The 63809-nt window shown below is 45.6% G+C and overlaps 1 protein-coding gene across 1 annotated transcript; it reads left to right on the plus strand.

The window, feature by feature from the left end:
- The first annotated feature begins 2757 nt into the window (after positions 1–2757).
- Positions 2758–53559, plus strand: LOC130834051 (maestro heat-like repeat-containing protein family member 1). Its single transcript, XM_057704149.1, has 31 exons — positions 2758–2797; positions 4179–4252; positions 5670–5786; positions 5933–6160; positions 6636–6791; positions 8334–8493; positions 9009–9061; positions 9574–9681; positions 12314–12430; positions 15689–15811; positions 16137–16289; positions 17007–17129; positions 17423–17502; positions 18367–18502; positions 19961–20074; positions 34044–34148; positions 34920–35055; positions 35497–35594; positions 36088–36237; positions 37429–37583; positions 37863–37998; positions 38622–38815; positions 39909–40046; positions 40256–40373; positions 40771–40911; positions 41220–41393; positions 44269–44427; positions 44785–44907; positions 45681–45786; positions 47432–47497; positions 52978–53559. Exons 1-31 carry the CDS (start codon positions 2758–2760, stop codon positions 53355–53357), a joined length of 4161 nt encoding a protein of 1386 aa, XP_057560132.1. The 3' UTR covers positions 53358–53559.
- The last annotated feature ends 10250 nt before the right edge of the window (positions 53560–63809 follow it).

The following is a 63809-nucleotide window of genomic DNA, read 5'->3' on the forward strand; positions in this document are numbered from 1 at the left end:
TAAATGGAAATATATGTATTATCCATGGATCAGAAGATTCAATATTGATATCAGTTCTTCCCAAGTTGATCTATAGATTCAATGAAACCCTAATCAAAATTCCAGCAAGATTTTTTGAAAATAGGAATTAACAAGCTGATTCTAGAATTCATATGGAAATGGAAATGCAAAAGACCCAACATACCAAAATGGTTTAGAAAAAGAAGGAAGACATAAAACTACAATAATGAAGACAGTGTGATATTGGCATCAAGATAGACAAATGGATCATTGGAACTAAACAGAGAATCCAGAAATAGACCTACACATATTTCAGCAATTGATTTTTGACAAAGGTGAAAAGACAATTCTTTGGAGAAAGGATAGTCTCTTTCAACAAATGGTGCTGAAATATTTGGATATCTGTACATGAAAGGATGAACTTCAATCCGTACCTCACACCATGTACAAAAATTAACTCAAAATGAATCATACTTAAATATAAACCCTAAAACTATCAAAGTTCTAGATGATAGAAGAAATTTGTGTGAACTTGGGTTAGACAAAAATATCTTAGCTATAACACCAGAAACATGATCCATAAAAGAAAAAAAAAATGAATACATTGGATTTCAGCAAAGTGAATAACTTCTGTTCTTTGAAAGATACCATTAAGAGAATAAAAAGACAAGCCTCAGACTGGGAGAAAATATTTGCAAACCCCATATATATCCAAAATTTATTTAAAAAAAAAACTCTCAAACTCAATGAAAAAATTTTAAAATGGTAAAAAAAATTGAATAGACAGTTCACCATGGAAATTATAGGGATGGCAAATTATCACAGGAAAATTTGCTCAGTAACATTTGGACAGTAGAGAATTTCAAATCACAGTGAGATGCCTCTACACATCTTTTAGAATGTAAATTGGCACAATCACTTTGGAAAACAATTTGGCAGTTTCTTAAAAAGTAAATGACACTTGGACTTCCTAGGTGGCGCAGTGGTAAAGAATCTGCCTGCCAATGCAGGGGACACGGGTTCGAGCCCTGCCCTGGGAAGATTCCACATGCCACGGAGCAACTAAGCCCATGACACTCTGTAGTGACAGAAAGCAGATCAGTGGTTGCCAGAGGGAAAGAAAGGTGTGGGAGGGTTGGGAGGGAGGGATTACAAAGAGAGGAAATTTGGGGGGATGTGTTCATTATATTAATGGATATGTTTGTTATATTAATTGTGGTGATGGTTTCACAGGTACATACATTTATCAAAACTTCCCAAATTGTACACTTAAATATTTGCAGTTTATTAGATGTCAAATAGAAATCAATAAAGCTGTTTTTAAAAAATCAAATGGAATGTTTATACATGTGGAAACTAAGGCTATTTGCAGAGCTCTCATACCAGTGGTAAGAACAACTCACAAAGCAACTGAATCCACTAGGTACAGAGTAGATATTAAGGCTTTTAGACTTGCCTGTCAGAGTTTTGAAAGTCAGAGAACAACAGAACTCGTTCTGACTTTGGCCAGGATTAATTTATTCTGCTTCTTTGAAGTCAGCCAACACTTACAAAATAGAATTGCCCTAAAAGTTTCTGCAGAATAATGAGATTACTTGAAAATAAGTGTAGCTTCCTCGGCAAGGTGGAAGGGGCAGGTCATGGCTTTATTTGGCTATGGAAGAACCACACCCTGAGCCTTTCTTGAAATGGTCCAAGAGGGCAGTGTGAAACCACGATGGCTTGGGCTGTCCTCGAATAGGAGATGTGAGGATTTCCCTTGGCTGTGGAAAGGTGGGCTGACACTGTGGACTCTCCTCATGCACACAGTGTATCTGCCAACTTGTGGATGCACTGGCTCTCAGTGGCTGCGGAGGCGTGAACTTGGAGTCCCAGCTGGAAAACATCCTCGACATGCTGCTCACACAGGTGATTGCTGGGGGCTGGCAGCGTCCTGGGCTTCTTCTTTCTTCTTCAGAGGTGCTGGCTACCCCAGCCCAGGTCACCATCTCCACACAGTACAGGTGTCTTTCACATGGTGACTTTAACAATACACACCTCAGGCTTCCTTGGAACAGGCAGAGGCCTGAGTTCTGGGCAGAGTGGGATGTTCTCCATGTGGTAAATTGGACACATTCTGTGTATTTCTCGGGAGTGACAGATCTTTGTTGCTCCATCTAATCTCTGGTCAAAGGGCAGAAGGTTCAAACCATGGCACATGTCAGGGGTTCTGTGTTGTGGCATAGAGTAGGAAGAGGACAATTGAACACTTTGCAGAAAGGTGTTGTCTTCCCTATGTTCAATTTATTGGCCACTATCTTCTTCCCTTTGGGGCTGGGAATGTGCGTTTCTGGGTTCTGTGGCCACACAGAGCCATTTTCCTGTCATTCTTATGGCTGCACTTTTCATGACTGTGTGCCTTGGTCTCCCCACAGCTGCATGAAAAAGTCAGCACCTCAAATCCCTACTCTCTCCAGAACCACAACGTCGCCACAAGGGCTTTCCTCATCCTGAGTAAGTCACACATTTCCTGAGCCCCAGGACTACTTTTGTCTTTCCCTGGGCTGGAGTGGGAGCTGAGGTTCCCACGAGGGGCTTCCATCCTTCTAGATGAGATGCACAGTAACCCCTGTGCTCTTTGCCTGAAGTCAGTGACCCTTGAGGGGCATAGACATTGCTTGCTTCTACCCTTTGTGTCCTGCTCCCTTTACCTGGGTTGGCTTCCCTTTCTCCTTCGAGTCTTTGGCTCAGAGAGGTGATGGTGTAATAACAGCACAGATGATCGTGGCAGGTGTGCTGACCTGTGGGGTGGCACATGGTGAGTGGGGGCAGGGTCGGGGGGACACGGCTGGGCTCCGAATGAGCTTCTGACCCCATGCTTGGCACACGGTAAATGCCGGGCGGCACTGGCTCCCTTTCTTCCTCCTCCCTTTCTCCAGCCTAATTTATCCCACCCATGGCATCAATGGTTGGCTGTGAGCATGGTTTCCTTCTACTAACCACCATTTATACACACCCCTGCCTCCCTTGTATTCATGTCCTTCCGACAGCCAGGTTATACGGTGACCAGGTGATACTCATAATACGAAAGATCCTGGAATCCAAGGATTCAGCCAAGATAGTGTCAGCCCTTCAAGTATTCATGGATATATTTCAGGAGGGTGAGTGGGAGCTGACCTGGCCTGGGTGTCTTCTCTCTCGAGATTTCCATTCTCTGGAAGGCAGTCCCGTACAGCAGTTAAAAGCGCAGGCTAAAACTCAATGTAAACACAAAGTAAACTCAATGGCTTCAAATCTTGGCTTTGCCTCTTATTAGCTGTTGCAAACTGTGGCAGATTACTTTTAGTCTGTGCCTCTGTTTCCTCATCTGAGAAATGGAGGTCATGTTAATACCTACCTTTAGGGTTCTTTCGTGAAGATTCAATGAGAAAACATACATAAGGTGCTTAGACCACTGCCTGCAATGCTGCCAGTTTACAGTGGTTTAGTCCATGATTGTTAACTTGGAGCTTTGACTCCAATTCAGTGTTTGTTTTTTTTTTTGGCACACGGGCTTAGTTGCTCCGTGGCATGTGGGATCTTCCTGGAGCAGGGACCGAACCTGTGTCCCCTGCATTGGCAGGCAGATTCTTAACCACTGCGCCACCTAGGAAGCCCAAATTCAGTGTTTTTTGAACATTGGCCATGTGCCTCGCACGGTGCAAGGCACTGAAAAATACATGAATAAGACATGGTCCTGCTCGCAAGGGTCTCGCTATTGACTAGAGAAGATGAGGCCACATAATCCGTGATAAGATGGTTACATGTGAACGTGGCAATGTGTAGCCAGGATGTGGAGAGGGACTGAGCAGGGGAGCTGGATGGGCCCCAGGCAGGTGTCCTGAAAGCAGGGAGGAGGCAGTGACAGTGGGTTAGAAGAGCAGCGGTTACAGCTGCAAAGGTCAGGGTGCACAGAGGGTGGGGAAACAGCTCGACTGGCATTGTGGGGCACTGGGGCTGGGGCTCCAATGGCAGGTTGAAGGGAAGACCACATGGGTCACTCTTCAGCCTGATTTGCAGCAGAGGGATGGTGGAGGTGACCCTGAGGACTCCCCCTGGCCATGGAAGGGGGGGTCCTCCTGTCTGTCTTCTTTGCCTCCCAGAGCTCAGAGGAGGAGGTGGGCACTTGACCACCAGCTGCACGTCTGTCTTTTCTCTAGTGCCCCAGACAGAGAAGTTCAAGAGCGAGGTGATGCATTCAATCATTATCCTGGCCCAGGAGGATCTCAAACCAGTGAGCAGGAGGGCTGAGTGTTCGTGCTGGGAGGTGTTTCCTGAGAACTTGAGGTCATGTAAAAGGGAGAGGGGGAGGAGGCTGGAAAGAGGAGAGGGGTAAGTCACCCTTACCAAGCCAGCTGTGGCCTCAGACCGCTGCCCGTCTGTTACATTCAGGCTCTTAAAAGCCTGAGAAGGGTTTGCCGAGCAGACAGGTGGCTCCTACCTATTTTAGGAGGTCTTTCTGTGGGCAGCACTGTAGTGTCTCATGAAGACATGGAACTCTCTCTGACAGATGCTAACTCTGCCCTCTGAGAATGCAGTCTGCTTGGGGAGAGAGAACCCCAAACATCACATCTGGAGTGGAGTCTGAGAAGCCATATTTTTTGTTTGTTTTTGTTTGTGTTTTTCAAGAGATGAGTTTATTTAGCAATAGCAGAGGAATTGCAATTGGGACACACAAACTGTAGCAAGCTGCAGGAAAGTCTGCTGAGGGTTTGGGGTAGGCAGTATTTGGGCAGGGAATGTAAAGAGGGGAGAGTTTAGTCTGAGTCTGTTAAAACAAAAAACAAACAGTGACCAGCTTTGAAAATTTCGTGAGCAGACAAAACCAGTCCGGTCATACTAACAAAGCTCAATTCAGCTTATTTTGTGAGGCCAACCTGACCTGGGTCATTTCTTGTTCATGCCTCTGGAAACGATAAGCAAAACTTCGCAAGGTTGATATGAGGCAACCCCTGATCAATTCCCTGCCATTTAAGAAAATTCCCATATTATTAGCAGTTTTCTGTGAATCAAGTATTTATGGGAAATCTGTCTCTCAATCCTTAAATTTTGTCTTGAGAAGCTGTATTTTTAACAAGCTCTGCTGTCAGGGCTGGAGGCAGCAGAGGCTGGTCCCAGCTCTGGGATGTGCAGGACAGGGTTGCAGGGGAGCAGTGGTTTAGGAGCCAAATGGATAACAGTAGCATCATCCCTCAAAACAAAGTTCTGAATCCTCTGGAGGGTCCTGGAGAGCTGGGAGCTTGAGGGCTGGGCTTCAGGACCCGTGGGATTTGTTCCTGGCTTTCCCTGTGAAGGCTGGAATAGGGAACCTTTCCTGGATGCAAGCTCTCCCCCTACCCAACACTCCTGCCAATTTTCACATCTCTGGGGAATAATCTGTGGGCCAGCCAAGTGCCTGGAGTTCTCCAGGAGGACAGTGGGAGCTGAAGTGGGTGGAGCTCCAGGGTGGAGTACAAAGCAGTCAGGTTCAGAGAGTGGTGATCTCTGAACCCCCCAGGAGTCACAGTGGGCTTGGAGTCAGGAGAGCTGAGTCCCCTGAAGATGCCTCCACCTGTTCTGCTCCTCTGTGTCCTCATTTGGAACATGAGGGTCATGCTGGTGTCCCTGACATGCCTTCCCATCTTGCCACGTGATAACCTGTGACCCCACAGGTGCGGAAGGCTCTCCTGAACTTCATTGAGATGCTGAGCAAGCGTGGCTACTTGACCCTGACCCAGGGGAATGTCATCATCGACTACGTCATCAACCTCTGCCAGTCCAATAGCGCCGTGAGCAGGGCTGAGCCGGGAGGGGACGGAGAGGGAGCAGAAGGAGAGGAAGAGGGGGCTAGGGCATCTAGAACTCAGTGAGCGGTGAGCCGGCAGACTCAGCTAGCGTTGGTTGCAGATTTATCTCTTTCCTTTTCTTATCCCAGAATGAAGAGGACATCCGACCAATGTGCTGCAAAATCCTGCAGATGGTACAAACTTCTGGGGTCAGAGGCCTCCGTTCCCTCCTCCCCAGCTCCCAGATCACTGCCCTGACCCCCCGACTGCACCCCCCCATCCAGCCCCTTGACTGTCTCTTGGACCCCTCCCCACCTCCTTCTGTTTGGGGGGCCCCTCTGACAAGTGGCTCTGTGGAGCAGAGGTGGGTCACGGTGGTGAGTCTGGGGTCCTGTTCGGCCCATTTCTACCTGAAAATCTTGAGTAAGTGGCTCTCCAGGCTGCAATTTCTCCTGTAAAAAAGGACTGGTGACATGCCCTTCCTGCTCCTAGCAACCTCTCAGGGCCCTTGGAGGCCCAGTGAGCTGTCACGTGGGTCAGAGCTGAGTCAAGGGTGGGGGCGGAGGACGACGGGGACACTCTCCTTCCCAGCAAGCTCTGTCTCCTGCCCTAGGATGCTCCCCGATGAAGGCGATTGCAAGCCACACGACTCCCTCTATCTAACCCAACCCTTCCTGCTGTACTTGTCATCAGGATCTTGTGCTTTACCACGTGGAGCGGGAAAGGGGAGAGAATGTGATGGGGGCGAAGGGCTGTGCATCCAGGACAGGAGGATGCGGTCCTGGGGCTGGAGAGCTTATGATGGGGCCTGGCTTGGTGCTTGGCACTGAGGCCCTGCCACACCCCCACCAGGTGCCCTTGCCCAAACTGATCACCTTGCTGTGTCAGCCCAGCAACAGCTTGGCCTTCGTGCCCCTGAGTAAGACAGCCATGAGAATGGCTCTGAGGGCCCGGTCCCTGGGCCAGGTCCCCTACCTCAGCAGCTTTCATCTCAGCCGTAAGTACCAGGTGGGGCAGCCGTGGGGAGGTGCCAGCTGTGAGAGCCAGACTGCTGTGGGCATGGAGTGTGGGCCAGGAGGCCAGCTGAGACATGGCAGGGGTGCAGTGCTGGGAGGGGCTGCGGGTCTGTGGGGTTGGGGGAGGCTGCGGGCGTGACCTTGGGCCAGGGTGGGGGCAGTGGGGCAAAGGGGCTCCTGGGTCATGTGAGGGTAAAAGGGGACCCCTTTGGAAGAGGCACCCGGACACTGTTCCCTCTTGCCTCTATTCATTTTATTTTTTTATTTTTTTTATTTTAATTTTATTTATTTATTTATTATTTTTTTTGGGGGGGGGGCCTCTATTCATTTTAGAACACTGGAGTCGAGATGCAAAAGTGCAGTTGTTAATTCCATGTCACGTGTGTGCAGACATTCCTGACCCTCTGTTCTTCCTTTGCCCCAAATCTGAGCCTCATTCTATGCTGACCCCATCCCTGACCTCTAATCGTCGGGAGTTGGGATTGGGGTGAGGACATCTGCTGAGCCTATCCCTTGTCGTGTTTTCCTTTTTTTTTAAGCTGAAAATATAATGGTTTGTTTTTCAGACTGTGTCAAAGCGTCACGGGCCCCCGTGGCATTGGCCCCAATGCTCCCTCTCCACTTTGCTCTTCTTCCTCCTCTGATGTCCTGATGGTGGGGCCAGTTGGGGAGCCCTGGAGCTTGCACTGACTCTGTCCTCTTCTTTTATCCTCTCTTTAACTTAGCTACCCAGTTCATCTCCCCACAGAAACTCCTGACCCATCTCATGGTAAGTGATGGTGGAATGAGCAATGCATCTCCATCCACCCACCCATCAGTCCATCCATCCACTTACCCACCCATCGAATCATTCCACAAATAGTTGAGTGCTGCTCTCTTCGGGGCACGATACTGGACATGGAGAAAGGAGGTAGAGCCAAGGATCACCGGGGCTCTGGGCAGAGGTTTTCCAGGCCAAAGAGCTTGGAGGAGGGAACTAGGAGCATAGTGGTGGGTCTGGAGTTGAGGAAGGAGTGAGGGATGGGAAGGCCTAGCCTGTCTCCTACGTGGCCTGATTGTGAGCTTCTCTCTGTTGACCTTGGACAAGTCCACGTGCCTTTCTGGATCTCATTGTCTAAGCAAGTATGTTTTGAGTATCCCTATTTGCCCAGGCATTATGTGCTAGATATTCTGGACACTTGGAGAGACAAGGTATAGACCTGCGCTGGAGGCGTTCACAGTCTTAGTGGGGAAGACAAGTGGGGAATAACCACCTATAATTCAGTGTGATAACTGTACTAATAGAGGGACACACAGGGTGCAGTGGGATCTTAGAAGAGCAATGGGCTGATTTGGTCTCCTTGAGTCAAGGAAGGCTTCAGGAGGAGGTGATGTTTTGAGAGCACCTTGGAGCAGGTGCAGGAGTTCAGCAGGTGGACAGGAATGGGGAGGGTCTTTGCTTCAGCTCTTCCATGCTGTGGGCTTGTTCTACTTTTCTTCCTTCTCTTCCCTTAAATTCTTTCTCTGCCTCCTGCTTTCTGCTCTTGTTTCTCAGCTGTTTTCCCTGAAACCCTACAGAGAAAAGGACTTTGGTGTAAACTCCCTAAGGCTACTAAATGCCCTGCATCCTATCACCTCCCTGCACCCTGTAATCAACTTGAACGTGGGCCAGCTATGGACCAAGGAGATCCCCAAGATGCTGCAGATCCTGGGTGGTGAGGAGTTGGCTGGGGGTGGGGAGGCTGGGGGCTGGGGCAGCTGGGCAGACCCCAGACGAGATGGAGCCCCAGGTGCAGGATGGACTTTCCTCAGGGTGAGGAGAACTGGGGGAAGCCTCTCTATCCCTCTGAGATGCTGTCCGGCTGGATCTGCTCCTTTGTGTTGTGCACTGGGCACACACGTGGTCCAGGGTTCTGTGGCTCTAGAATTCCTAGAACCACTCCTGCCCGATCCTGTGGGCGGAGGATCAGGGAAGAGTGTGGGCTTTGGAACCAAGCAGACCCAGATCTGTATCCTCGCTCTGCTACTGACCGGCTATGTGTGTTTGACCTTTGAAAAGTCATTCATCTCCTGGAGCCTCTGTAAAGTGGGAGAGCAGCTGTCTTGTAGGCTCATGGAATGAATTAAGTTTGATGATGGGGACCCAGGCCTGGCACAGTGTTCGGGTGTTGGACCTTTCTCCCTGGCTGGGCCTCTGGCCAGGTGGCTGCCACACTCTCTCATCTCCTAGATCACACTGAGAAGACCCTGAATCAGAAGGAGTGGGAGGACAGGCTGCTCCAGGTGAGCGCCCCCGAGACACACCTCCCCCAGCAGCCCTCTGCCCTCTTCAGACGCTGAGGAGGAGACACCCCAGGACCCCAGGGACTGAGGCTGTGGTCAAGGGACCTCCCTGCTTGAGAGGACCATTCTGCGGCCCTTGCTCTGGCCCCTGCACCAGGGTCCCAAGCCTCGACTTGCCTTCCACACCCTCCCCTACTCGCCCTATGTTGAGGGGGTTAAGGGAAAGCCCTGGCTGTGTCCTTGGGCAAGTTATTTAGCCTTTGCAGGACTCAGCCTCCTCATTTGTAAACTAGAAATAACTCCTTTCTTCCAGAATTAAATATAGGAGAGGGCCTTATAAACGGGAAAGGGCTTCACATGCAGCTGGCATCACCGTCGTTGTCTCTGTATTGTCATTCTCTAGTCCCAGGGACTCCTGCATGTGTTTCCATCCTGCCCTATTTCTTGAGCTCTTTCTCCATATTTATAGACTCCTGCTTCTTTGTGGTCCTCCTCCCCTTCCTCTTCCTTAGTTTTCAAGTCAGTCATTAGTAGCCATCAGTGATGACAACTGGCTGGAACAACTCCTCAGAGTCATCTTGGAGAGAATAAATTATTTCAGCGATGAAGCCGAGGAGAAGGTGTGTCTGTGTGGGGCTGGGGTGGTGGTTGCTGGCCGGGACGTCGTGGTGGGGGTGGAGGGTGGGGGTGGAGTGGCCTGGTGGGGAAGGGCGGGGGCCATGGCACCAAGCGACAGCCTTGGGGGAGAGGGATGGGTGGACGAGAAGCTGGTGGTCACCTGGGAACAGCAAAAATGTCAGTGTCTTAGATTTGCTTCGTGTGTGGGCTTTATTAGGAACTGCCATCTGTGTCTTAACTGAACCTGCCACAACTCTGTAACAGGGTGCAGCTGGTACTTGGGCACAGTGCAAGGCTCATTCAAGTAACATTGGTGGGCGCCCCCGCTGGGGACTGTGCCCAGTGCTGGGGAAGGCAGGCTCCTTTTCTCCAGGGCACAAGGTCAAGATGGTGAAGGCTGGCTCCCGGCCTGGCCTTTCCTGTGCCCGGTGTCACCTGGCTCCAGGGACTCAGTCTCCGAGAGCTTTCAGTTGCCTCACTTGGGAAGTAGCAAAAATTATTTCCACATCACAGGAGTGTGGATGAGGAGGAAAAAGGCTACCTGTGAGGGTGCTTTGTCCAAAAGCCTAAATAGCCCGATAGCCGTCATCAGTCCTGTCGTGCAGACGAAGAAACAGAATTCTGAGGGATTGAGAGTCTTGAGCAAATTATTGGTAAAACTGGCACCTGAATTCAGGTTTCTTGATTTCTAATCTTGTTTTCCTGTCACAGAGCAGCACTTTATTTGGGCTTTGAGGGTTCTCCAGGAAAGAGACCTCAATTTCAAGACTGTGTTTTTTTTTTTTTTTGGCTGTCTTATCATCAACAAATATTTATGAAACATCCACTGTATGTAAAGTTTTGAGGATGTTAGGTGAGGGATACAGAATGAAGGAAGCAGGAGTCGTCTTTCTAATTCAGTTATTAAAAATACGTAGTGAGGGACTTCCCTGGTGGCACAGTTAAGAATCCGCCTGCCAATGCAGGCAACGTGGGTTTGATCCATATGCTGCACAGCAACTAAGCCCATGCGCCATAACTACTGAGGCTGTGTGCTGCAACTACTGAAGCCCACATGCCTAGGGCCTGTGCTCTGCAGCAAGAGAAGCCACCTCACTGAGAAGCCCACACACCGCAATGAAGAGTAGCCCCCGCTCGTCGCAACTAGAGAAAGCCCGCGCGCAGCAACGAGGACCCAATGCAGCCAAAAATAAATAAATAAATCTTAAAAATAATAAAAGTAGTGAGCACTGTGCTCTGCTACAGCAGACACAGCAGCTGCCTTCGGGAAGCCGTTGTCTGCTCGAGTGACTAGACGACAAAATGGGCAGATTAAAGTAAGGGTGGCAAGTGGCAGGACCGAAATGTGCACTGTATGCTTGCGAGCGGAGGAGTGGAGGATGGGGAGCACTGATCACTGGCCCGTGGGTGCCGGACAGAGCAGCTTTCTCCAAGGTGATGAGCCATCTCGATTTGCTGAAGACCGTCCTGGTTTTAGCACTGAAAGTCCAATAACCTGGCAAGTGCCTCAGTCCTGGGCAAACTGGGGCGTTTAGTCAGCCTACAGAGAAGTGGACAAGTCTGGAAAGATGAGTGGTCATTTGCTGGCTAAGCAGAGAAGCAGGTGCCTTAGGTCAGCAAACTTTGATAGCAGCAGAGCCTGAGATGGGGGATCTCGTCGAGGGATGGAACAAGGGAACCCCCGGGAGGTGGGGACTCTTGACAGCAGAACCCGCAGCCCTGGGGGGCAAGGAGCTTCAGGTCTGGGCCAGGCACCCGGGCATTTCTGCTGGGGGAGGAAGGGAGTCTGTAGAGGGGGCTTCAGGGGGTGAGTTAAACCAGGTGAGATATCATTGAACAACTGGTATGTCCTGTTTGCCTACGTGACAGGTGCTGCATTGGCACCGGACGGAGAGCCATGAACGGGGCAGACACTGCTCCTAAGCCTTGTTCTGGTTGCAGACGTGGGTTTGGGGCCAGTTAGGAAGTAACTAAACAAATCCATTAACAAGAGAACTAGTGGTTCTGGTTCATCTGGGAAGGGAGACCAGGCTGGTGAGCTGGAGAGGAAGCTTGAGAGTTCAGGGGAGGCCCCCTGGCCGAGGTCTGAAAGATGAGAATGTGGCACGTTGTGAGGAGCCTGGGTTCTATGCAGAGAAAGTGGGAGATGCAGGGAGCCTGGGGCAGGAAGGTTGGTGAGGATATCAACGCAGGTGTTACCAGGTAGGGCGACGCGAAGGGCAAAGGTCACTGAAATTCAGAGAAGGCCGAGATGATGATGACGTAAAAGTGCAATTTTTCAGTTCCACAATTTTTATTTGTAAATTATGCAAATGCAAGGAACTGTTTTTATTTCCTAGCTGGAAGTGAGAAGCATATGGATCAGGGAATGTTTCTAAAGGATAATCCCCTCCCTAAGAGGCTGAGAAATTAGAAATTAGAGTGCAGCCTGCTCTCCCGGTGAACTTGAGCCCTCGCTCTGTAGAGTTACTGCCACGTCCAGATGCCCCCAGAGAGCAGGAGGGCCCATGTGGAGCATGGGCCGGCGGGCAAAGGTGGTGGCTGACGCTTACCAAGCTAGTTTCAGAGATGGCTGTTCCACAGGCCGCCCCAACCTCAGTCCATGCTCTACATGACCCTGCGCGTCCCCCCCAGGCGTTCCTGTATAAATTCTTCGGCTTCACCCTGCGGACCACAAGGAATATGGAACTGTTGAAGACGATGCTTTCCTGCCTCCTACAAACTGCCCACGAGGAGCTGCAGGAGAGGGAGGTGAGGTGGGGGCACTGGCAAAGGGGGACACTTAGTTTCGCAGGCAGGGTGGCAAGGTGGCTAAAAGCTCAAACCTGGCAAGTCAGACCATCTGGGTTGGAATCCCAGCTCGGCTACTTATTAGCTGTGTGCCCTTGGGCAGGTTACTGAAACTCTCTGTGCATTAGCTTTTCCTCTGTAAAATGAGGCTATGGTACCTCATAACCTCATTTAAAAACATTTTTTAAATTTCTAAAAATTTCTACTTATATATAGTTGATTAAAAATAACGTATTAGTTACAGGGAGGTTTTTTTAACTGATCACATGTAACCTATTAACCTATTTCTTTTTTTAATGAAGTATAGTTGACTTACAATGTCATGTTTCAGGTGTACAGCACAGTGATTGGTAAATATAAATATATATATACTTACATACATACATATGTGTGTGTATATGTGTGTGTGTGTATATATATATACACTTTTTCAGATTCTTTTCCCTTATAGGTTATTACAAAATATTGAGTATAGTTCCCTGTGCTATACAGTAGGTCCTTGTTGGTTGTTTTGTATATAATAGTGTGTATCTGTTAATCTCAAACTCTTAATTTATCCCTCCTTTCACCCCCTTTCCCCTTTGGTAACCATAAGTTTGTTTTCTATGTCTGTGGCTCTATTTCTGTTTAGTAAAAAAAGTTCATTTGTATTTTTTTTAGGATTCAACATATAAGCAATATCATATGGTATTTTTCTTTGTCTGACTTACTTCACTTAGTGTGATAATCTCTAGGTCCACCCATGTTGCTGCAAATGGCATTACTTCATTCTTTTTTCTTGGCTGAGTAATATTCCATTGTATATGTGCACCACATCTTATATATATACACCACATACACTGTTCATCTGTCGATGGACATTTAGGTTGCTTCCATGTCCTGGAATTGTAAATAGCGCTGCTATGAACGTTGAGGTGCATGTATTTTTTTCAAATTATAGTTTTCTCCAGATATATTCCCTGGAGTGGGATTGCAGGATCATATGGTAGCTCTCTTTTTAGTTTTTTAAGGAACCTCCATACTGATCTCCATAGTGGCTGTATCAATTTATATTCCCACCCACAGTGTAGGAGGGTTGCCTTTTCTCCACACCCTCTCCAGCACGTCTTCTTAATCTGGAACAGTTCCTCAGTGTTCATCTTTCATGATCTTGACATTTTTTGAAAGTAAATGTATTTTGCAGAATGTCCCTCATTTTTGGTTCATCTCATATTTCCTCATGATTCGATTTTGATTCTGTATCTTTGGCGGTAGGACCACAGAAGTGATGTGTGCCATAGGGTGTTTGGAGGATGAAAGATGTGAAAGCCCTCGAAACGGTGCCTGATGTATTTGTGCCCTCAGCGCTGATCACCGGAGGGCTCGTCCTGCCTGCAGCCTTGCCTCTGCACACCCTTCCCCCCTCCCCTGCCAGGTTGTCAGAGCATCCATCACTGTCTGGTGGTTACCAAGTCCACGTTGCAAACAGTATCACTGGGGAGACAAGACGTGTACAGGAAGAAAACAGCTAATTACACAGACCAACCTCACCAGGAGTGGTCCCAGAGACACACAGTGGCTGCCTGGCATGGTTGGGACTTGGGCTATTTGGGGTTAGTTTAGGAGAAGGAGGGAAGCAGGGATTTCCATTTGACATAATTTTTGGAGTGAAGACTCATGAGCAAGAACTTTGGGGGCAAATCTAGAGAACAGTCAGATCTCTGGCAGGACTGGAATGCAGAATTCCTTGACGGGGACATGAGTGCCTGTCTGCCAGCACCTGGGGACAGATGGATACAGAGGATAAAGATGCGCAGGAAGAAGGTGGTTCCTGGGTTTCTGGGGCTCAGTTGGAAGGGTGATAGTACCCTTCACTGAGATCAGGAACCCGGAACAAAAGGGGAGGAAGATGGTGCATTCAGGTGTTGACCGCCCCTCCTATCGCCAGGTGGAGATGTCCGGTAGCCATGGAGACCTGAAACGAAGCTGTGGATATCTAGGCTTGGGAACTACTGTACTGAATATTTTCTCTGTCTGTGAAATGGGGAGGATAATATTTATCTCAAAGCTTTACCGTGAGGATCAATAACACGTGTGAGGCTGGTCCAGACGAAGCACTAATATTCTGATGTCAGTGCTGCTGATGAAGGCCACGCTGAGGAGAAGCCACAGCTAAAGCAGGGGCATGAGAAGTGGGACAGAGCAGAGCTCCCTTTGGATGCTTAGCTGGTCCCTGCTTTCTAACTTGGCAAAACTTTCCTTTCACCTACTTGGAGGCCAAATGTTAACAGGTTTTGAGGATCTGTGTCCTGGAGCAACTGTCACCATCCCCAGGTCCCCTCCACTCTGCAGAGTCTTAACAGGGGCCCTTCTGCACAAATGGTGCAGCTGATCAGTAGCTGGAACCTGCTCCGCCGTGTTGGCCATGCCTTCAGTTCTGTGCCCTGTCATCCTGCTGTAAACTTCTAGGAAGAGGCTTGGCTGGCACTTGCATCCAAAGGGGCTGCTATGAGGCAGAGGGATTTAAGTTCAAGACCGTTCTGGCAAGGCCCTCGGGACCCCAAGCTTCCCAGGCTCTTGGCTCCCATGAGGCTGGGCTGGCGATCCCCAGAGCCACTTCCAGCCCAACTTTCAGACCCACCAGCCACAGTCAACACTTCCACTTAGATGTCCTGCCGCTGTGTCCTGCACAGTGCAACCAGGAGCTCACTCCTTCCTCTCTCCCCAGCCCTAGCCAGGCCCCCTTTTCCACTTGCCCGTTTTGGGTGGAGTTACTGCTGTTTCCTGTTCTCTGGCACTAGGAACCCTGGCACTGTCTGTATGTCTTCCCTCTCTTCCAGCTTCTCTCTGGTTAACTTCCAGCCCTGTCGATCATGTGCCTCACTTTGTTCTTCCCGTCAACTCCCTCCTGAGAACAACCCTTCTCCAAATTCCTAGTGCACATAAGTATTCTCTATTCTGCAATGTCGGGATTCCATAATCCCCAAATTTTGCAATTCTGTGACTAATTTTTCATAATCTGGTATAATTTCCTTCTTAAGTTACTTCTTGCAAGGATGTTTGGTTCTCCACCTGGATTTTAAACAGTTCCAGTCTGGGGAGCTACCTTTCCCTTCCATTTCTTTTCTTTCCCGTTCCTCTCCCTGCCTCCCTCGAAATCCCTGGTGCTGGGGGAGCAAGCACAGCAGGCGTGGGGCTTCCCTGAGCTGTGGCGCAGGGCTGAGGTTCTCCCCATTACAGGGCATTGCTGCCGCATTCAGTATCGTGTCCAGGAAGTATCTGACGACAGCCCTGGACCAGCTGCAAGTGTACAGTGCTGTACTCACCAACAAGGACTCATCATCCATCCTCAAACTGATGAAGGTGATGGCCCTCCCAGCAAAGCCTTACAAGACAGCCCCACCACCCCAGCCTCCCCACGTCTCTGAGTCCCATGACTCACCTATAAACACTTGCCGCCCTCTGACCACCTCTGGGGAAGTTTCATCCACCCCTCCTCTCTCTTACTCCCCTCATGTCCACGCTTCAGGCTCTGGTATCACCAGCTGTGCCTCCCAGCTGTTCACCACCCCACAGACCCATCTTCCCTTCCATGCCCTCTGGCTACCTTTTCTTTGAACTTCACGCTTCCCCATCAGACAAGGAGGATAAGGTGAGGAGAAGGCAAGTGTCCCCCCTCCCCCTACAGGAGCATCAGCAGAAGGAATGGGGGCTGGTCTGTCACACCGTCTACTTATGCTACAGCAGGATTATTTTAGAGAGCAAGGCAGCCATCTTCGTGCATTTAGATGCCATCCTAGCCCTGGTTCTGCAACATTACCGCAACTGCATCGTGGAGAAGGTACCTCTTACCTGCTCCGTGACTCCAACACCCCATCTCTGCCTTCTTGCTCTTCCCCTGCAAGGAGAAGATGCCTGGCCTTGAATGGGACCCAGTGGTGGGGCTAGGACAGTTATTTCCTCTCCTGCATTTCAATCCTTTTACCTAATCCTGCTACTCTGAGGCTCTAACCGCCTGAGGAGGAGACCAAAGTAGTTTTAGGTCTGTTGGAAATGTCTCCTTTCCTGCAGGCATGCTGTCTAACATGCCTTTGGGCAGTTCACTGCCCTCTCTGGTGAAGGGGTGAGTAAGACCTAAGTTCCCTGACGCATTTGTTGTAAGAAGCAGTCAGGGGAGGTACAGGGAGCCCCAAACAATTTTCCTGCCTTTGTTATTTGTCCAGAATATGTGTCCCCAGGGTAGGAAGAGGAAGCCCTTCTCACTCCTGTCCTTTTACTACTCAACTGGACATCCTGTGGTAGAACTTATTCAGTGGAAAGATAATATCTTGAGAGACAAGGCAGCTAGACTTATCCTAATTTAAGAGTGCCATGAGAGGGGCTCCAGAGGGGCTCAGTGAGAAGGTGGCCTCTCCCCCGCAGGGATGCCACAGGCCTCCCTTTCCTGAGTTGATCTCAGCAGGAGATGCGGGGCCTCAGCTCCTCACCCCCCAGAGTCTGTGCAGGTGGGGTCCCTGGTCCCAGGAGCACTCCCACCTGGGAAGTTCTTATGGTTCAGGATAAGAACCTGAAGCTGGATTACCTGAACGCGCTGACCCAGCTGACAGACATCCTGAGCAGCCAGCCTGCAGCCTTTCACTTCGAGCTCCCCCACAAACTAGAGATTGTGGCCTTCATGGTGGTAAGTGCCCCTCCGGAGGATGGAGGGCGGACGGGTCCTCCTGGGCACTGCTGGCCGGGCTGCTAGGCTGGGCCTGGAGGATAGAAGTCCAGATTTCCCAAGCCCTTTCCTACCCTAGTCCTCCCTGCCCACCCTCAAGGCAAGGGCACGTGCTCTGGGAAGGTGTGCTTGCGTGGTCCTTCAGAGTCCGTACAAGCCCCTGAAGATTCTAGGTTCTGCCTCCTGGTGAATACGACCTGCGGTGGGAGGAGAGGGAGGTGGATCCTCTTGGTCTCTGGGTATGTGTGTCACAGGAGCTGATCAGGGAGGAGCCGCTGACCTCCATCTCCAGCCCCATTAGGCAGAAGGCAATGAGCATCGTCGCTGGCTTCAGGTGACCACGCGAGCCACTCTGTCCTCTTGCCCGGCCTGGATTTCAGCTCTTTATTCCCTAGTCTGTCCCCACCTCTTATTTTCTGCTCCTGCTTATAACATAAGGGGCCCCAGACATAAGGGAGCATCTACTGAATAATGTCTGCCCCCTTCCTTTTATTTATTTATTTGGCTGCGCCATGGGGCATGTGAGACCTTAGTTCCCCGACCAGGGATAGAACCCGCACCCCCTGCATTGGGAGCGCAGAGTCTCAACTACTGGACAGCCAGGGAAGGCCCCTTTAATTTTGATTTTATATTGACGTATAGTTGATGGACAATGTTGTGTTAGTTTCAGGGGTACAGCAAAGTGATTCAGTTATACACATACATATATCTACTCTTTTTTCAAATTCTTTTCCCAAATAGGTTATTACATACCCCTTCCTTTTGCCAAGATTTATTGGATGGGATTTTCAGATCCCCCACAGAGACTGCCACTCCGTCTCCACGTGCTGTGGCTTCTGCCCCAGGCTCCCCTCTGCCTTCAGGGCTGTCCCTGCCCACATATATCCACCTCTATCACCAATCCCCTGTTCCCTGAAAACATCTGCAGAAGCAAAAAGTAATAGGTCATCCCAAACTATCAGCACCCTTTCCTGTAATAGGTGTGTCTCCTCTCTCTCCCTTAGGTCCTCTGTTTCCATATTCCTGGCTTTTCACCTTTTCTTACTGTTTCCTCTCTTTATGGTTTCATTAGCTTTTCCTCCAGCATCTTTCTCTTCTTCCACTGTCCCTCTGTGTCCCCTGTCTCTCTGCACGTTCCCCGGCTGTCACTCGTGGCTGCCACTGGCTGGTCACACCTCTGTTCCTCCCTGGATCGTAGGCAGCTCAGACCCCTCTTAGAGGTAGAAGAGAGAACAGAGCTACTCCTCACCTGCTACAAGAGTGTGTTCTGCCTGCCGCCCACGGATGTTTTGCGAAAGGAGGCATCCAGTCCCAAGGAGGCCCATGCCAATGTGGTAATTCTCTTTCTCTGATGCTTGTTTCTCTCTGTCTTCACTTTATTTTTGAGAGGATGAGATGTACAGGTCTGGAGGTTTTATGTAAGGATCTTCCACCTTCTTTAATAAAAACAGAATCATTGGAAGGAAGACATCCTGTGAGAAGGGGGTTGCTAGGTCCCGCAGTCTGGGCTCGTTCAGGAGCCCCTTCCTTGGGGCACTTACTGATGACCACGGCCACCACTGTAATCTTCTGGCCCATAGACGGACACTCAATCCTCCACTTCATAGCTGTCATACAACTGAAACCAGATGGGAAGGTTTAAACAGGCTTTTACTTAAAGGCCCATGGGTGAAATAAATCCAGGGAGTCCTAGGAGTGGTGGATCCGAATGCATCCCCTACAGGCCTACAGTGTTTCCTTGAGGGAGGCAAGAGGGGTTCTGTTTTCCAATTTGTGTTTGTATGTTTAATTCCTAGGAACTCTTTCATGTTCTTTGATTACTCCTTTATCTTGACTGGTTGTTCTTGTTTTATTGATGCCATAGTCTCTTGAATTTTTTTGAGGATATGAATACGAATTTTAAAAATTAACGTTTTTTGCTAGCTATTGAGTTAGTTTTGGTTTTCTTTAGGGTCGGTTGGTCTGTTTGTTTATCTTGGGTCTTCTTTCCCAAGATAAGATGCCTGGTGGTCCTTCTTTGTCAGGTCATATTTATTTATGCTGTGAGGGAGGATAGGTCCATACAGAGAGGGTTGAGGTGGGTTTTGTTTCCTCTGTTTGTGCCTCCATTAGGCCTTCCTTGGGGTAGCTCTGGCTCAAGTGGGGAGCGTATTATGATGGGATTTCCCTGTGTTTGGGGCAGGCTCTTATAGCTCCAACAGGAATGCTTGGCTCTGGAGGTAGATTTCTTTTGAGTAGTTTATTCCAGGGAGAGCTGCCTTTCTGTTCCTTTCCCCCTCCTTGTCAGGTTTGGAACTATCATGGATGTTGCTTTGGTTCTCCCAGCTGGCCTGTACCTTTAGGAGCTCTCCTGGGCAGGTGACCTGCTTTCTTTATAAGTTTATAGTGTTTGGGGCAGGTCCACTTAGTTCACTAAAGCATGCAAGAGAGATATCAACTGTCCAAGCTTTTGTGAGTCAGCTACCCTGCAGACTGCCAGGCTGGTCGTCCCTGGAGCCCAGCAGAGTCCCAGGGTGAGCTCAGGCCAGGGAGAGGGAGGGTGGCCAGGACATCTGGGAACTCCTAGTCCAGTGGGACACTGCACGTCAGGCTGATAGTTGTGCCCTGTGAAAACAACAGAGGAATTCCTTCACATTGACAGCTGGCAAGTGGCCCTTGAAATGCAGGGGGAAACTTGTGGCACAGAATTTCTCAGGGAAGGCTTCCTGGAAGAGCCGGGGTGCTGAGTGGAGCATAGACGAGGGGTGGGGCTGGTGGCTCGCCGATTCTTTGAGTCCCTCTTCTCCCCGCAGGATCTGCTCAGAGAGACCATGCAATCCCTCCAGAGGCTAACGGAGACGCTTATTGTTGAGATGCCCACTCGGACCCAGCACTGCTTGGAGGTCAGCAGGAGGGAGCCCCCAAAAGTTGGTGTATTCATTTCCCAGGGCTGCAGAACAAAGTACCACAACCATGTGGCTTCAGCCAACAGAAGTATGTTCTCTCACGGCCATGAAGCCTATAAGCCCCAAACCAAGGTATTAGCAGGGTTGGTTCCTATTGGAGGCTCTGAAGGAGAATCTGTTCCCAGTGTCTCCTGACAACCCATGGTGTCCTTGGCTTATAGATGTGTCATTCAATCTTGGCCTCCAATCTCACAGGGCATCCTTCCCTTTGTGTGCTCCGTCTTTCCCTCTCTCTCTCCCCTCCCCTCCCCACCCCGCGTGCACGTGTTTGTGTGTGTGTGTGTGTGTGTGTGTGTGTGTGTGTGTGTGTGTGTGTATTTTCTCTTCTTAATAAGGACAGAAGTCACTAGATTAGGGCCCATACTGAGTTCCAGTATGAACTCACCTTAACTTGAATTGACCTGCAAAGACCCCATTTCCAAACAAGGTCACATTCTGAGGTTCTGGGTAGACAGGAATTCGGTGGGGGGGCACACAGTCAACCCAGTACAGTTGGGAATGGAGGAGCAGAACAGTGGGGGCAGGGTGCAAAATGAGAGTAGAACTGAGGATGGTGGTTGGGTGCAGAGCTTTTAGGGAAAGGATGATCAGGGCTAGGAACCAAATAACACTGGTCTTCCTTTTGGAGGAGAAATTTTCCTTCTTCCCTCTTCCCCTCCAGCTGTTGCTATGGTGATCTTCTCTCTCAGCCCTGCTCTGCTCCTTCATAGGAATTAAAGATTAAAAGCATGGGCCCTGGACTTCCTAGGCTGCAGTTCCAGACTCTGGCTCTGCTATTAGCTTGTGGCCTTGGGAAATTATTTAATTTCTGGCTGCCTCAGTTTTCTCCTGGAAAATGGAATGGCAATAAATAGTATCAATACCTAGGTAATAGAGTAATTTTGATAATTGAATGAGATAATGTTTACAAAGTGGCCCAAAAGAGTGAAGTGCAGTTTCAAACAATTTGCCCATTTAAAAACTGTCTTTTTACTGATTTGATTTTCTTTACGTTAATGTCATTGTGATACTTTGGCCACCTACTGAATAGCCTGTTCCTCACGTGAAGTTGAAGATTTCTCTGCAATTCCTTTCGTTGTCAGAATATAGATCACTAAGGAGTATAATCAGAGTGTTGTGTTCAAAAGTTACTTGAAATAATTATTTTCTGTATGATTATATGATCAAATTGATATAATTTAGACTTTCTGTTAAATTTTAGGATTTCTTTTGTTTTATTTAATTGATGAGCTTAATTATGTAAAGATTTACATAATTAAACACTTAAAACTATGTAACGTTCTACTCACGAGAATTCTTCCTCCCATCCCATTCCCCATTCCCCCTTACCCGCTATCGATAACCGTTTTCTTCTTTAGCTTCTGGTTTGTCCTTCCTGTTTTTCTTTCTTTTTTTCAAAATTGAATACAGTTGATTTACAGTATTATATTAGTTTCAAGTGTACGACATCATGATTCACTATTTTTATAGATTATACTCCATTTAAAGTTATTACAAAATAATGGCTATATTTCCCCTGTGCTGCACAATATGTCCTTGTAGCTTATCTATTTTATACATACTTAGTTTGTGCCTCTTAATCCTCTACCCCTATTCTGCCCCTTCCCCCTTCCCTCTCCCCGCTGGTAACCACTACTTTGTTCTCTATATCTGTGAGTCAGTGTTGTTATATACATTCACATGTTTTATGTTTTAGTTCCCCATATAAGTGATAACATGGAGTGTCTTTGTCTGATATATTTCACTAAACATAATACACTCTAGGTCCATCCACACTGTTGCAAATGACAGAATTTCTCTTTTTTTATGGCTGAGTAATATTCCATTGTAAATTTTATTAATCTTTTAAAGAGCCAGGGCTTCCTAGGTGGCGCAGTGGTTAAGAATCCGCCTGCCAATGCAGAGGTCACGGGTTCGATCCCAGCTCCAGGAAGATCCCACATGCCGCGGAGCAACTAAGCCCGTGTGCCAAAAAAAAAAAAAAAAAAAAAAAATAAAGAGCCAGTTTTTTGTTTTATTGTTTTTCTCTATTCATTCTATTCATATTTTTCTGTTTTCAATTTTATTGATTTTTACTAGTATCTATATTATTTTCTTCCTTCTGCTTGTTTTGTTTTACAGTGGGGACTTAGATTATTGATTTGAGACCTTTCTCCTTTTCTAGTATAAACATTTAGTGCCATAAATTTCCCTCTAAGCACTACTTTAGCTGCATCCCATACATTTTGGTGTGTTGTATTTTCATTATCATTCACTTCAAAATATTTTATAATTTCTCTTGAGACTTCCTCTTTGGCTGATGGATTATTTAGAAGTGTGTTGCTTAATTTCCAAATGTTTGGAAACTTTTCTGTTATCTTTCAGTTATTGATTTCTAGTGTAATTCCATTATGATCAGAGAACATACTTTTTATGATTTCAATTCTTAAAAATTGTTTGTGAAGGTTTTAATTTATGAAGCAAGATATGGCCTATTTGCTTTTGCTGGATAGAGTGTGATAAAATACCAGTTGACGGTGTCATTCAGTTCTGCTATATCCTTGCTGATTTTTTGTTTACTAGTTGTATTAACTACTGAGAGAGGAATGTTGAAGGCCCCAGTTATACTAAGAATTTGCCTGTTTTTTCTTTTAGTTCTGTCAGTTTTCGCTTCATATATTTTGAAGGTCTATTAACTGCATGGATATTCAGGGTTTTCATATTTTCTTGACAAATTGTTCTTTTAATCATTATGAAATATCCTCCTTATCTCTGATAATTGTCTATGCTCTGAAGTCTTCTTTTCCTATTACTAATATAGCCATTCTAGCTTTCTTTTTATTAGTTTTTCATGATGTATCTTTATCCATCCTTTTACTGTTGATCTATGAATATTGTTATATTTGAAGTGAGTTTCTTGTAGACAGGATATAGTTGGTCATTTAAAAAAATCCATTTAGGGAATTCCCTGGTGTCCAGTGGTTAAGACTCCGTGCTTTCACTGCAGTGGGCCTGGGTTCAATCCATGGTTGGGGAGCTAAGATCCTGCAAGCCATGTGGCATAGCCAAAAAAGAAAAAATTAAGTTAAAAAATCCATTTAGTAGGCTCATTAAAAAACAAAACAAAACTTTCTAATAATGTGTCTTTTAATTGATGTGTTTAGACCATTTATATTTAATGGAATTATTGAAATGGTTTTAGGTTTACCGACTTATTATTTTTGTTCTGTTTTTCCCTCTGATTTTTGTTCTTCAGTTTCCTTTTTCTTACCTTCTTTGGGTTATTTTCACATTTTTAATATGAGGTTTTAGTTTGTCTATTGTATTTTCGACAATATATCTGAATAATTTTTATAGTGGTTGCTCTAGGAACTGTAATATACATACTTAGAAGCAACATTTTACCTCATCAAGTGGAGTATAGAAACTTTATCACCATATAGACTCCTTTATCCTCTATGTTGTAGTTGCCTTTCATATTACATTTTTGTTCATTAAAAATCCCATCAGAGAATACGGGGATATGTGTATAAAAACAGTTGATTGAACCTGGTGTACCCCCCCAAAAAAAAAAAAAATCCCATCAGACAATTTTGTGTTTGCTTTGAGCCATCCAACATATTTTACAGATCTCAGTAAAAGAATAATCTAGTATTTACCCAGATATATACCATTTCTGTTCAATCCTGATGATCCCATTTTCCTTTTGTTATCATTTCTCTTTCCTTAAAAGTTCTTTTAGAACACGTCTGCTAGCAGTGAATTCTCTAATATCCCTTCTCCTGATAATGTCTATTTCACCTTCCCCTCTTTCTGAAGAATTTTTTCCCCACTGAGGACATAGAATTTGGGTTAATAGTATTTTAATTTTAGTACTTTAAAAATATCATTCCACTTCTTTCTTTCTGATAAGAAATACACAGATATCCAATCATTGTTTTCTTATATGTAATATCTCATTTCTCTCTGGTTGCTTTCAAGATTTTTCTGTCTTTAACTTTTAGAAATTTCATTATAATGTGTCTACATATGGATTGCTTAGAATTTATCCTGTTTTGGTTTGACTAACCTTCTTGAATCTCTAAAATTGTGTCTTTCACCAAATTTAGGAAGTTTTCAACAACGTCATTTACTCAAATTTTTCTCAGTATTGCACCTTTTGATTTCCCCCTGGGACACCACTGACATGAATATTGAATATTTTGGTATGGTCCCACAAGTCTCTGAGGTTCTGTTTATTTTCAATATTTTTTCATCTCTGGTTACATTGGATAATTTCTTTTTGTCTGTCTTCAAGTTCATTGACTCTTTCCTCTGATATTGCCATTTTTCTTTTTTCTTTTTTTTTATTATTAAAATAGTTGATTTACAATGTTATATTAGTTTCGGGTATACAACATAGTGGTTCAATATTTTTATAGGTTATAATCCATTTAAAGTTATAAAATATTGGCTATATTCACTGTGCTGCACAATATATCCTTATTTATTTTATTTTATTTTTTAAAATTATTTTAATTAATTTATTTATTTTAGACTGCATTGGGTCATCATTGCTGTGCATGGGCTTTCTCTAGTTATGGTGAGCGGGGGCTACTCGTTGTGGTATGTGAGCTTCTCAGTGCGGTGACTTCTCTTGTTGTAGAGCACGGGCTCTAGATGCATGGGCTTCAGTAGTTGCAGCACGTGGGCTCAGTAGTTGTGGCTCTTGGGCTCTAGAGCGTAGGCTCAGTAGTTACGGCACATGGGTTTAGTTGCTCTGCAGCATGTGGGATCTTCCTGGACCAGGGATTGAAACTGTGTCCCCTGCATTGGCAGGTGGGTTCTTAACCACTGTGCCACCAGGGAAGTCCCTCCTTATCTATTTTATACATAGTGGTTTGTACCTGTTAATCCCCTACCCTTATTCTGCAAACCCCCTCCCCCCCACTGGTAACCACTAGTTTGTTCTGTACATCTGTGTCTGTTTCTGTTTTGTTATATACATTCATTTGTTTTATTTTTTAGATTCCACATATAAGTGATAACATGGAGTATTTGTCTTTCTCTTTTGACTAACTTCACTAAGCATAATACCATCTGGGCCCATCCATTTTGTTGCAAATGGCAAAATTTCATTTATTTTATGGCTGAGTAATATTCCATTATATATATATACACACCACATCTTATTTCTCCATTTATCTGTTTTTTAAATAAATTTATTTATTTATTTAATTTATTTATTGGCTGTGTTGCGTCTTCATTGCTGCACACAGGCTTTCTCCAGTTGCTGTCAGTGGGGGCTACTCTTCATTGTGGTGCACAGGCTCCTCATTGTAGTGGCTTCTCTTGTTGTGGAGCATGGGCCCTAGGCATGTGGGCTTCAATAGTTGTGGCACATGGGCTCAATAGTTATGGCTCACTGGCTCTAGAGCACAGGCTCAATGGTTGTGGTGCATGGGCTTAGTTGCTCCATGGCATGTGGAATCTTCCCAGAGTAGGGCTTGAACCCATGCCCCCTGCATTGGCAGGAGGATTCTTAACCACTGTGCCACCTCGGAAGTCCCTCCATTTATCTGGAGATGGACATTTAGGTTGCTCAATACCTTGGCTATTGTAAATAATGCTGCTATGAACACTGGATTGCGTGTAACTTTTTTTTTTTGAAGTCAGTTTTATATTTTATTAATTTTCTATGAACTTTATCAAAGTAAGTTCAAACTTTAATAATATATGCACACAGTAATAAATCAAGGCATGCAGAAGAATTTGTGATGAAAAGCAAGTCTCCCTTGCATGTAACTTTTAGAATTCATGTTTTTATTTTCTTTCGACATATATTCCTGGAGTGGAATTGCTAGATTATATGGTAGCTCTGTTTTTAGATTTTGAGGAACCTCCATACTATTTTCCATAGTGGCTGTACCAGTTTACATTCCCCCCAACAGTGTACCAGGGTGCCCTTTTCTCATATCCTTACCAACATTTGTTACTTGTAGACATTTGGATGATAGCCATTCTGACAGATGTGAGATGACATCTCATTGTGGTTTTGATTTGCATTTTTCTGATGATTAGTGATGTTGAGCATCTTTTCAAGTGCCCATCGGCCATCTGTATATCTTCTTTGGAAAAATGTCTATTCAGTTCTTCTGCCCATTTTTAATTGGGTAGTTTGTTTTCTTGATATTGAGTTTGAGTTTCTTGATATTGATATTGAGCTCATACATGAACTGTTTATGTATATTGGATATTAACCCCTATAGGTCATATCATTTGTAAATATTTTCTCCCATTAAGTAGATTGTCTTTTCCTTTTGTCAGTGGTTTCCTTTGCTGTGCAAAAGCTTTCAAGTTTAACTAGGTCCCATTTACTTATTTTTGCTTTTGTTTCCTTTGCCTTAAGAGTTAGACCCCAAAATATATTGCTACGATTCATGTTAAAGAGTGTTCTGCTTATGTTTACTTCTAGAAGTTTTATGGTTTTGAGTCTTACATTTAGGTCTTTAATCCATTTTGAGTTTATTTTTTTATAGGATGCGAGAAAATGTTCTATTTCCATTCTTTTACATGTAGCTGTTCCAGTTTTCCTAGCACTACTTATTGAAGAGATTGTCTTTTCTCCATTGTATATTCTTGCCTCTTTCATCATAGGTTAATTGATCATAAGTGTGTGGGTTTATTTCTCAGCTCACTATTCTGTTCCATTGATCCATGTGTCTGTTTTTGTGCCAGTACCATTCTGTTTTAATTACTGTAGCTTTGCAGTACAGTCTGAAGTCAGGGAGCATGATACCTCTAGCTTTGCTATTTTTTCTCAAAATTGTTTTGGCTATTTGGGTCTTTTGTGTTTCCATACAAATTTTAGGATTATTTGTTCTAGTTCTATGAAAAATGTCATTGGTGTTTTAATAGGGATTGCATTAAATCTGTAGATTGCTTTGGATAGTAAGGACATTTTAACAATATTGATTCTTCCAATACATGAACACGGGCTATCCTTCCATTCCTTTGTATCACCCTCAATTTCCTTTATCAGTATTTTATAGTTTTCAAAGTATGAGTCTTTTACCTCCTTGATTAAGTTTATTCCTCAGTCTTTTAATCTGTTTGATGAGATTTTAAATGGAATTATTTTCTTGTTTTCTCTTTCTGATAGTTCATTATTAGTGTATATTAAACAGACTTCTGTATATTAATCTTGTATCCTGCAACATTACTGAATTCATTTATTACTTCTAATAGATTTTGGTGGAAACTTTAGATTTTTCTACATAATATCATGTCATCTGCAAACAGTGACATTTTACTTCTTCCTTTACCATTTGTATTCCTTTTATTTATTTGTCTTGTCTGATTGCTGTGGCTAGGACTTCCAATAATATGTTGAATTCAAATGGTGAGAGTGGGCATCCTTATCTTGTTCCTGATGTTAGAGGAAAAGCTTTTAGTTTTTCACCATTGAACATGATGTTATCTGTGGGTTTGTCACAGATGACTTTTATTATGTTGAGATATGTTCCCTCTATACCAAATTTGATGAGAGTTTTTATCCTGAACAAATGTCGGATTTTGTCAAATGCTTTTTCTGTGTCATTTGAGATGATTGTGTGATTTTTATCCTTCCTTTTGTTAATGTGGTGTATTACATTCATTTGCAGATACTTGCAAATGCAGACATCCTTGCATACCTGGAATAAATCCCACTTGATCATGGTGTATGATACTTTTTATATATTGTTGAATTCAATTGACTAATATTTTATTGAGAAATTTTGCATCTATATTCAGAGGTATTGACCTGTAATTTTTTTTTGTAGTGTCTTGTCTGGTTTTGATATCAGAGTAATGATGGCCTCATAGAATGAATTTGGGAGTATTCCCTCCTCTTCAATTTTTTTGGAATAGTTTGAGAAGGATAGTATTAGCTCTTCTTTAGGTTTGGTAGAATTTCCCTGTGAAATTGTCCACTCCCAGATTTTTTTGCTGGGAGTTCTTTTTATTACAAATTTAATTTCACTACTAGTGATCTGGTCTGTTCAGATTGTATATTTTTTCCTGATTAAGTCTTGGAAGGTTGTGTGTTTCTAGAAATTTATCCATTTCTTCTAAGTTGTCCAATTTGTTAGCATATAACTGTTCATAGTATTCTCTTATAATTTTTTGTATCTCTGTGATAGTTATTATTTCTCCTCTTTCATTTCTTATTTTGTTAATTTGGTCCTCTCTTTTCTTCATGAGTCTAGCTGAAGGCTTATCAATTCTCTTTACCATTTAAAAAAAAAACAGCTTTTGGTATCATTGATATTTTCAATTGGTTTTTTGTTCTCTATTTTATTTATTTCCTCTCTGATCTTTATTATTTCCTTCCATATGCTGATTTTTGGCTTTGTTTGTTCTTCTTTTTATAATTCCTTTAGGTGGTAGGTTAGGTTGTTTATTTGAAATTTTTCTTGTGTATTGAGGAAGGCCTGTATCACTATAAACTTCCCCCTTAGAACTGTTTTTGCTGCATCCCATAGATTTTGGAAAGCTGTGTTATTATCTTTATTTGTCATGAGGTATTTTCTGATTTCCTCTTTGATTTCTTCATTGACCCACTGTTTTTTCAGTAGTATGTTGTTTAGTCTCCATGTATTTCTTTCTATGATTGATTTCTAGTTTCATAGTGTTGTGGCTGGAAAAAAATGCTTGATATAATTTCTATCCTCTTAAATTTGTTGTGACATTTTGTGGGCTAGCATATGGTCTATCCTGGAGAACATTCTATGTGCACTTGAAAAGAATGTGTACTCTGCTGTTTTTGGATGAAATGTCCTGTAGATATCTATTAAGTCCAACTGGTCTAATGTGTCATTTAAGGCCACTATTTCCTGATTTGCTGTCTGGGTGATCTGTCCATTGATGTAAATGGGTTGTTAAAGCCCCTTACTATTACTCTATTGTCAGTTTCTCCCTTTATGTCTGTTAATATTTGCTTTATATAATTAGGTGCTCTTGTATTAGGTGCATATATGTTAACAAATGTCATATCCTCTTCTTGTATTGATCCTATTATTATATAATGTCCTGCTTTGTCTTTTGTTATCAACTGTTTTCAAGTCTATTTTGTCTGACATGAGTATTGCTACTCATATAAGGCTTTAGTTACCCTGCTCTCCCAGGTATTTCCACAATGTGCCTGCATCTGGGGCCAACCAATGAGAGGACAGAGAATAAAGAAAAGCAATGGGGTTCACTGTACACTTTGGGGACCACAGGTCCTCTGGTCAGAGGGTAGGCTTCCCCTCTCTCAAAGATTTGGCTCCTGCAGATTTCTGTTGCCACCATTGCTGCCACAAGTTTGCTTAGGGGCTGGGGCATGGGACAATGGAGAAAAGGGGGGAAAAGAGCAAACAGAAAAAGGGGGGATTCCCCACTCTGAGCACTAGGAGTTCCCTTACGACTCCTCGAGCTGAATTAGAGCACTTCTCCTGGAGCTTTCTCTGTTTGCACCCTGGTGCCCAGGTTTTGGGCTGCATTTAATTCAAGCTAGAAGATGCCTGAAGAAGAAAAATGGTAAACTCATCACTGGTTCAGGGTTTATTTGAATTCTGGTCTTCTTCCCTAATCCACTTGCTACTGTTACATTTCACGGTCCTCAAATAGCTGCTCCATGCATACTGTCCAGGTTTTATAGCTGCTTTAATTGGAAAAGACAGGGTGAAGCGTTCTTATTTCATCTTACCCAGAATCCCTGCCTTTTTTGTTCCCATTTTTTCATTCTTTAATTTTTTATTATACAATACCTCAGGCATTTACAAAAGTAGAGAAAATAGTATCACAAGTACAGTGGCATCATCACCCAGCTTCAATGATCAATCACTACCAATCTTGTTTTAATCTATACCCCATTCACTTTCTAACCTCCTCACCTGTGATGCAAATTCCATACCATTTTATCCATAAATATTTCATTATGTTTCTCTAAAAGATAAAGATTCTTATTTTTTCCTTTCTTTTTTTCTCTCTCTCTCGGTTTTTTTTTTTTTTTTTTTTTTGGCTGTGTTGGGTCTTTGTTGCTGTGTACAGGCTTCCTTTAGTTGTGGTGATCAGGGGCTACTCTTTGTTGCAGTGCGCAGGCTTCTCAATGTGATGGCTTCTCTTGTTGCAGAGCACGGGCTCTAGGCTCACAGGCTTGAGTAGTTGCAGAACATGGGCTTGAGGGCTCTAGAGCACAGGCTCAGTAATTGTGGTACACCAGCTTAGTTGCTCTGTGCCACGCGGGATCTCCCAGACCAGGGCTCAAACCCATGTCCCCTGCATTGGCAGGTGGATTCCTAACCACTGCGTCACAGGGAAGTACCAGATAAAGATTCCTTTAAAATATACATGTAACTGTTCTATCATTATTACATTTAAAACTTAACATTATGGGACTTCCTTGGTGGCGCAGTGGTTAAGAATCCTCCTGCCAGTGCAGGGGACACAGGTTTGATCCCTGGTCTGGGACGATCCCACATGCTGTGGAACAACTAAGCCTGTGTGCCACAACTACTGAGCCTGTTCTCTAGAACCCGTGAGCCACAACTATTGAGCCCACATGCCACAACTACTGAAGCCCACACGCCTAGAGCCAGTGTTCTGCAACAAGAGAAACCACTGCAATGAGAAGGCTGTGCACTACAACCAAGAGTAGCCCCTTCTCGCTGTAACTAGAGAAAGCCTGCATGCAGCAACAAAGATCCAATGCAGCCAATAAATAAATAAATTAATTAATTAAATAAAATTTAACATTAATCTTATTTCTTAATATTATTAACTATTCAGACACTTCAGTTGTTTGGTTTGTTTCTTAAGTCTTTTAATCTATAGATTCCCCTTCGATCATTTTTTCCTTATAATTTATTTGTTGAAGAAACCAAGTCATTTATTCTGTAAATTTTCCACATTTAACAGGTTCCTCTCTCCAAGTCTTCCCTAAAAAATAATTGTTAGATCTAGAGGCTTGATCATGGTTCTGCTCAATTTTTCGTAAAATTACTTCACATATGGTCTTGTCTTCTTAAGAGGCACATAACATCTGGTTTTCTCTCTATTTGTGGTGCCACAGCTTTCGATGATCTCTGATTAGATTCATTAATTCATTTGTGGTTAAAAACCGATGATATTCTTTTTTTCAAAGAATATCATCTTGTTATTGAGATATCACTTGCTACAGTAAAGTACACAAATCTTATATGCACATTTAGATACATTTTGGCATACGTAAACATCTGTGTAAGTACCAGTGAGAGCAGAATATAGAACATTTCCAATACCCCAAAAGTTTCCCCATGTGCCCTCTCCCAGCGAAAAACAAATGATAACCACTCTTCTGACTTCTGTCACTATAGATTAGTGTGGCTTATTCTTTTTTTTAATATATAAATTTATTTATTTATTGGCTCTGTTGGGTCTTCGTTGCTGTATGTAGGCTTTTCTCTAGTTATGATGAGCAGGGGCTACTCTTCATTGTGGTGCGAGGGCTTCTTATTGCAGTGGCTTCTCTTGTTGTGGAGCAGGCTAGGCCTGCAAGCTCTAGGCATGTGGGCTTCAATCATTGCAGCACGTGGACTCAGTAGTTGTGGCCCGAGGGCTTTAGAGTGAGGGCTTCAGCAATTGTGGCACACGGGCTTAGTTGCTCCACGGCATATGGGATATTCCTGGGCCAGGGATCAAACCCATGTCCCCTGCATTGGGAAGCAGATTCTTAAGCACTGCGTCACCAGGGAAGTCCCAAGTGTGGCTTATTCTTGAACTTCACATAACTGAAATTATATAGTATGTACTTTTTAGTGTCTGTATTATTTCACTTCAACATTATGTCTATAGGGTTTATCCATGTTGTTACATGTAGCCTAGGTCATTCTTTTTTATTGCTATGAAGTATTTCATTGAATGAACACACCTTTATTTTTGCAAAATGATAAATTGTTTTTTTAAATTAATTTTTTATTGAGGTATAGTTGATTTGCAATGTTGTGTTAATTACTGCTTTACAGCAAAATGAGTCAGTTATACATATATACATTCTTTTTCCTATGCTTTTCCATTATGGCTTATCACAGGATATTGAATATAGTTCCCTGTGCTCTACAGTAGGACCTTGTTGTTTATCCATCCTGTGCATAATACTTTGCATCTGCTAACTCCAAACTCCCAATTCTTCCCTCTCCAACTCCCTCACCTTCATAACCACCAGTCTGTTCTCTACATCCCTGATTCTGTTTCATAGATGGGTTCATTTGTGTCATATTTTAGATTCCACATATAAATGGTATCATACGGTATTTGTCTTTCTCTTTCTGGTTTACTTCACTTAGTATGATAATCTCTAGTTCCACTCATGTTGCTGCAAATAGCATTATTTTGTTCTCTTTTATGTCTGAGTAATATTCCATTGTATGTATGTACCACATCTTCTTTATCCATTCATCGTCGATGGACATTTTTAGGTTGTTTCCATGTCTTGCTATTTTGAATAGTGCTGCCATGAACACAGGCCTGCATCAGTCTTTATGAATTATAGTTTTATCTGGGTATATGCCCAGGAGTGGGACTGCTGGATCATATGGTAATTCTACTTTTAGTTTTCTGATGAACCTCCATACTGTTTTCCACAGTGGCTGCATCAACTTGCATTTCCACCAACAGTGTAGGAGGGTTTCCTTTTCTCCACACCCTCTCCAGCGTTTGTTATCTGTAGACTTTTTAATGATGGCCATTCTGACCAGCATGAGGTGGGTACCTCTTTGTAGTTTTGATTTGCATTTCTCTAATAATTAGCCATGTTGAGCATCTTTTCATGCGCCTATTGGCCATCTATATTTCTTCTTTGGAGAAATGTCTCTTCAGGTCTTCTGCCCATTTATCGATTGGGCTGTTTGTTTTTTGTTGTTATTGTTGCTGAGTTGGATAAATTGTAATCCTACTGTTCCTTGTTCATTTTTTAGCTGGAATTCTTCTCTAAAGAGAAGTTACCTTTATAGACTGTTTGGTTTGGTTACTTTGAGGCATAGCTCATGGGGGAAAGTCAACAAGTGCTGGATCCTTTCCCATTATCGGTTTTCAAAGTAATGAATTATTTCCTAATATTCTCAGAAAGTGAACAGTGAAGATTATTTCACTAGTATCATTTGTTTTTTTCACTAGTATCATTTGAATTTAAAATGAATTTTAAAATGTTTCATGTGTTTTAATCAATTACAACTATTAGTCTTATCAGTGTGTAAATTATCCCATCTTTGGTCAACAGGAACCTCTTCAGCTTGGCTCCTGAATCCCCCCAACATGACTCCAGTAGTCTTCAATAGCTTCCTTGCTCTCCATTATAATATCTTTGTGTATTTCCTGTTTCAGTACTGGGATCGAATATTTTCAATTATAAATTGCTGTTTGTTTAGCTGCAACATCGTCAGATTGATTGCTGTAGACTGATGTGTAGCAACATGTCTTTGGATCGGTGGTATTTTGGGCCTGTGATTTACCAACTGTGAGACAACTCATGCATTGTGTTTCAAATAGGGATCATCATAATTGTATTTCTCAAGCAGATTGATGCATAATTCACCCTGGAGTCTGTGAATACAGTGATTCTTCTTTGTTATCACCAACTCCTCTTTCTCCTGAATAGTGGAAAGAGGTGGGTAGGGGGACAATGTGGTATGTTGACCCAATGGAAGTGAATAACAGTGAATATTATATTATTATATTATATATAATATGATATAATATAATAACAGTGGCTTTACCCTGAAAGAAGAGGTACTATTGAGGAGATTCCTAGATAAGGGAAAAATTGGGGCCTAGAGGAATGAGGGCTTCTGGTGCCAGATCCACATGTAGTCTGCCTCTAGGAAGACCTGGCAGAAGCCAAGTTCAAGGTTACCTTTCTGCCCACTGGGCTGCAGCTAATCAGGCCTTTCCATTCCTTCTCTTCTCTCTCCAGCTTCTGGACACGTGGCTGAATTCCCAGAAGGACAATGAGCGGGAACGGGCCATGTGGTGCACTGCCCGTATTCTTGGCTTCGTTGCAAAAATGAACAACTTTGAAGTGCGTGGGAGCCTGGCCTGGAGCCTGGGCCCTGATGCCCCCTCTGGTTGCCCTCATTCCTGCCTTTATCCCAAACTCCATCACATACCTTACGTGGCCTCAGGCACTCAACCTTATCCTCCATCTCCCTGGCCCCATCCTCTGTTTTCTCCTGTGCCTACCATCTTGTTCTATCCTTTCTCCCTTCTGACATCTTCTGCTTGGTCTTTCTCTCCATCCTTCAATTCCATTCCATTTCACTTGGTTCGGTTTGATTCCATTCGTCTGAACAAGCAGTTTCTGAATACTCACCTTGTGCCAGGCACCATGAGAGGTGTCATGGTGGACACATAGATGAGCAAGACAGTGCTCTGTCTTCATGGATCTTACAGCCCACTGGGAAGAGAGGCATGCATAAAACAAACTTAAGCAGAAGGTGATAACGAAGGTACAGACCAAACGTAGTGGGAATAAGAGATCAAAACACAAATGATTGCAAACGAGGGGATCAGGGAAAGCTTCATGGAGGAGGAGGCATCTGATCTAGGCTTGAAGAATGAGTAGGGCATCAAGAAGCAAAGAAGGGGGACAGTGTAAAGGCATTCTAAAACTGTGCTCCCATATGTCCTTCACAGCCCCAGCTCACCTGTCCAAATCGACCCCTGTTAACCTCACCAAATCTCGCCTCGGGTGTCTCTGGCACACGCAGCCTCTCTTCCTAGTTCTTTTCCTGTGGTGACTCACCCTAAGGATCCACTGGGGTGACTTATGACTTCCGGCTCTCCTCCCCAGACAGAAATCGAGTTCAGCCGGCTGGGGCGCCTGGTGAGGCTGCTGGCCATGCGCTGCCAGGACCCCGTGGACAACATCTGCTTCCTGTCCTCCCAGGCTGTCTACAACCTCTACTGCATCCTCCTGCTGCAAAAGCGTACGGAGAACCTTCTCCCCGCTCCACTGGCCCCCCGCCCAGGGCCTGGCCCTCCCCCCACACCCTGAAGAGTGAGAGCCCAGGAGTTACCTGGCACCTTATTCCATTGCGCAACCTGCCCCCAAACGTCTACAGATACCTTCTTGGGGCGACAGGCATACTCAAGATGCGGTCCTCTTCGATCCCTTTCTCCCCTCTGGCTGAGTCCCCTACTCTCAGCTCTGTCTCTGCTCTGAGGCAGGCAATGTGGGTGGGGAGTTCCTTTGACATCAGCCCTGACATTCCTCACCTTCATGCCTTCCTGTACGCCAGCTCCCCGGGTTACACCTCTCCCCAGAATGACTCAGTTCAGCAGGTGTTTGGGGCTGGGCGGGTGGGAAGTGGGGAGCCTAAGGCACCTTCTGAGTGTCTGAAGGGTGGAGTCGGGCGTCTGTGTTTCAGAGATGGGAAGGAGGAAACAGGGCCTGTGGGAAGAAGAGGGCAAGAGTGAAGTGTACAGCGCCAACGTGTTCTATAACAACACCTCCGAGATCGCCAAGGTGAGGGGCGGGCCGGAGGCCCAGCGAGGCGATGTAAATCATAATATCGTGGCCTCCTGGGGTGGGGCTCTTCCACCCCATCTCCCTTCCCCTTGCATTATTGGATGTGACCTTTTCCTTTGGGGGCACTTTCCTACCACATGTTCCCCCTTAAACATCGTGGGTCCTAATCCTCCTTTCTTATACAGCCCCCTAGAAGCACTTGCTTCTGGCCAACGATGCTTTGTGAGCACCCACCCATGCCTCAAGGATCCCAGCCCCCGCCCTCTTTCCTGCACGCTGCCTCTGTGGCCTCTGACCTCTGGGCCCCATGTCCCCAAAGACTCTGTCCCCATTGAGAGGGTCTTTTAGTAGCTGGGTACACAGCTCAGGACAAAAGGACATCATGTTCCCAAGAGACGCTCTGCTTCCTCCTGCCCCGACCGGGAAGGACGGTGCAGGCCGCCTCAGCTGGGGGACTGGCCACTTCTGGCCTGACCCCACCATGTTGCAGGCGTTTGCAGAGTACTTCACCCAGATGCAGCTCACCACGCTGGTGCTGACGGCCATGGAGGGCCTGACCGACAGCAGGGCCAAGGTGTCTTTGGCTGCAGCCCAGCTGATGAGCGCCGTCATGAAAGAGCGGGGCAGAGACATGACCAAGGTAGCCCCTGCTCCTCCCGGCCCTCTCACTGACCAGCTGAAGGGTCTGTGCAAGAGCCTCTCCTCTGTGTTCCTAATTCACTCACCTCTAAAGTGTGGGCTTAGACCAGGCTTTCCCTGTGGTTCCCCTGAGCTCTCGTGTTTGCAATCCTGAGCTTGTACCTGCAGCGCCTCCTATGTGGGCCTGGTTCCATGGTCAGCAACAACCACGGGCAGGGGTGTGGGCAGCTGGGGGGGCCTAGTGGCCAGAGCACAAGGAAGCACTCTTGGGGGATTCACCCCCGTGCCCTGGGGGTGTCAGAGGGGCTCAGACCTCGTGAAGGGTAAGGCTGTGGATTGCAAACCAGCAAGCTCACAGAAGGACGCTGAGCTTTGAATAAATTTTCTTTTAGACTAACGTGTAAAAACAGGAAGGTTTTGTATACAAATCCATGTTTCCCACTTCACTGAAAATAACTTTAAAATGGGGTCACAGGGGCCTCCCTGGTGGTCCAGTGGTTAAGACTCTGAGCTCCCACGGCAGGGGGCGCTGGTTTGATCCCTGGTTGGAGAACTAAGATCCCACGTGCCATGGGGCCGGGGATCACATAGGGAAACTCTCTGAGTGGACACCATCCCTTTTTATATGTGGCATGGGCTCTCCAGACCTCCTCTCTCCGAATCCCTGATACCCGTGTCCTCCACTTGTTTATGTGACTTGCCTGGCCCAGTGCCAGAGACGGGAGACACCTCTGAGCATGTCCTTGAGGTGCTGCAGCAAAGGGGGCTCCCCAGAGGCCCATGTCTTAGGGACCTGAGGGCCAGAAGCCAGCCCGATGGTCCCGCACATCCAGTGCCAGCTGTCCCTGCACGTCCATGAATTGAAAGTCATTTCAGCAGAGAGGGGAATTTCTCAAGTGTCTCCAGGGCTTTTCCTTCCCTCCTGGAGGGTCTTGTGGCTCCTGAGTGACCGGGAGCCCCTCTCCGGATTTTGGGGCTGTGGGCAGGCATTTGCTAGAGTGGCACCAGCTCCTGGAGTCCCTTTGGTGGCCCCTGCTGATCTGCCTCTGGCACCCCAGAACCCTGCTGTGAGAAGAGAGTCACAGGAAGGGTTGCAACTCGGCCCGTTGAGTGTGGAGAGTCGGCAGAGAGGAGGGAGGAGGGAAGGAAGCATAGAAGGAATTATGGAGACCCTTCTGGCTCTGGCCTGTAGATTGAGGAAGTTGTGGAGGGCATCCTGGAGAGGCTCAACTTGCAGCTGGAGCCCAGCACAAAGGAGGAGACCCTGCGGGCCATGTGCTTCCTGGCGGGCAACAACACCCACCTCGTGGTGCCCCTGCTGCTCAACAAGCCCCTTCCCTGGGACAGGTACCTGCGCAGCCAGGGCCCCTTCTCCAGGCTGTAAACCACCCCGGCCCCGCCCCGCCCCGGCCCCGCCCCCAGCCCCACCCCACCCAGCGTGAAGTCACTGCACAAGGATGGTTTCTCTTTGATGCCAAAATTCATCCTTGTCCCCTAGCCAAGTCAGTCCTCTTTGGCCTCACTCCCTCCACACCTGAGAACTGGCCCCTCATAGGTCCGAGAACAGACTAATCCTAGAAACATGGTCAGTAAGGCCCAGGACACAGATGTCTCTGGGTCCTGCAGAACCAGCCTGTCCCTGTGGAAGGCCTTTGGCACCCAACGAGAGACCACAATCAACGTCCTCCAGGAGCTTATAGGCATCCTGGAAAAGCTGCACTCCAGGGACGAGACCAGAGAGATGCCCTTCCAGCCTGTGGCGGTCAGCACAGCACGGGGAGGGGGAGGGGCCCGGGACTCCCGCTGGCAGGGTGGGAGCAGGTGTGAGGGAGGAGCAAACAGGAGAGGTTGCACTGGTTTCACTACCCCTGCTCACCCGGTGAGCCCTGTTGCATGTGTGTATCTAAAAACTGCATGAGCAGAAAGAGAAAGGGCAGGGGTCAACCCTGTGTTATAGACAGGGAGACGTTTGGAGCTAACCAGCCTTCTCTGTCTCCTGATTCTAGGGCCAGCACCCATTTATCTGGGGCCTGGGGTGTGGCATTGGGGGTGGGGGAGGAGGAGGTTTGGTGGCTTGCAATTGGGGTGGACACAGTATGCCCCAAGTCATTTTTTGCTGAAAATGTAGGGTTGGTTCCTTTTTTATTTTTAATGTTGGAGGAGTAAGAGAAAGCAGATTGCATGTGTGTGACCCCCCCATTTCCCTGGGGATAAGCTGCGGGCTTTCAGTCTCGGGGTGCTTCTTACAAGCCTGAGTCAGAGCGAGCCGTGCCCATGGGGCCATGACCGGGAGGGCAGGGCGGGACACAGTGTGTGGGATCGTGGGGCCCTTTTATGACCTGGCCTGGTCAGTTCTGCTCCCCTCTCCACCGCATCCTCCTCCAGGTGGCGTGTGCCTTGTGCGAGATGCTGTCAGGGTCCCTGTGCCAGGAGGCCGTGGAGGAACTCTACCCACGGCTGCTGCTGGCTGTGTTGTATCATCTCTACTGGGTGATTGAGCAAAATGCTCCCCAGAAGATGGTGGTCTATAGCAAGGAGGGGGGCCCCGGCAGCAAGAGCAAGCCCTTCGACCCCACTAGGTGAGCCAGCCCCTCGCGGAATGGGGGAATGAGATGGGTCCATTCCTGAGAGCCCTGCAAGACAACAATAGAAGCACACAGAGAGAATAGCGCATCTGTGTTGGGACAGCCTCACGTTCCCAGTCTCTCACTAATCCTCCTCACTCACCCACTGCTGGGACCTCCTGTCCTGCCCCCAATTTTACTCCCTCCTAGGCATTCACTCAATGGCTCATACCGTGTTCCTAACTCTCCACACGAGGAGACTGATTTAGATGGTGATTGACAGGGCAGTCTTGTCAGAACAAAGAACATCAACTAAGTCAGGGATGCATTTCTTCAAGGTTTAAAAAAAGAGAGAATCAGGATGGCCTTAGCACCTGGGAAAGGACTCTTATCATTGAGGGAGGACCAGCACTGGTGTCCCAGGAAGGGAGGCATTTAATCTTTACTTTTAACACGGACAGTCTTTTCTTCTGGCCAATATGCCCTTTTCTTTAATAATTAAAAACCATGTGCAGTGTGTGTTTGATAGACCACAAACAGGCTGTTCTAGTCAGCGTCAAATCCAAGTTAACTCATGTATAAGCCAGAATGACTTACCCATACCTCAATATATGAAAATTTCTTTGATCAGTCACCACTAGGATTCAGTTTTCCCTTCTGTAAAATGGGGGGGTTGGACACAAATAAGTGGTTGTCATACTTTTTTTTTGAGACCTTAGGACATTCTATTCAAATGAAATCCTATATGGAAATGAAGACAAATAAAACCAATAAGTAGAGACATTCTGATGAGGTGGGTGTAGAGGTGAGGAGCTACCCTAGCCTTCTTTCTGCACCCTGGAGAGCAGTGAAGACCAGGGCACTAGAGTACCTCTAGAGTCTCTCTCCTGGGACTCTGTGGTTGGAGGGCACCAGGGTTGCAGGGGTGAGTGGATGAGAGGTGAGTTTCACGGAGCCGTGGATTTTTGTCAGCAGGAAAACAGAACCCAGCTTTCAGGGCAGGGGTCTGTCTCCTGGTTTGCCAGCATAGGGATGCAAACCAGGGCATAATGCCCTGTCTCTCCTTCTGTCCGTTTCCTTTCATAAAACCCAATGGTGTGGCTTTCAGTTGTGCCCTGGAGGTCGTGAAGTTGGTGCTCTTGGCGGCTGCATATGATGGGGTGGTGGTCTATGCAAATCAGCATCGCTGCTGGGACCTCCTGTCCTGCCCCAAATTATACTACCTAGGGATCATGAACCTGACCAGGTGGGACCATGAACCTGACCAGGTGGGACCATTGCCCCAGCACCCCTAGCACCCCGACTTCCCATGGCCCAGCCTCCAACCCTCCCTTCCCCATCTCCCAGCCCTCTGGTCCCCTGATCCCACAGCCCTCATGCCTTCCCTGTTCTGTGCACACTGCTCCCTTGACATCTCCCCCCCAGCAACTCTTGGCCTCCTGTGTCCCACCCCAGCGGCATTGTGAAGAACTGCAAGCCTGCCATTCTGCACCGAATCCTCAACCTCGTCAGGAACCTCCTCTACAGCTTGGATCATCGTCAGAAGATCCTGGCCAGGACCTTCTATGCACAGGTGAAAGCCTGGGGTGAGGCCATGGCCGTAGCCATTCATTTCCTGCAGCTGAGGAACACTGGACAGACGTGAACTAGTGGGCCCCGGAAAGAGGAAGGGGTCAGTCTCTGGCACTTCAGGAGCCTGGTCAAAGGAGGCAGGAGGAGGCTGGGGAGGGGTCCGCAGCTCTGGCCCTCCCAGAATGACCCATAGATCCCAGCATCTGGCTCAAAATTCAATCCTGTTCAGCGCTTTCCAGTACCTCCTTATTTTAGTCTGCATCCTGTGCGACCATGTCTTCCACTGCCACCTGATGCAGTCCCTTCCTGAGTATGAGGCCTGGGTGGGGGCTGAGGGGCGTTCGGGGGTACCCACGACCTTTTCTCCATCCATAGCTGTAGCCTCTTCACACCCACAGCTCCTCTGGCACCGGTCAGTGGCTCAGACTCTGGGGCAGGACTTTCTGGGCAACCTCATCAAGTGGATCAGGGAGCCCAGCCTCGTCATGAAGGAGATTGGGCTCCGTGGAATCAGCAACCTGGCGCTGCACCCGGGACAGGTAAGGGGGGGTGCCTGTTGGGAATCGAGCATCAGTCCCAGAAGCACTTAATTTCCCTCTCTTGGGATTCTTCTTAGTTGATTCCCCAACCCTTTGTTGGGCAGCACAGCATCCAGAGCGCAGACTCACGTAGACTGGCCATTGGCCCTCCCCCCAACCTTACCCCAAGCAGCAGCCTTCTGCTTCTTCAGCTCCTCCAGCACCCAGGTCTGTTAGGGGTCTTAGGACCCTCTGTTTTCTCTAAGTCCTGTCCCCAGAGTCTTGCATGACCCCCAGGTGGTGAGTGACCTCTGCCTTCTTCCCAACAGTCAGAGTCTCTGAAGAGCCTGGTCCCATTCTTGCGAGACCTGCTGAAGAACGAGGTGCGTGTGACGGTGCAGGCAGTCAAGAGCCTGCGGAACATCATCTGCCACGGGCAGGGGGAAGACACCAAGGTCATCTTCTGTAGCATCTCCAAGCAACTGCGTCCGCTTATCAACGATGTATGGGCCCAGGTCCCAGAGGGTCAGATGATGCATGGGGTGAACGCAGGGGTTCAGGACTAACTTTATAGGGTGACTTTCCCGAGCTCCTCCCCCACTGTGACCTCCCTGGTCTTACAGTTCACTGGGGCCCCCTTTTCCAAAAACCTGGGACTTCAGGTACCTCACGATGCCAGGTAATTCTGTGACTGCGACCACAGCAGGCAGGGTGGTGTGAGAGCAGAGAGAAGCAATAAGGCAGTGGGGGTCTGTCCATCCTCATGGGGCCTCAGCTCCTTTAGTGGCGAGGAAGGGTCCCTCCCTCAGGGTTTTGTCTCCTATGAGCCCCTCCTGGGGCTGGCTTGGGGGCTGTGGCATTAGAGAATGGAAGGAAGAAATAGAAACAAGGGATTTCCCCTCTCTGAGCATTTTGAGCTCCCTTTCTGCCTCCTTGGCTGCTAACTAGAGGAGTTCTCTTGGAGGTGTCTGTCTGCCCATGGTGCTCTGTTCTAGCTGCAGTGGGGGCAGGCTGGGGAGACCCAGCGGGTGTGAAAAGCCCTGCCCCTGGGTATCGACCAGCGATGTCCCCTCCCCCAGGGGAGCTCTGCCCAGGGGAGCTGTAGTGTCAGCAAGCTCTTCATCTTTGGCTCCTGGGCATTTCTTTTACTTTCCTGAAAGCTCAGCTATGCATTTAAAAATATTTCGGGTGTATTTTATCTAGCATTTAAAGTTGTTTCTGGCAGGAAGGTTGTCAGATTATCTTTTCTTCCCATGTTTCTGAAATGGGAAGTTGAGATTTATTGTCTAATGGAAAAACAGTAAATTTCAACATCTATACAATGGCAACCTGGCAGAATGAAAGGAACACTGGGGACTTCCCTAGCGGTCCAGTGGTTAAGACTTCACCTTCCAATGCAGGGGATGAGAGTTCAGTCCCTGATTGGGGAACTAAGATCCCACATGCCTCACGGCCAAAAAACCAAAACATAAAACAGAAGCAATATTGTAACAAATTCAATAAAGACTTTAAAAATGGTCCACATCAAAAAACAAATTCTAAAAAAAAAAGAAAGAAAGAAAAGAAAAGAACACTGATCGCAGGGTCCTAAGATCTGGATTCTAGGTGCTGATTTACCTAGTCACTCGAACTTATTAGGCAAAGCTCAGTAGTGAAATTCTACTATTTTGTTGGTATGTCTTCTTTTTTCTCTTTCTGGTCTATTTTTAGAACTTCTTGGGATTTATTCTCCACGTTTCTTAGTTTTTCTTTTATATTTCCCATCTCTTTGTCCACTTTGGAAGAATTCCTGGGCTGATTCTCCTCTTACCAATTCACCCTTTCAGCTGTGGTTGTTCTGCTACTCAACCCACCTACTGATTTTCTTTTTCTTTTCTTCATGAGGCAGGTGCTCTTTATTTTTCACTTCTGGTTGGTGATGTGATGTCTGAGTAGCTATTATCAATACATTATTCTATGGGGATACTCCCTTACCTTTGCATGTGTGTATGTAGGTATGTTTTTATTTACTTATTCATTTACAATCTCAAAGTTTAGATTTCTAAGCACTTTAAGAAATGTCCTCAATCTCTTTTTTGATAAAATCTTTCTGAAAATTCAATTCTGCTTTTTTAAGGTTTTGTTCAGATTGTATTATTAACTGTGTCCTTGAATGTGACAGGGTTTTGTTTGTTTCTCTTATGCTGTTGGTTTTGCTAAATGTTTAGTGACTCTTGGTGGTGAGTTCTGACAGATTTGCTCTGCTGATCCTTGGCTGGCCCTCTGTGAAAGCAATACCTGTTACTGCAGCCTGACCTCAGTAATTGTGGGGGAGCACCCAAGGGTCTGTGGGCAGCTGGATGTGCCAAGAGCCAGCCTGTTGAGTCTGGGGCTCCCTGCTCTTCCTGGGTGTAATTAATGCAATATAATGTAATAAAAACAATGTAATAACATTGAATCATTTCTCTGTTTAGCCATTTCGCTCACTGTGCAAAAAAATTATATGCACAACCAATTTGTTAAAATGTATGATTCTCATATCCTGCAAGTCCCAGGACTGTCTTGTCCCACAGTGCCTCTACTATTTGGCACTGTGTCTCGCTCCTCATAGGTGCTCAATAAATATTTGTTCGATTAATACATAATATACTCAGGAAAGTGTAGAGTTTAGCTGTTTGTGATCACTCTTAATTACTACAAGCTAACCTAGATCCATGACAATTTTGTTCACAGCTTAACTAGGCTAACCATGTGGAATTTTAAAAATTTGGCATTCTCGAGCTACATCTTTTTTTTTTTTTTTTTAATTTATTTTTGGCTGCATCGGGTCTTAGTTGCAGCATACAGGATCTTTCGTTGCGGCACATGGGCTTCTCTCTAGTTGTGGCGTGCATGCACGGGCTTCAGAATGTGTGGGCTCTGTAGTTTGTGGCATGCGGGCTCTCTAGTTGAGGCGAGCGAACTCAGTAGTTGTGGCATGCAGGCTTAGTTACCCTGCAACATGTGGGATCTGAGTTCCCTGACCAGGGATCGAACCCACATCCCCTGCATTGGAAGGCAGATTCCTTACCACTGGACCACCGGGGAAGTCCCTTGAGCTACATCTTCAGAAGAGAATCAAGTTGCCAGCTGTGGGTATGGGGCCACAGCAGAAATGAAACTGTGATGTCATTTCCCTAGCTCTGCGCCCTAACAAACTGACTTATCTGGGGGTCTAAAGGGAATTACTCAGATATACAGCTTGTGGTGCCTTCACATCGTGTAAATACGCCATCTGTGTACCCTGGACGTGGAAAATGAGATGCAGGCGTGTGGAAGGCAGGCCAGGCAGGGCCGGAGGGAAGCCACAGCCTCCTCGAAGCCACAGCCTCCTCATCTCCATGTTGTCCTTCACGGCAGGAGAGGGAGCAGGTGAGGATCTCGGCCACTTCTGCTCTGGGCCACATGCTGCATCAGGTCGACAGGTTCAAGCCTAGGTCCTCCACCCAGAGGGAGATCTACACTTTCCTGGTCCCGCTGCTGCTCAGCTTTCAGGACAACAACACCGAGGTTGTCAAGGTACCGGAGGCCCCTGCCCTGCCAGCCTCAGCCTTACCCCCCTCCTGGCAGAGCACAGCCCCCTTTACTGGGTTTCTTCTCACGAGCCAGCCTTGGCTGCACGTCCTGTATCCACCCCTGCAGTATCATCCCCAGGCTGGCTCAGAGCACTTGCTCCTCTCTTGGGCACCATCGTTCTTACCAGATATACTTCTGCTCCTGGAACCTACCTGTGTCCCTTGTCACGAGCAAGGTCCCATTCTTCACCTGATCCCAGCTACCACCCCCAACCAAGCCCCTTGGGGGCTGACCTCCTGGCCTGGCTCTCCAGAGTTGCAGGAGTTAGGCGTTGGGGATTCCTTTCTCTCCATCCCATAGGCCTGTAGGGGGGCCCTGACCGAGTGGACTAAAGTGATTGGCTGGTCCTCACTCACCCAGACCTTCCGGCACACCACCCTCAGCGATCACATCCAGGTATTGGAAGAAACATGCAACTACCTGGTGAGTGAGAATCTCTGAGGGGTCAGGGTCGCAGTGCTCATGCTGGGGTCCCCCCCGCAGGCTGAGGGGTGAGGAGGGCAGGGCTGACAGAGGATGCTCTCTCTGTGCCGTGATTCTTACTCATTACCACCAGTGAACCCAGAGGACCCTGGTTCTCCCCATCTGATCCGCTCAGCACCCTGCTCTCTGCCTTCAGAGGCTCAGGAGGTTGCGCGAGGGCATCAGACAGTGGTGGGCAGAGGTCTTGGTCAGAGTTGGCGGGAAGAGATGCAGGCAGGGGTCACGGTGTTAAGTCCAGGACAGGAATCCTGGTTGAAAAGTACACATTGAAGGGCTATGCAAGTAATTCTAACATTATAAATTTGGATGTTTGTTGCCTGACACAGGTAGAACACATTACAGTTTACCAGACGTTTTTACATCCCTCTGGGGCTTTACAATTCTGTGAGGGAGGTTGAGGCAGGCTTTATTTCACCTCTGACAGATGAGAAAATTGAAGCCAGAGAGTGTCAAGGCCAGTGTTCAGGCCTGTGTCTCCCAGCTCCACATCAGTGGTTTTCTCCTTTGTTGTGTTGGTACCCAGAAGCCCAATTCTCTTTATGAACTTCCTGCTGAGTCTGCACTATTATTGCTGGGGTGGGGCTGAGCGCCCAGGTTTGAGCAGTGCAAGCAGGCTGGAGACAGACGGTAGCCCAGGGCCACGGATGCAAGGCCGGTGGTGGGTCCCGGCTTCCCGCCCTCCTGGTCCCCACAGCCCCACTCTGGCTCCACAGGTGAGTACCAGCCGAAAACAGCTGGTGGGGGAGTTACTGTCCCAGAGCTTCGGTTTTCTGAAGAGCCCGCAGCCCTCCCTGAGGATAGCTGCTGTTAATTTCATAGGTAAGCTACTCCCTAGGCCTTCCACCCCCTCCCCTTCTGCAGGGGAGCCCTCCCTGACTCCCATGGCTGGGCCAGAGCATGGAAGCCTCCTTTCCTAGCTCTGAGCTGACTGCACGCTGTTCTGAGACCAGGCTCAAATTCTGTGTTAGAAAAGCCTGGGCGGAAGAGGAGGCCCCATGCCTATGCCCTGCCCATCCCCTCCGCTGTCTGTGCTTTGCTTTATCGGGGAGAGAACCATATTTGAAAGGGGAAAAAAAAAAAAACCATTGCTCCCAGTAGAACCCCATGGATTTTCCGAAATATTTTTGTTTTGAACTATAAAAGTAGTATATGTGAATGGTAGAAAGCAAAAAAAAAAAAAAAATTCAGATTGGGCAAAAGAAGAAAATAAATAATGCCAAAAGTTCTAGCCTTTGGATTTAATCACTGCTAATGCCCTGGAGTTTTTCCCCTAAGAATGTACATATACACACTTGTGTGCACATATGCAGCGCTTTTAAAAACTGTATAGTTCGGTGCAGTGTTTTTTCCCTTGCTGCATCACAGATACATGCCATTACATACTTCCAACATCATGTTTGATCACTGTATAATATAAGTTCCATTTCATGGGTAGATTTATGAAACTTTTTAACCAGTCCTTATTTTGGAATATTGAAACTGTGTCATCTTTTGTCTTTATAAGCAGAGACACAGGTTAAAGCTGCACGCCATCATGGTTATTATTTTTTTTTATAAATTTATTTATTTATTTATTTATTTATTTTATTGACTGTGTTGGGTCTTCATTGCTGCACAAGGGCTTTCTCTAGTTGTGGCAAGCGGGGGCTACTCTTCCTTGTGGTGCGCAGGCTTCTCATTGCAGTGGCCTCTCTTGTTGCAGAGCACGGGCTCCAAGCGCGTGGGCTTCAGTAGCTGCAGCACATGGGCTCAATAGTTGTGGCTCACAGGCTCTAGAGCGCAGGCTCAATAAGTTGCGGCGCACGGGCTTAGTTGCTCCGCGGCATGTGGGATCTTCCTGGTGTAGGGATCGAACCCGTGTCCCCTGCACTGGCAGGCGGATTCTTAGCCACTGCGCCACCTAGGAAGTCCCATCATGATTATTTTAACATAAATTTCTTAAGAAGAATTGCTGGGCCCAAAGATATGCAAAATGTCAAGGATTTGGGTGCTTAAACTGCCCCCTAAAAAGTTGTAGTCATTTTCTATGGTCACCGGTCTGGTATGCAAGTATCCGTTTCTCCAGATATTTGCCAACCCTGGGTAATATTTACAAAATCATTACTGATCTGATAGGTGGAAAGAGTACCTTGTTGTTATTTAGATTACTACTTGTTATCAGCAAAAGTTAAATGTCGTTTGCCGTGTTTATTGGCAATGCACATTTATTCTTGCCAGTTAATCCCTTTCAGCCATCTTTCTGTTGGTACAAGAACCCCATGATGTGTAAGATCTTAGGGTCACTGATGCTCGGGGCGGGGGGGTGGTTCTTCCACCAGGACAACGACATCTAGGCTGCAAGGCATCTCTCAGATCCATTCCTTGCTAGAACTGTTTACAAAATACCTTGTTCCTGAGGCTGGAGGAAAGGGTGGTTCAAAGGTCTGGGAATTGTGGAAGGACCTCACGTGTTTCCTGTCTTTAGAATTAACAGTTAAAAGGATAAACATGAGTCACATATATGAGGACGATGTGCAGCTGTTGCGGAATGGTGAGTCTGGCCTTGGACCTGGCTTCTGGGTTGCATCGGGGGGGTGGGGCAAGATGGGACAGAGTTGGGGGAAGTTCCTTAAGGACAGGTTTCATAATTTTAAATAAAGTTGATTTTTACCATTATAAATGTTACATAGAAAAGTAGAAAATGGAGGGAAGTAGGAGGAAGAAAACAAATGATTCATTGTCAGACTAGTTAGATAAAATCCTAACAAAAACGTTTCAGAATATTTACCGTGTGTTACAGGTGCTGGTGCTAAGGTGGTGTTCAAGGCAGGCAGCCTCTGCACCTAAACAATTTGTGGGGTTTGTGTTAAATGCTTTAAAATTAATTTATATTTATAGAAGAAATACATGAATGCAGTCTCTTAGCAAAAAAAAAAAAAAAGGAAGAAACATTATCAGTAAGGGTGAAGTTCTTTTAACCCCCAAGTCTTGCTTCTCTCCTGTCTTTCCCTGCTGTTTGCTATGTGGTCCTGAGTTCTTTTTCTGTAAATACGAGGAATATCTATAATATATATACTACATGTTATATAAGCAGTTTCTGCAAGTTGCTTTTTTCTCCGCTTTGTATGTTGGTACTTACAGATCTATTGCATTCTTATAAACCTTCACAGATTAATCTTTAACTTTTTTCTAATTTTTTGCTATTCAGACAACATTACCACGAACGTTCCTATCCGTGCCTCCTTGTGTGCAGGTGTAAGTGCTTCTTCAGGCTGGACGCCAAAGAGCAAATGCTCACCAGCACACTGAACTTAACAGAGCTGCAAGCTAAACACCATTTTAACCTTCTCTCTGTTGTTGCCCCTCATGCATCCACGCAGCACCCCTGCCAGCCTACAGGCTTTGTTAGCCAATATTTTAGTGCTCCTTTTTAAACCCGGAATTCAGATGCTGTGATTTGTTACTTTATCCAGATGGTTTAGATTTACAGACTGTGTCATGTGCTCACCATCCTTGTTGCATCTCTGACCATCCTTTGAGGGTCACTTCTTCATTCTGGGTTTACCTTTTAGAAGTTTCTTTAGTGCTGGTTTCTTGACAGTTTGTGCTCTTGGTTTTTGTTTTTCATGATTTTTTTTACCCTCATTTTTACAAGATAGCTTTATGAGTGACAATTCTAGACCAACAGTTATTTTCTCTTGGCCTTTTAAGGATATCATATTATTGTTTTCTGGCTTTCTTTGTTGCTAATGAGAAGTCTGTTATCATTCTAATTTTTGTTCCTTTGTAGGTAATCTATCCCTTTTCTCTGGCTGTTTTAAGATTTTTCTTTTTGTTTTTAATGTTATTTAAAAGTATGGAGATTCCATATATATGAAACCAGTGACAGGCAAGAGTGGAGATACAGAGTAGAGAATGGACTTGAGGACACGGGGCTGGGTGAAGGGCAAAGGGGAAGTTGGGACCAGGTGAGAGAGTAGCATAGACATATTTACACTACCAGCTGTAAAACAGATAGCTAGTGGGAAGTTGCTGCATAACAAAAGGAGATCAACTTCATGGGAGATGCCTTGGAGGGCCAGGATGGGGAGGGTGGGGGGGAATCGCGGGAGGGAGGGGATATGGGGATATGTGTGTAGATGCAGCTGATTCACTTTGGTGTACCTCAGAGACGGGTACAAGAGTGTAAAGCAAATATATTCCAATAAAGAGTTAAAAAAATAAAAAAATAAAAAATAAAAATAAATAAATAAAAGTATTGAGGATAGTATAATAACCTCCCCCCCGCCACACCATGTACCCAGCCCTCAGCTTCAACCACTGTCAACTCATGGCCACCCTTGTTTTTCCTATTTCCCTCCCCACACCCCCTGCCTGCCAGAACTGTTCTGAGTCAAATCCCAGACTTCATATTTCTTCACATATATACTGTACATACTTATAAATAATACTCTTTTCAAAAGAAAAACATTAAAAAATTATAGTGGACATGTTATGGAGTAGAATGCAAATTATGCATGAAGTTTTAAGATAAAAGAGGTTCCAAGAATTTGTAACTATATGGGACTTGAGGCAACTCATCCAGACCCCTGAGAGTGCCGGTTTATTCTCTCCTGCCTCTGAAGTTAGGGCCACCGCAGAGGAGCATTTACTAGTCCTAACTTCAGAGGCTGGATCATTTGTGCAAGATCACAGAAGTGAATTACACAGAGAACCAGCACTAGAATTTCCAATGCAGGGATCTTTGCACTAACTCATGCTCACCACTTACCTCAGACTCAAACCAGTGAGGCACCCAGTTCTCAGTGCCTGCTTGGAGGAACTATTTCAGGTATGATGCTCTTGAGGTCAGGGTGGAGTTGGACCTCGGAGGAAGTGCCTTGCAGACCATTCTGCAAGGAGATGGACAGGTTTCTTTTATGGTTCGATCCCAGCTGTTTATCTCGAGGAGGTGAATGATGACTCTCAAGGGTCCTTTCTCTCCTCAACGTCAGCAGTGGGATGGATGAAAAACACGGGCTCCAACATCAGCCAGACCCAGTTGGAACTCTGGCTCTCGCATGACAAGCTGTGCAACCTTGGGCAGGTTGCTGTGTCTGCGCCTCAGTCTCCCCATCCTGCATCAAGAGGGAAATAGTGCTGAATGTAAGCATTGTTTGAAGAACTGAGCACAGAGGCACGTCCACCCTGAGCTTTGCTCGGCACCGTGGATGTCCCACAAACACCTGGGTGAAATTGACTCAGGCTTCTGGGCTGAGCTGGGGTGGTATGAGGTAGGGAGTACATTCATAGCCATGGTCAAGGACAAATGAGCATGTGGTTTGCTTCTCAGAGTAGCCGCGCTACCTCTAGGACACTGGTGGCCAAGTGCAGCATCTGTCCCCTTGTGGCTGGAACCCTGGCTTCAGTTCTGACTCCAGCATTTTGTACCTCTGCTGCCTTCTCCACGTTTTTACAACGAGGTCTCTGCTGGGTATAGACCCCTTTTCCCAGCCACCACTGGGGAATTTGAGGGAATGCATGTCCAGAATGGAAATCCTACACTCCTCAGTATACCAGAGAATTCTCCTTACCTTCTCCCCATTCAGCCTCCAGGAAGGACTGCCTATCTCACCCAGACAGGAAGAAGTTTTTCCCAAGGAAAGTAATTCTAGTGACCCTTTCACCCACCTCTAGTGCCTAACAAACGTTGTGGTCCAGAAATTGTTCTTCAGAGGATTTACATCTTTTCTGTATGGCTTAATAAGCCCAACTGTTTTTTTCTGGCCCTGGTGTGAATGAGATCCATACAGAGCTGTAGGGTTTGAAGGCCCTTTTAGTTTTTGGAGCCAAGATCCTTCCTGTCCTCTTCATCCTTTGCATACTAAGCAATTTCCTGTCTCCATGTCCTCTGTCCCCACCCAAATCTGAGCCCCCACCTGCATCCCCTAACTGGACCTGTTTAACAACCCCCAAACGCTCTCCTCTTCACTGCCCTCCACGCAGCAGCCTGATTCTCTCTGAAACATGTACAATGATCATGTTGCCCCCTTGCTTGAAGCCCTTTGGTGGCTTTCCACTGCTCTCAGGTCATGGTCCCATCCCTTCCCCTTGGCCACAAGGCCCTGAACGATCTGGCTTCTATTTCTTACCAGAAGCTGCAGCCATGCCGGCAATTTAGTACCTGGTGAATAGACGGCACCCCACCTACCACGGGGATGCTTCTGCTCTTGCTCCTCCTGTGTCTGGCTCTTAGGCCGGAGCTCATTCTTTGGATCTTAGTTCAAATGTCACCTTCTCAGGAAGACAGTCCCTTACTGACCTACATAAAGGGGTCTTTCCCAGTTACTTACTCTCGTTACTTGCCGGGATCAACTCGGCGACTCGAGGTGAGTGACGGGTGCCGCAAGCTTGAAGAAGACACAGACACAGACTGAAGAGAAAGATGGGACCGGGGGACTCAAGACCTCTAGGATCAAGAGCCTTGCTGATTGATCCCACGTTGCTTTTATTGAGTTCTCGGCATAGTCTAAGGGTCTGACACTCCCAGGTTAATCCCATAAACAATCAAAGGCCTCACATGACTGGGGGCAATGATCTTTGTTTGCCTCCTGGGTCCTGATTTGAGCTGGGTGTGGAGAGCAAAGCAGCCCTGGGGGAAGGAGACCTCTCTCAGAAGGATTAAGGGTCTGTGCCCCACCCGTGTTGGCCCCTCTGTGACTGTGCCTGTCTTAGGTTGTTCCTCCCTTGAGGAATCTTACCCGTCTCTGGCTAACCAGTCATCCTCCAGGGCCAAACACGGTGATATAAGGAAGGCTCTATGCACCACCCCTGTTGGCCCCTCTGCGGCTGTGCCTGTCTTAGGTTGTTCCTCCTCTGAGGAATCTTACCCGTCTTTGGCTAACCAGCCATCCTTCAGGACCAAACAGGGTGATATTAGTCTCCACGCCCCGCACCCTCAGCTCCTCCACTGCTCAAGCAGGACATTCTGAATCCCATCGCTCGGCCCACATACTTCAACATTTTCAATGTTTCAAAAAGGTTCCAGAATGTCTTCCCACAGTTACTCTGTTAAATTTCCTTCTTGTTCTTAATTTACATTTACTTGTTTGTCTTTCCCCCACTAGAATATTCAGTTCTTGAGGGGAGGGGATCTGTTGTCTTGTTCACCACTGTATCCCCAGCACCTAGCACAGCGCCTGGTGACAGTAAATGTTCAATAAATTGTTGCTGAATGAATGAATAGTTCTTGTTTATAACAGTGAAAAATTGCAAGCAACCTAATTATTCACTAATGGGGATTCATCAAAGAAATTATGGTAGAATCACATGACAGCTATTACGTTCTATAGAGGAATATTTTAGGGAAGAAAAAATGTTACTCCTATTTTTCTTTAAAAAAGGTGTCTATATTAGGTATTTAAAAAATACTGCAAGGGTAAGTATGAAAATATTAGCAGTGTTATCTTTGGGAGTGAGTGACTTTTCTTCCTTTCCTTTTTATAAAAAATTTGTATTTGCAAAACAAAAATAGGCTCACAGAGGTAGAAAACAAACGTATGGTTACCAAAGGGGAGAATGGGGTGTGGGGGCAGATAAATTAGGAGTTTGGGATTAACATATACACACTACTAAAATAGGTAAACAACAAGGACCTACTGTAGAGCACAGGGAACTATACTCAATGTCTTGTAATAACCTATAATGGAAAAGAATCTGAAAAAATATATATATGTGTGTATAACTGAATCATTTTGCTGTACACTTGAGACTAACACAATATTGTAAATAAACTATACTTCAATACAAATAAAAAGAATAAGGCACATGTGTGTGTCTATACATACACAAATATAATCATATAATTCATATTAAAAATTTTTGTATTTACACATTTTCTACAGTAAAGCACATATTGCTTTTACGATGAGAAAAAGCATTCTCAATGAAGGTATATAATAATAACCTGGCCTACGGGGTGGAAAATAGTGGGATTTCGGTCAACCGTCCTTGGAGATGGAGAGTCTGAGTTGGCCTCTTTTCTGGTTTTAGTGCTTGAAAGTCTGAAGAGTGATCCTGTGGAACAGATCCAGCTTTCGGCCGATGGTGTCCTGAAAAAAATCTACGAGGATGTCAACCCCAGGTACGTCTATGCTTCCGGGTTAAGGCAGCTGAGAAGCACCTTCTTCAAAGTCCCAGAAAGAAAGAAGCGACTGTTTAAGCCTGTTAGACAGGAGAGAGAGGATGGTGACGCTCAGAAGAATCACGCCTGGAGTTGGTTCAGGGGGCTTCTGAACTCACCACGTGCCTGGCACAGCCGGAAGGTGAAGGACACGCCACTTGTGGTCGGTGACGTCCCTAAAAAGACAGCGGAGTCACGGGCACCAAAGTCTAAAAGTCCACTTGGAGAAGCTGGCTCTACCCCCAGATAGGCTGCTCTCGAGTCACTCTGCATATTTGGAACCGGAGACTAAAGCCTTTTCCAGTTGCTCTGGATCAGGGTCTCCCTCCACAGTGGTCTCTCCTGCCTGTTGTCCAGCCGGATGGGCTGCTTTGGATGAAACCCAAGGAGGCAGTTTTGGTCTTAGGAGATACAGTGTTTCCTGTCCTTTATCTCCCTAGTGGATTGTTGGACATCAGCATATACATTTGTCAATAAAACTTAGTTTCTCATCCTAAGACAAACGGCTTCCGTCCTAGTTTCTGGGGACTGGGGATAAACCAAGTGACAGGAACAGCTCTGGAAGCGTGTCCTTTGACCTTCAGGTAAAGTTTCACGTGACAACAGGGAGAAGCCAGAGGCAGAACCGCACAGCACCTGGCATTCAATCTTTCCTTTCTGCGTCCTCACGTAGGTGAGACCGGTGGTCCTGATGCGCTTGCCTGGGTCTATTGAGGTTGCAGGTCAGAGCTCTGGGTTGTACATGGTGCAACGGCAATAAATGCAGCCCTACTGCTCCCTCAATGAAGTAACTGACATTCTTGTTGGGATAACTTGCGGTCCATTCTAATTTAGTTTCAAGAAAACATTCTAAAACTTGGGTCTGAATCTTTTTTTTTTTCCCTCTGGCCACGCTGTGTGGCATGCGGGATCCTAGTTCCCCAACCAGGGATGGAACCCGTGCGCCTGCAGTGGCAGCACAGAGTCTTCACCACTGGACCGCCAGGGAAGTCCCACCCTCTTCTTTTGTTTTAACTGTGCGTTTGGATGCCTAAGGTAAAGGCGATGATTCCCATCCTCCCCGCAGCTGGTGTGGCCACATAACTACGTTCTGACAGAGTAGGCGTAAGGAAAGGTGGCGTGTGTGACTCTCCAAGAAGTGCTCTGGCAGGGCAGGTGCACCCGCTTTTGTCCTGCCTTGCTTCCTGGTGACTAGAATGTGGACATGGTTGCTGGAAATAGGCAAGTTCTGGACTATCAGGAATAAGTGATGTATTGAGGACGACGGCTGAGCAAAAAGATGGAAAGAACCCAGGTCAGTTATGATAGGGGAGCTGCTCACCAGCTTCGATGATAACTTACCCTCAGACTCTGTCTGTGGGGGAAAGGGGTAGAGATAAAATTGTATCTATTTTAACCAATGTTACTTGTTTTCTGACACAGGCAAACCTAATCCTGATGGATTTACCTAATCCTGCAACATTGCTGTCAGGGTAAGGGAGATAACGAACATTAAGTGTTGAGCAGTTTGTCTGGCATGAAGTAAGAAGGCAAAAATTATTTTTCAAATGTTATAAAACATTTAGGCTATTGGAACTTGGTTCTGAGAACATTGAAAGATGCAGAAAGACCAGAGAATTCCCACTTTGCTCAAATTGACTAACTCTAATTCTTTGAAGTTAGCAGTGATCAGATGGCTTTCATTGCTTCTAATTTTTGTGAACTTTGGGATTAAAATCTTTCTGAAACTTGGTTTCTTCGTATTTAAATATGAGAATATTTAAACTCACTTTATAGGCCTTACAGAATTAAATGAAATAGTGCCATACACTTGGCATATAATAAGCGCTTAATAAATGGCTGTAGTTATCACTCAGGTGTGATGGTTAATTTTATGCATCAACTTGGCCGGGTCGTGCCCAGATAGTTAATCAAACGTTATTCTGGATGTTTCCACGAGGGTGTTTTGATGAGAAGGTTTTAAATGTTTTACAACATTTAAATTGTAAATCGGTAAATAAGTAAAGCAGATTGCCCTCCATAATATGGGTTGGCCTCATACAATCAGTTGAAGGCCTGAATTGAACAAAAGACTGACATCCGCAGAGCGAGAAGGAATTCTGCCAGCAGGCGCCTTTGAACTTGAACTGCAGCATCAGTTCCTCCCTAGGGCTCCAGCCTGATAGATTTTGGATTTGCCAGCCTCCATAATCATGTGAGCCAATTCCTTTCAATCAATCAATCAATCAATCAATCAATCTCCCTCTATATACACACAGCCTCTGAAATCATGTGAGCCAATTTTTAAAAATTCATCAATTTCTCTTCTCTCTCTCTCCATAGATACATAGATATATGATAGATAGATAGATAGATAGATAGATAGATAGATAGATAGATAGATAGGTAGATGATAGATAGATGGATACACACGCTCTTCATTGATTCTGTTTCTCTGGAGAATCCTGATACACAGGGTATAAGGCCTCAACCTCAGCATCAGTAGAGAGGTGTCAACTCTCTAGGGTGACAGAGGTGTAGCTGGTGGGGGTTGGTGAGATAGCTGAAGTTTAGAGGAGAAACACTACTCTGATCTTAGCCTCTGAACCCAGGAACCAAGACTTTCAATGCTTTATATGTTGGCATTGGTTCCCCTGGTCTTCAGTCTAGCTTTATACTCTGTCTTTGGCTTTTTGACATTCACTTCAATTTGCTTTGAGCAACTTTCTTGGATTGCTCAGGATACCCCCAGCCCCATCATGATCTCTATACTCGCCACAGCTCTTTGGCTGTACTTCTGTACGAAGACAGCTGGTCCAACCTTATCCAAGATTTTAAGGGACCCCTAATCTTGTATGTTCTGGGATATTGACCAAGTCAGGCTACCTGGCAGAGGACAAGTCAGAGGCAGAGGGAAAGTGACCCCCTCATTTAATCCTGGTGTCAGTGTCTTCAGAGTCCTTCTTTGCAGAGGCCTCTTCTTCTGCCTTCAAGCATACATGCATCTGGTTTCTCTCTTCTCCAGATGTCTTGACTGGACGCTATATGTCTACTCCTCCAACCTTCCCATCATTTAGACTTTTCTTAATCTTTGCAAAGTGATTTTGTTCAAACTACTGTACTGACACCCCTCGTGAAGTTGCCCGGGGGATTTTTTTCTAGTCATGTTCTCCTTGACCTTGTATATTTGACATTGTTGGTCGTTTCCTCTTTCAGCTTCACAATGGCCCTCATTTGCCTTCTACTCCTCTAATTAATCATTTTCTCAGCTTCCTTTCCCTGAAATATGGCCATTTCTTAGAGTTCATTCCCTGCTTTTTTCCTTTTTAAAAAATTGTGGTAAAATACACACAACATAAAATGTACCATATTAACCATTTTTAAGTGTACAGTTGAGTAGTGTTAAGTAAATTTGTGTTGTTGTGCAATCTCCAGAACTCTCTTCCTCTTACAAAGCTAAAACCCTATACCTATCAAAAACCAGCTTCCCAACCTAAATGCCCATCAACAGATGAATGGATAAAGAAGATGTGGCACATATGTACAATGGAGTATTACTCAGCCATAAAAAGGAATGAAATTGAGCTACTTGTAATGAGGTGGATAGACCTAGAGACTGTCATACAGAGCAAAGCAAGCCAGAAAGAGAAAAACAAATATGGTATGCTAACTTATATGTATGGAATCTGAAAAAATGGTACTGATGAACCCAGTGACAGGGCAAGAATAAAGATGCAGATGTAGAGAATGGACTTGAGGACATGGGGTTGGGGGGAGGGGGTGGGCGAAGGAGAAGCTGGGACGAGTGAGAGAGTAGCATAGATATATATACACTACCAAATGTAAAATAGATAGCTAGTAGGAAGTTGCTGTATAACAAAGGGAGATCAACTTGCTAACGGGTGACGACTTAGAGGGCCAGGATAGGGAGGGTGGGAGGGAGTCGTGGGAGGGAGGGGATGTGGGGACATATGTATAAATACAGCTGATTCACTTTGGTGTACCTCCAAAAGTGGTACAAGAGTGTAAAGCAATTATATTCCAATAAAGAGCTTTAAAAAAAAGAAAGAACAAACAAACAAAAAAAACAATGAGCTTCCAATTTCCCCCTTGACTCAGGCCCTGGCAACCACTATTCTATTTTCTGTCTTTGAATTTGACTATTCTAGGTATCTCATGTAAGTGGAATCATACTTGTGACAGGCTTATTTCACTTAACATAATGTAATGGTTAATTTTATGGTGCCCAAATATTTGGTCAAACATTATTCAGAATATTTCTGTGAAGGTGTTTTTTAGATAAGGTTGACATTTACAGCAGTGGACTTTGAGTAGAGCGGATCACTGTCTATAATGTGGGTGAGCCTCATCTAATCGGGCAAAGGCCTTAACAGGACGAAGACTGATGTCCCCAGGGCAAGAAGAGATTCTGCCAATAGATAACCTTTGTACTTGAACTGTAGTTGTTCCCTGAGTCTCCAGGCTGCCAGCTACTCCATCAGATTTTGGACTTACCAAGCCTCCATACTTGCATGAGGCAACTTCTTAAAATAAATATCTCCATAGATATATCCTGTTGGTTCTGTTTCTTTGGTGAACCCTGACTAGTACCTATAATGCCTTTAAGGTTCATCTGTGTTGCAGCAGGTGTCAGAATTTCTCTCTATTTTAAGGCTGAATAATATTCCAGTGTATGTAGATACCACATTTTGTTTATCCATTCATCTGTTGATGGACACTTGGGTTGCTTCCACCTTTTGGCTATTGTGAATAATGTGGCTGTGGACATGGGTGTACAAATATCTGTTTGAGTCCCTGCTTCACTTCTTTTGGATATATACCGAAGTAGAATTGCTGGGTATGGTAATTCTATCTTTCATTTTTTGACGAAAATGTTTCCATACTGTTTCCATAGTGGCTGCACCAATTTACATTCCCACCAACAGTGCACAAGGGTTTCCTTTTCTCCACAGACTTGCCAACAATTATTATCTTCTGTTTTTTTTATAGGAGCTGTCCTAATGGGTGTGAAGTAGTATCTCATTGTGGTTTTGATTTTCATTTCCCTAATGATTAATGATGTTGAGCATCTTTTCATGTGCTTGTCGGCCATTTGTATATCTTCCTTGGAGAAATATCTATTCAAGTCTTTTGCCCATTTTTTAATTGGCTTCTCTGCTTTTTTTGTTGTTCAGTTGTAGAAGTTTTTTACATACATAGATATTAGCCTTTTATCAGATATATGATTTGCAAATATTTTCTCCTATTCTGTAGATTTTTTCACTCTGTTGATTTTGTCTTTTGATGCACAGAAGTTTTAAATTTTGTTGTAGTCCAACTTATTTTTACTTTTGCTGCCTTTGTTTTTGGTATCATTTAAGAAATCATTGCCAAAGCCAATGTCATGAAGTTTTCCCCTTATATTTCCTTCTAAGAATGTTATAGTTTAGCTCTTAAGTTTAAACTTAAACTCCATTTGAGTTAATTTTTATATGTGGTGTATGGTAAGGGTCCAACTTTATTCTTTTGTTAGGGGCGATCAAATCCATATATCCAGCTATAACTTCTGTCTGAACTCTAGTCCCCCATCTTCAAACACCACTGAATCCCTCATGGAAACAGTGAAAGTGGGGCAGCTTGAAAATTCAGTTTAACAAATTAGTCAAGCTATTATGTGAGGAAACGGACTGTATCCCACATCTCCTGGAGTGTGGCTTAATGAGCAGAAGTAATCTATCTAGATGTACACTGAGCATAGTAATCAAAGAAACTAGGATTCAGAGAAACAAATATGATTAGGGTGCATCTTACACTGTTTCAGGGAGAGGCACCTGGCGTCTGAGGATGGGAGCAAGCTGGCCTCTAGGAAGATGTTTTCTCTTATAGGACAGGCACAGTTCATGGGATTTGTCCAGTGCATAGGTAATGTGCCTCACTCACATTCCTATGTTTTCCTTATTCTGATCCTGTGGTCACCAAGCAGTCTTCCAATTCATGTTGGCTTTCCAAATAGGAAGAGAGAAATTAGCTTATGCTCACCGGAAATAACTCCTTTATTAATTAATCTTTTATAAATGAATTGGCATGAATGTAAATTTCGAGATCATGCATTTGTAATAAGCCTGATACTTTCTGAGTTTACTAAGATTATTCAGCCTCTGGCCTGGGGCTCAGTTAATATTTATTGAATGCATGGATGCCAAGGCTAGGCTATCCTCTGGAATAAGATGCCTTTGAGAGGTCTTGTCCTGCCTGTACACGGATGACCCCTCCCCCTGCAAACAAATACACTACTGTCTGCCCCATCAAACTGTATAACTTTAAATGTCTCAAAAACAGAATATTCATTTTCCTCCTCAAAATATCACTCCTGGCCTCCTTATTTCTGCTCTTCCAATTGCCAAAGGCCAAAATCTAAAAATTTCATTCACAGTTAGTCAGAACTCAACTATATTTTTATTTTGTCAGATTTTTTAATATGTTGTTAGGTTTATGTCACAGCTATTTCTAAAGGGGATCTAAGGAAATATAATAAAATCATAGAGACACTAAAACTAAACCCAATTAATATTAGTAATAGCTGGGGGGGGTAGGGATAAATTAGGAGTTTGGGATTAACATATACACTATTATAAAACAGATAAGCATCAAGGACCTACTGTATAGCACAGGGAACTCTACTTAATTCTATGTAATAACCTAAATTGGAAAAGAATCTGAAAAAGAAGAGATATATGTATATGTATACTTGAATCACTTTGCTGTATCCCTGAAACTAACACGACATTGTAATTCAACTATGCTCCAATATAAAATAAAAATTAAACAAAATTTAGTAATAGCTAACCTTCATTGAGCTTTTATTATGTGGCATGCAAGGTGCTAAGCCCTTTACGTTACCCAGATGATCTCATTTCTCTCACAAAAATTCTATAAGGTGGGGCCTGTTACTATCTGCATTTCCTAGGTGAGAAAACTGAGGCTCCAAGGGTTAACACACCCTGATGAGGCCACTCAGCTGGTTAATAGTGGAGTCAGGATCTGAATCCAGGTGGTCTGACTTTACAAGGACGTGTACTTAAAATTAGCAAGAAGTAGTGAGAACAGAAAAAAAGAAAGTATCAAATAATGCTTCCTAATGACATGCTAAAGCAATGCACAACACGTAGCTGGGATTGCTAGCAGCGAAAGCAAAGAGGAATACATAACGGGTCTAAAGAGCTCTCACGGCCAATTATAGAAAGCATATTTGTACATTAGTAGGAAAAATATTCCCCCGGCTTTGAGTTGTGAGGAATTTGTTAAGTTCTTTGAGTTAATTCAATGAAGTGGCACCATCTGAGGCTGTTTAGTAAGACATGCAGAGGTGGTCGACGTGGGGCTAACTTCTGATTTTACCTTTGGGACAAAGCCCAGGGCCTTATGTTAGGCGTGTCATTCTCTAAATAAAACCCTTGGGGTGAGGATAAGGAAAGAACAGAGGGACATGGCCCGTGTTTACAGCCTGGTATTAACGCCCTCCATCCCCCAATCCTATCACTACTGTAGAGGTCCAAGTACCGATTGCACGGTCTGGTTTGCTGCATAACCTAACTTGTTTGCTTACTTCTGGTCTCTCTCCCCTGCCAACATTCTTCACACTGCTTCTGGTTTAATATTTCCAAGCCATTGCTTTTGCAATTTCACTCTTCTGTTCAAAAACATTTCAGAGATGTGCAAATTGCTTATGAGATAAAGTCTAAACTTATTAGCTTACTGTTTAAAGTCTTCTACAACCAGAACCCAAGTCTTATCACCTTCTATTCCTCCAATGGTGCTTCTGAAATTAGGGATTCATACCCTAGGAGTGTGTGTGTGTGTGTGTGTGTGTGTGGAAGAGCGGGGAGGGGGAACTCTGAAGAAATAGACCAAAATCCAATGCATCTTCTTGAAGTGTCAAGTTTACCAGATGACAGTTACTTTAAAACATTTTTTTAATGCTAAAACAAACAGTGGTTATATAGTAAATGCAACATTTACATGAACTTAAGCTGAGGCATCAGAGACCTTTTCAGGATGTTGGTGGGCCACATTCCAAGACCCTGAAGGGTGATGGTTATTTGCCCTTTTTGAACTACACCAGTCAGTGAGAGTTGAAAGTACTGACAGAAAAATTGACTCTGGAACCAACATTTTGTAAATTCCACCCCCAAGTTTTTACATAGCTTGTAAACACAGCTGGCTCCTCTCCTGGAAGGCCTTTTCTTTAAGCCCCAGAAACTGTACTGAACGTTTCTTGATCCTGCTGGGAAGTCACACCAATTACCAAGGTCATTCCCAGGGAGCACTTAGCATAAAACGTTCCCAGTTGTAATTTCATGGGCCCATCCTGTGATATTGTGATAATTATATTTTTGGTCTTAGTCTCCGTTCCTAGCAGAGCTCCTAAAACCCTTGAAATTTCCTGAGGAAAGCAATAGAGGTCTCTGTTCTTAAGCTAATGATGTGATTTTTGGAAATCCCCTAGTTAACAAGCCTAAGGATGTGGGCTGGTAGCCAGAGGAACAAACTGAGTGATGGGAGGTGAGAAGGGCTGGAGATTGTGTTCAATCACCAATGACTGATGTTTAATCAACCTTTGCCTACGTAATGAAGCCTCTATTAAATACAGGAAAGGATGAGCTTCCGCATTGCTGAGCATGTGGCAGTGCTGAGGGAGTGGAGGCTCTGCACCCCTCCCCACACACTTGCCCTGTGCATCTCTTCATCCTGCTGCTCCTGAGTTACATCCTTTTATGATCTAGTAAGTAAAATGCTTTCCTCAGTTCTGCCGACTGAAAAAAAATGCACAACATGAGAGTTGTGAGTTAAGTTTTACTGGGGGCAAAATGAGGACTACAGCATTTCAGACAGCTCTGAGAAACTGCTAAAAGAGGTGGAGAGGGGGAAGGTCAGTGTTATATGTGATTTTAGTGAAGGGGGGACGTGCAGTCAAGCACACACTTTGGCAGAGGCTTGCTGCTAGTCACGAGGAGCCGATGTCACCGTTAATGATTTCAGTGCTTTTCTAGATACAAGGAAATGCAAGGATTGGGCTCATAAAATCTTCTCCTGAAAATATCTATTTAAAGACCTATTCTGCCAATTTTTCCCGGAGCACAGAGGGCCTCATTCCTGATCTCCACCCTGAGCACCTTCCGGGGGGTGCTGAAGGTCAGCAGCTGCAGCGGCTCATGATTTAATCCTTACAGAGGTAGATGGCAAGGGCCAATTTGTAGCTGGCAGTTCCGTCAGCTACTCTAGCAAATTAATCGAACCCAAGGAGGGGGTCATGGGAACCTCTTATAGCCTGTAGGTGAGCAGCACAGGTGGTAACCTGGACTTAGGATTGGTGTCTCGTGGGACTGAGCCCCTAACATGTGGGATCCCAGTTACCTCCAGACAGATACTGTCAGAATCGGGTTACTGGGTGGTGTTGGAAAACACACACTGGATGTGTCTTCAGAAAAGCTCCCAGGGATCATGCCATCCAGTCCCTGACTGGACAAAGGAGAACTGACGTCCAGGGAGGTGAAGGTGATGCGGTTTGACCCGCTGACTAGGTGAGCTCCCACAGGCAGGGCTGGTGCCCAGGAGCAACAACCCTAAACTTGGCTTCCAGAGTGCCTTCCCTCACCTGGTCTCTACCCTGCTGAGGTGGGCAGGGCAGGCACCATGCATCGTAGAGGTAAAATAACCGGTTCACACATATTAAGGTCTGACAGGAGTGGGGACTATAACCAGACTGAACTTCGGGTCCACTCGCCCTCCACACAGCAAAGCCAACTTCCTGACGCTGGGCTGTGGTGAAGGAAAGTACAGCGTTTATTGCAGGGCCAAGAAAGGAGCACAGTGGCTCATGGTTAAAACACCCGAACTCCCTGATGGCTCTCGGGGAATCATTTTTAAAGGCAACATTCGGTGTGAGAGCTGCAGGGTGCATGGCTTTCTTCTGATTGGTTGAAGGTGAGGTAACAGGGTGGTGTTCTGGGAATCTTAATCATCAGCCTACTGGTTCCAAACAGTCTGGGGCCCAAGTGCTTGTGGTTAGCATGTAGTCGCCATCCTCCACCTGGGGGAGGGTCTCAGTTCCTGCAGAAGAACTCAAAGATGTGTCAGATGGTTAGGTATATGCCTTGAGAGGCACTAGGACTTTTATCCCCAAACTACTGTCATTACTGCTCTTTAACTGCTTTTCCTTTGTTTGTTGTTCCCTCACTTCCCTAATCAGTAACTGCCTGTGCCTTCCCTTTGGAACTCAGGAAAGGTCTCAAAGACTAAAGCCTTTTTCTACAAACAAGAAACAGGACATGGAGGGGCTTTCTTGCTGGGAGGGCCCTGCAGGGTCCTGCTGGGTTCCAATCCACCCCCCCTCCATCCTGAGGGGAATGAAACAGAGCAGGACCCTATGGGGCTCCTGGGTACAAATCTTTGTTTCCCCTCCTTTCTTGTTTGTTCATTTAGCCTCCTAGACCTTCCCTGAGTTCCAAATGGCAGGTTCAAAGAGTTACTAATGAGGGAAGGGAGAGAATGAAGAAACAATGGAGGTGCAGTCAAGAAACAATAGAGTAGCTTTTAAAGTAGGGTCCTACCCAGCAATCCCACTGCTGGGCATATACCCAGAGAAAACCATAATTCAAAAGACACATGCACCCCAATGTTCATTGCAGCACTATTTACAATAGCCAGGACATGGAAGCAACCT

Source organism: Hippopotamus amphibius, chromosome 12, assembly GCF_030028045.1.
Source record: "Hippopotamus amphibius kiboko isolate mHipAmp2 chromosome 12, mHipAmp2.hap2, whole genome shotgun sequence".
Lineage (NCBI taxonomy): Eukaryota > Metazoa > Chordata > Mammalia > Artiodactyla > Hippopotamidae > Hippopotamus > Hippopotamus amphibius.

What these genes read in the sequence shown, in the direction of transcription:
- LOC130834051 (XM_057704149.1), top strand. Translation starts at nt 2,758, where the DNA reads ATGATCGTGGCAGGTGTGCTGACCTGTGGGGTGGCACATG. An exon ending in GATGCTGCAGATCCTGGGTG is followed by an intron (nt 8,494 to 9,008) that starts GTGAGGAGTTGG and finishes CTCATCTCCTAG; the next exon opens with ATCACACTGAGAAGACCCTG. An exon ending in GGGGCAGAGACATGACCAAG is followed by an intron (nt 36,238 to 37,428) that starts GTAGCCCCTGCT and finishes TCTGGCCTGTAG; the next exon opens with ATTGAGGAAGTTGTGGAGGG.